The 72,089-nt window shown below is 36.6% G+C and overlaps 2 protein-coding genes across 4 annotated transcripts; both read left to right on the top strand.

The window, feature by feature from the left end:
* The first annotated feature begins 54,498 nt into the window (after positions 1-54,498).
* LOC132295486 (uncharacterized) lies at positions 54,499-59,169 on the top strand. 2 transcript variants are annotated; one of them, XM_059793772.1, is made up of 3 exons: positions 54,499-54,864; positions 56,647-56,693; positions 56,833-59,169. In XM_059793772.1, exon 3 carries the CDS (start codon positions 57,107-57,109, stop codon positions 58,874-58,876), a length of 1,770 nt encoding a protein of 589 aa, XP_059649755.1. In that variant the 5' UTR covers positions 54,499-54,864; positions 56,647-56,693; positions 56,833-57,106; the 3' UTR covers positions 58,877-59,169. The 2 variants fall into 2 exon arrangements, with proteins under 2 accessions (XP_059649755.1, XP_059649756.1); XM_059793773.1 differs by lacking the exon at positions 54,499-54,864 and adding an exon at positions 54,871-56,488.
* Positions 59,170-59,530: 361 nt separating this feature from the next.
* On the top strand, positions 59,531-66,237 carry LOC132295487 (uncharacterized). 2 transcript variants are annotated; one of them, XR_009478498.1, is made up of 8 exons: positions 59,531-59,686; positions 60,856-61,066; positions 61,259-61,415; positions 61,543-61,744; positions 64,931-65,020; positions 65,161-65,268; positions 65,398-65,926; positions 66,028-66,237. XR_009478498.1 is itself a non-coding variant. In XM_059793774.1 (6 exons), the coding sequence occupies exons 2-5, from the start codon at positions 64,973-64,975 to the stop codon at positions 65,892-65,894; spliced, it is 525 nt and encodes a 174-aa protein (XP_059649757.1). In that variant the 5' UTR covers positions 61,424-61,744; positions 64,931-64,972; the 3' UTR covers positions 65,895-65,926; positions 66,028-66,237. The 2 variants fall into 2 exon arrangements, 1 of the variants encoding a protein (XP_059649757.1); XM_059793774.1 differs by lacking the exons at positions 59,531-59,686; positions 60,856-61,066; positions 61,259-61,415 and having other exon boundaries at positions 61,424-61,744; positions 65,398-65,727; positions 65,856-65,926.
* The last annotated feature ends 5,852 nt before the right edge of the window (positions 66,238-72,089 follow it).

The raw sequence follows: 72,089 nt of genomic DNA, 5'->3' as shown, positions 1-72,089 counted from the left end.
AATTGTATTTTTAATTATTTAATTTTAATTGTATTTTTAATTATTTAATTGATTATTTGACTAATTGCTTATGTGTTTAATTGAATTAGGTATTACTTGATTATTTGATTATGTGTCTATGTATTATTTGTATTTATCTATGTGTTAATTGTTTAATTAGATTATGTGCTTAAATGGTGTTTTGATTAATTGTAAATTAAATGTTTTCTTTTCTTTTATTATTTTATTTTTCTTTTATGGTTATGGTTAGTAGTCATGGGCCAACCAATTGGGTTCCATGGATTACTTAGATAGGAGGTTGAATGTGTATGGATTATTACCCATGGATTGTTGTGCATGTATATATATAGATATATATTATATACATATATAAAAGGGAAAGTAATTTATTAATTACTTTTATGGTAAATTGGGTAGTGATATTTAATTTGATGTATATGTTTTATATTTAAATAATAAAAATATACATAGATTTGATACATGTTATGTTTTAAGTTATTTTATAATATTATGGTAACTTAAGTATTATTGAATAATCCATTAATAAATAATGGAATATGTATAATTTATTTATTTAATAAAGATATACATAAATTATATACGTAACATATTTTACTTACCTTTTTAATATATATAAAAGGGAAAGTAATTTATTAATTACTTTTATGGTAACTTGGGTAGTAATATTCAATTTGATGTATATGTTTTCTATTTAAATAATAAAAATATACATAGATTTGATACGTGTTATGTTTTAAGTTACTTTATAATATTATGGTAACTTAAGTATTATTGGATAATCCATTAATAATAATGGGATGTGTATAATTTATTTATTTAATAAAGATATACATAAATTATATACGTAACATATTTTACTTACCTTTTCAATATTTTAGCAATTGAGATTAAATGTGTAGGATGAATTAGATATGGAGAATGCTTATTTGACGGTATAATAAAATATCATCATGTATACGATTCAGTTTGTGTAGGACATATAATATAGGAAGCTTAAATAAATAATAAGTCATTCCTATTTTGTGATAACTTGATATCATATTATCTTAATAATTTCTAGATTGTTTGATGTATTTCCTTAATCGTTACATCAATTGTTGGATTGTGTGGTTTAATGCGCCAGTATGGGACGGTGGCATTCTGGGGACGGATTAACTTATCAGTTAAGTCCTACCTATTTTATATATGGGAATGGATTAACTAAAATGTTAAGTCCTACTTATATTCAAGTCAGGTCAGCTGAACAAGTTGAATGACTTATGGAGGATTAATTTATTATATAAGGGAATGGATTAACTAAAATGTTAAGTTTTACTTATATTTAAGTCAGGTCAGCTGAACAAGTTGAATGACTTATGGAGGATTAATTTATACTGGATAGGATGGTTACTAAATTATATATATATAAGTATAGTGCCATGATATAAGTTTGAGTCTTAAGATCAGTGGTTAGGGCTCGTATATCGCTAGGGATGTGTAACTAGATATAGTGTAGTTGTGTACCCTAGTAGGTCTAGGTACTCGTGCCCACTATATATGTGTTTTGCATGTTGCCTACTATTCAGGTTGAGACAACCCTATAGTCTATTGAGGTTCCTTTAGTGTGTATATATATATATATATATATATATACGGATTACTAGTTACTGTTTGGATTGACTAGGATGTATACGTATATCGGATCTCTACTTGGACTGTAGTAGAGTAGAACTTGTTTGTGGGCCTGACCCATCATTATTTTTCAGGTGTTCGTCAGGAATAGAGTTTGTTCGTGCTGAGCGGTGATCAGTCTATTTCATTCTTTCGATGCTACATAGGAGTTTCTTTATGATTTAGTTTCCTGATTTAGGCGGTTATTGTTGTCCTTTGTTTAGTTTGGATTTTCTAGGGGTGCACACAGTATGGATTCCCGAGTTGTATTTTGGAGGATCAGTTGTATCAGAAGAGTTTATTAATTAATGGAAATATATTCTGAGGGTTATTATTAGATTATCATTTTAGTTTCTTGTCAGCATTTTCTTTATTCTTTTGTACTCTGTGTTCGTTTATTATCAATTTGGTTTGATATCCTCAGGTATTCGGGCGTGGACCTGGCCAACCCGCATTCGGAAATCCGGGGGTATCACAACATCTTCGCATAGTCTTGTAGATGCTTCATGAGCATCAGTTATATGCCAAGTTCGAGAAGTGTGAATTTTGGCAGCGGGAAGTGAAGTTTCTGGGTCACGTGGTGTCAGAAAGGAGAATAGCGGTAGATCTAGCCATGGTTTCATCAGTAGTTGAGTGAGGACAACCTACTTCACCCACCGAGATTCGGAGTTTTCTTGGATTGGCAGGATATTATCGTAGGTTCATCCAGGGGTTCTCGAAGATAGCGGGACCGCTCACTCATCTAACTAAAAAGGGTGTACGGTTCATGTGGGATAAACATTGTCAAAAAGCTTTTGATGAGCTAAAGTGTAAGTTGACTTCTGCACCAGTTCTGTCTACTCCACAGAGTGGGATTGAGTATCTTGTCTACACAGATGCTTCTTTGCAAGGTTTTGGATGTGTTTTGATGCAGGAGGAGCGACCGATTTCGTACGGGTCTCAGAAAACTTAAGCCTCATGAGCTTAATTATCCAACACGTGATTTGGAATTGGCAGCTGTGGTCTTTGTTTTACGCATTTGGAGGCATTATTTGTTGGGAGAATCCTTCAGATTATTTAGTGATCACAAGAGTCTGCAGTATTTGTTCACTCAGCGAGAGCTAAATATGAGACAGCGGCGATGGTTAGAGTTTGTGAAAGACTATCATTTCTCTATCCAATACCATCCAGGGAAAGCGAATGTGGTGGTAGATGCACTCAGTCGCCAACCTGTTGGTAGTCTTGCTGCTTTATTCACCTCTGAGTGGAATGCTTTGAAGATGGTGGATGAGTTGTCGGATGCTTTTATGGCTTGTGTGGTAGTTACACCTTCTATTATTCACAAAGTTTTGAAGGTGCAACTCACGGATCAGCAGTGCATTGATAAAATTACAGAGATAACTTCTGGGGAGGTCCCATTTTACTATGTTAGGGCTGATGGAGGTTTAAGGTACAAGGGACAGTTGGTTGTACCTTCTGCTGATGATTTGAGGAAAGATGTGATGACCAAGACTCACCACTCTGAGTTTTCTGTTCATCCAGGAGGAGACAAGATGTATCAAGATATAAAGCGCCAGTTTTGGTGGGTAAGTATGAAGAAGGACATCGCTATTTTTGTCTCTAAATGTAGTACCTTTTAGATGGTCAATATTGATCATCAACGGTCGCTAGGAGCTCTACAGCCACTACCTTTACTACAGTGGAAATGGTAGAGCATTTCTATGGATTTCGTGGAAGGATTGCCTAATTCCTATAAGGATCACAATTCCATTTGGGTCATCGTGGATAGGTTGACTAAATCAACTCGTTTCTTGCCTGTTCACACTGACTTCACTTGGGAGCAACTGGTGAGACTTTACATTATTGAGACTATGAAGTTGCATGGCATTCCGTTGTCAATTATATCGGACAGGGATTCGAGCTTTGTGTCAGGATTTTGGAAGAGTTTTCAGCAAACTTTGGGTATAGAGTTACATCTTAGCACTGCTTATCATCTTCAGACTGATGGACAAACTAAGAGGGTTAATCAGATCATGGAGGATATGCTTCGTTCATGTGTTCTTGATTTCAAGGGCTACTAGGAGAATTATTTGCCACTTGTGGAGTTTGCATATAATAATAGTTTCTAGAAGACTATTGGTATGGCACCATTTGAGGCATTGTACGGTTGACCGTGTCGATAGCCTGTTTATTGGATGGAGGTTGGCAAGAACAGATTTTTGGGTCCTGAGTTCATTAAGGATACTTCTAAAAAGGTTGCTCTTACTAGGGATCGCATGCGCAATGCTCAGAGTCGGCAGAAGAGTTACGCAGATCGTCGTACTCGTGCATTGGAGTTTCAAATTAGGAATCAGGTTTTACTCAAGGTATCTCCTATGAAATGAGTAATGCGCTTTGGGAAGAAAGGGAAGTTGTCACCGCGGTTTGTCGATCCATTCATGATTACGGATCGAGTTGTCGCTATAGCTTATCAGTTGGCACTTCCAGATAATTTGGATCGCGTACACAATGTGTTCCATGTTTCCATATTGTGGAAATTTCTGCGAGATGTGGATTGGTATCAACATATCTATGTTGGGGAGATTGAGTTGTAGCCGGATGCAACATATTGGGTGCCACCATGTTGTATTGTCGACTGTTGGGATTAAATCCTTCGTAATAAGGTTATCCCTTTAGTGCGTGTTCAGTGGAGTCATCACAATGAGGCTGAGTCTACTTGGGAATGGGAAGATGTCATTCGCTCACAGTTTCCTGAAATATTGGAAGAAGGTAAGAACGAATTCCGAGGACATAATTCCTTTTGTTAGGGGAGAAGAATGTAATACCCCTAATTTTAAAAGGATAGTCCTGGTATTTAATTACTTGTTTAATTGCATTTTTTATTGTTTAATTGTGTTTTTGCCTATTTATTTGAATTAATTGATGAATTGTTTTATTTAATTGTATTTTGTTTTTTTTTTTAATTAAATTATTTGTAGTATTATTATTTTCTTTTATTGACGTAATTGTTTTAATTATTTAAATGCGTTAATTGGATAACTATTAGGGTTTTGTGTTTTAGCCGCCTTATGATTAGTATGGTATTAAAATTAGGGTTTTTAGAGACGCCTATATATATTCTCCTATTAGGTCTGTCTAGGGTATAAGACTTAAATTTGGTTTCACGAATAGAGAGTTGTGAGAGGCAGAGAGAAATAGAGAGTGAAACTTGAGAGATAAATAGAGGGGTTCAAGGAGGATAAGACGGATTGCTTCTGGGTTGAACCAAGAGCAACGGAGGTGTGAAACGGCAGTCTAGGAGGTGGTCGGAAAACTCAGAGACGGAGGGTTAAGGTTTTGAACGGAAACCTAAAGGCAAGTTTCTGTTCTAACTTTTTCCCTTAAACCTGTGTTCTGTGCATGTCTAGGTAGAATCCAGGGGTTTAATTAATGCTAAACCATATCTTTTATGCATGTTTAAACTGTATTTAGCTTCGTGGAATTAAACTGGTTTGAGAATTCTTAAAGTTTTTAATTGTATCCTGCTGTATTTGATTTTAAGCTTTGTTTAATTGAGATCGTTGATGCATATCGATGTCTTATAAATAATCTGGGACATTGAAAGAACACTAGAATAAGTATTTAAAACATTACAGAGGCCCTGGGTATCATCGGAGGCGAAGAAGACGAAACATAATCGAGTAACAGCTTCAGGGAGTGAGAGATCAGGCTCCCAAAAGGAGGGAGCCAGCTCCCTCAATGATGGAGCCGGCTCCAAGGAGTGTGGAGCTGGCTCCTTACTCCACAGAGCCGGCTACCAAGGGTAGGGAGCTGGCTCCCAAGTGAATGGAGCAGGCTCTCAATTTATGAGAGCCTGCTCTTGCCCATAATTGTGTATTAATTATTTTTAGGCTGTGTTTAGGCTGTACTGGGTCTTTTTAATCCATCTAAATTGCATTAAATGGTGTAGGTAATTATTATGAACCTGTGAAAATATAGAGAAGCATTAATTCATAAATGGATTAAATAATGGAGCAATATGAACTTAAGGAAAAGTCTACATGTTGCACACTGTTTGGTTACTTAAGTTACTTACTGGAAATTGGAAATTCTTTTGTATATGATTTGATACTGGTTAATTATATTTCAGCAGTATTAGAATTATAGTTGATTATCTATAGGTAACTATCCTTGGTTTGGAGTAAATTGGTATTTATTTTACCGTAAACTGTATCAATTTATGGACAGTTTGGAGGATTTAAATGCTTAGATTCATTTTAGCAATTTAAGAGATTGAAACATGATTTTTAGGTCTTATAATGAATGCCTAATATCATTATATATGTATTAAACAGTATTTATGCATATCCTGGATAATGGTTAATGAATACCAATTATTGTTTTAACAATTATGTTATTTGGAGGATTGTATGCACCGGTATGGGACGGTGGCATACTTGGAATGGATTAGTTCAAACACTAAGTCTTCTGGATTGAGGTATGGATTAACCATAAAGGTTAAGTCCTACTCATGTTTGTGTCATGTCAATAAACAATTGAATGACCTACTTTGGTTTTTGGATGGTTTGTTATACCTATGTCAGGCCACTATATCAGATGGATGATATTGGGTATTAGGTTTATACAGACTTTATATATTTATAATTATGGTACCATTGTGACGACCCTGGATTTTTCAACCCAGTGTGTCCTGTGATGACCCAAAACGGATCCAAAATGCGGAAGCAAAAGATAGAACAATGGTCTCTAGAGATACAACACTCCTCTAAGACACCAATGTGACCCTCAACGAGGTCACAAAACCCAAAGGAAGAAAATGCGGAAGCAACATTTCAAAAACAGAAAAGAATGAACCTAGGGGCAAAATGGTCATTCCACCCTGAAATAGGTGCCACCGTTGATGCCATTGGAAAGACAACGAAAAATTAATAAAGATAGACCCAAGAATCACTTGATTCGGGGTCCGGACGGCAAAGATATCAAGTTCTGAAGTCGAAGGAAGGAATACCCTATCCCGGTTCGAACCAAAAACAGACACTACCTTACTAAAACTTGAATAACTAGAGACACAAGAAGAATCTGAAGCTCTAATTAGTACCATTGGAAAGCTTATTTCGACGTGATCAATTTAGACTCAAGAACGGACCAATTTGGAGTTAAAACGAAGAAGTTATGATGATTTGAAGTCGGAGGTGCAGTGCTGAACCAAGACACACACACCCGTGAACAGTACTTCGAGCACTCGAACAAGGACTTCGAGTGCTCGAAATTTTCCCTAAGAAATCTGCCCAAATTTTGAGCGCTCGAACTCCCTATTTAGAGCGCTCGAACTCCTATAGGCTGCCCTGAAATGTTGACTTGAAATGCAATTTTGAGGACTTTCTGGGCCTTTTTGAGAAAAACACAAAGAAGAAACTACCCTCAAAATCATGTTTTCTAGCCAACCATGCCAAAAGAAAACTTCATTTTTCAAGTAAAAACCCCAAAATGCCCTTATGCTCAGTTTAGGCTCAAAACGGCAAAAAATGTAAGTTTGCACCAAACATACTTTTGACCCCAAATACACTTCTAGGCTGAAACGAATATGCACGCAAATGTAATCAGAGATTTTGAGCACGCGGGAATGGTCCGCGGTTCCCAGGAACGACAGATGCGAACATAGTGAGACAATAACTTAACATTTTTCAATATTTCATAATATATCATGAAGTCAAAACTACATAGAATACAAATACATGTCATTGGCCTCCGGCCTCATCTTATACATGTCAAATACATTGTAAGGAGTGCACTCATGTACACATTACATGTTTAAATTCAAATATACATAATTTGACATGTAAGGCTACAAATGGCTTTTCAAGCCAACCTTTACAAGAAATGAAAATCTTCAAGTCCACCAATCATCCAAGCATGACGAGAATCGCAACCTTGATTCTTGTACCTGAAATATGCCCCAGTATCGTAGGGGTGAATAACATAAAGCTACTCGTAGGAAATGAGCATGCATCGACCTACGTTTTACAAGTTTGCATGATTTAATTATTGTGGTTCATTCCACCTAACGTCTATGTCAAAGGTGAGACTCAAAGAGCATCCTAGCTACCTAGGATCATTTCTAGCATCAATCACCTCATTCATGCAATTTTAGCAACATAGGGTCATGCTTACACGCAACAACATAGGAGCATGCTTACACAAAGCACAACATATAGATTCTCAAGGTAATCAACTTGAAGTCTAAAATGCAACATCAACTAAATATAACAATTTAGCATAATTAGAATATCTAATACCACACATCAAGACATAGGTTCTCTAGGTTATCAACTAGAAATCTAAAAGTGTGAAATCAACTAAATATATCAATTTAGTATGGATGTACTTAACAACATCAAAATGATTCATTAAAATCATATACATGGATGTTCTTAACAACATCAAAATCACCAATAACTAAAACCACAAGTTACAATATAAACATGATTGTTAACTTGGAATTGAATGCGAAAACAAATAATGGAAGACTTGGACATCTACGCTCGGAATTCTGCCGAGACCTCAATGGTTATTCCGGGCACTAACCCGCAGGGAAGACCACCCTAAGTGCGCACTATCTCAATGACTTAGAGGACTCACGTCCCCGTACTAGAGCCAAACCCTAGCCATCTCAACTCAACAATGTTCCAAGATTCCAAAATTAACCCAAATAAGTTCACAACTTATACATAACTTATATAATGTATGAAAACACCTTCCATGCACAAGTAGGTTGAACCACACAATCCATGCCTTAGAGTTTCAATTTTAAAATGACATACATAATGTCAATTACAAAGTGTACAATTCACTACACATGGCATCAATATATTCTATAAAGAAAACATGTTCTCATAAATATAAATATAACAACAAAGTTATTCAATGCTCAAAACACAACCAAATGAATACATAACAAGTTCAAGTCCATGATTTGAATATAGAAACAACCTCTAAAATACCAATAGATCCATGGAGCCATTAGATAGAATTTAATTAAACAAGGTGATTAAATTCTCTAGATTTCAAATAACCTCAAATTAATATATGTTAAGCAACATATCATGGTCTTTACATATATCAAATCAAAAGTGCAAGATAAGCAAGATATCATCAAATAGAATTTAATTAATTTAAATCAATTAAATCTCTAGATTTCAAAAGTTGTCCAAATGATCTCAAATTAATTTATATCAAGCACTAAGTCATGGTCATACCATATATCTAGTCTAAGATAGATTACAAGCAAAACACAATTTACTAGAATTTAAACCAAATTTAATCCATTTAATCTCTAGATTTGAAAACTCATCTAAATCAACCCAAAATTAACATATATCAAAGATCAACTCATGGCCATGCCATTTATCAAGTCTAAAATGAGTTATAAGCAAACTACCATTAATCATAATTTCTGAAATTAATACCCTACATGCATACAAGTTGTATAAGCATCAAAAACATGCAAGACAACAAACATATAACCCTATAACATCCCCTACCTCACTAAAGAAGTGTCTCTCTAGAATCCAAGGCAAAATTAACACAAAATGGCAAACCCTTCTAAGGTTATGAAGAGGAAGATGAGGGGAACAAAGTGTATTCCCAAGTTTAAGCTTGGAAATCAATGGAAGGCTCTCAAAATCAAGGTCAAAGCTTAAGGCTTTAGGCTCCATCCATGGAGGCTAGGGTTTTCTTTACAAAAGAGGGAGGAAATGAAAAATGATAAAGATGAAATGTGAGTGGAGGGGATAGAGATCCTCCACTCACTATGTGCTCTTACACTACCTCTCACACACACACTAATGCAAGATCAAATTGTGAGCCTACACTTGTCACAAATCCAAGGCTCCATCCTAGGTTAAATCTCAAGCCTACACTTATCAACCATCTAAGCCAACAAGTGCACCAATCCTAGGCCAACAAGTGGTTAAATCTCCACCATCCACATGTCCTCATCCAAGGCCTCAAAGTGTTTCCACACACATATCAACAAGTGGACCAATGAGAGTGTGACACTTGTCACACTTTCTAAAAATTGCAAAAAAATCCTTTTTGAAAATATCTTCCAAATTAAATTGCAAAATGGTCCCTAAGACGAAAAATAATTACTTTACAGTAATTACACAAAAACCCCTAAAGTTTAGAAAATTACAAAAAAGTCATGCATCTATACCCTTTACACGAAAAGTAAGCACTTAGCATGTTTTTCTACAAAAGTGAAAATACACATAGTATGGAATTTAAATATCGTGGATGCATGCAAAACCAAAATCGAATCCGAACACAAAAAGTGAGGTTATGCCAACAAAGTGACAACCGAGAAAAAGACGAAAGTGAATAGTGTCACAAAAGTGAAAATGTAAAAATGACTCGGTCCTCAAAGGAAGTCGTCAATCTACCGAAAAGAGTCTCAGAAACCATTCCCGAGTACTCAAGATGACACTAAATGACGAGAAACTGAACTTAGAAAGGAAAAGATCAACGAAAAAAAAAATATCCGTGAAAATCTGAGAAAAGGAAAGGAAGGAAAATGGCCGGGTCATTACAACCATGGTATGAGCTTGAGTCTTAGGATCATGGTTAGGGTACGTATATCGCCTAAGATGGATAACTAGACATAGTTGTTGTTCCCTGGTAGGTCTAGGTACGCATGACCACTTTATGTGCGATTTGCATGGTATATTTACTCAGGCTGAGACAGACCTATTGGGCTAGTGAGCATCCTATAGTGTGTATTTATACATATATGGACTATTCTAGTTATTGTTAAGCTATCTAGGATGTATCTGCATATCGGGTTTCTATATGAATCGTAGTAGGATAGGACTTGCATGTGGGCCTGATCCACTCTCTTATTTTTCAGGTGTTCGTTAGTTCCAGAGTTAGAGCTTGGTCGTGCAGAGCAGATACAGACACTCATTCCTCTGACTACGTAGGATTACTTTCCATGTTTAGCTTTATATTTTGTTTTAGTTGTTTCCTTTCTAGTTTGGGATTTTATTAGGGGTCCACTTGATGGATTCCCGAGTTGTTAAATAAATGGAGGTTTTGGATTATTGGATTTTAACAATATTATTTTTGAGGATTTTTAATTTAGAATTCTTTCAGTCTTTTTTTATTTATTTCTTATTATTCTCTTTGTATTCCGTGCTTATTTACATATTAATTGGTTGGTATCCCTCGGATCTGTGCTCGGACTTGATCACCCGTGGCTCTAGAATCGAGGGGTATCACACAAAGTATAACTAAAAATACTTAAGGAGGCATGGTTGAATTGCTCAATTATAAATAAATATATTCTAAACGGCATGGTTGATTTGCTAAAGTATAATTAAAAAAACAATTGCTTTGTTAAATTCGTTATTGGTTTTGTTACTGCATATAGATTAGTGTTACCAAATTATTAGCACTGGATGTATAGGAATTTTGTGCGATAATCCTATGGAACTTGGAGGACTAGGGATCGTTACCCTTAACTACATATTGGGTAAGATTGAGTCATTGTTAGATACAACCTAGGAGTTGTACATTTATGGTGTTTCTTAAATATGGGAACTTTGATTATTGGTGGATGCATTGGACTTCAGTGGAGCCTATACACAGCGGCTGAGTCCACCAGAGAATGAAAATGAATTATAAAAGCAAATAATTCGAAGTTTCATGAATTCCGAGGACGGAATTCCTTTTGTTAAGGGGGAAGAATGTAATACCCCTAATTTTAAAAAGGATATAATTGGAATTTAAGTATTTTATTTTATTGTGTTTTAGGTGCTTATGTGGATATGTGTTTTTACGGTTGCATGTTTTTATTGATTTTAATTAATTGATGTAATTGAATTATGTGCTTATGTGGCATTTCAGTAATTGATTTATTTATTTATGTTTTTATTTGTTAATGGAGTTGGGCTTGGACAGTAGTGATGGACCAACCGTTTGGGTCTCACGGACTACTCAGATAGGAGGGTAATGGGTACAGTTAATACCCATGGATGGTTATACATATATTTATGGGTATATATGTATATAGGGTAAATCTAATTAATATGATTTTAGGGTTTTATATAAATATGAAATCCGTAGCCGACTTATATATTTTTATTTTATATTTTATTTTATTTTCTTTTTGTTTTCTGTTTCCTCTTAGAATTAGAATTAGGTTTTGCATTAAGCTTATATAAACATAATATTACGGCTGCTTAGGGTTTAGAAGCAATAAAACCCTATTCACGAACAGTGAGGTCTGAGAGGAAAAACAGAGAGAGGAAGCTAGGGTTTTGGCCAAGGGTTGAAAGGTTGGATCAAGGAGGAATGAAGAGGGCCTATTTGTGGAATAGAACCGGAGCAGTAGAAGGCTTGATGACAATCAGAGGTCACCGGAAAGTCTAGGTAGAGGACGGTTAAAGCTTTCAAATCGAAACCTAGAGGCAAGTTCTATTCCTTGCTCCTTCTCTTTGATCTGTGTTCTGTGCATGCTTAGATGATCTCCAGGACTAATTCAGACTTTAAAATGGAACATGTATGATATTAATTCAGTGTTTAAATGCATTCTCTATTTTGAATCGAAATTTGTTATCATATAAACTGATATATTTTTTGTTACTCTGAATTGTGGTAAATAAAGCATACTATGTTTAAATGTTTTGGAATAAATTCGGGCATATATTGAACTCCTATGAACTATACTAAAAACTTACAGAGGTGTTTATACATGCCGGAGACGGGGATAATGAAGTAGAATATGAGGAACGGGTGATAGGGCTCTCAGAGGGGGAGAAAGCCGGCTCTATTGGAGTGGAAGCAGGCTCCGCTTTGTGTAACGACCCTGGATTTTTCAAACCAGTGTGTACTGTGATGAACAAAATTTGACCTGATAACGGATCCGAAATGCGGAAGCAAAAGATAAATCCAAAGTCTATAGAGATGCAAACCATCCCCAAGACACTAATGTGACCTTGAATGAAGTCACGGAGCTCAAGGAAATAACCGAAAGTGAAAACTAACATGAAAAGTGTTAAATGGTACCCTATGGCACCAATGACAACCAAAGGGACAAAATCTAGTTCAAACCAAACCAAGAACACCACTAAATGGCTTACACAAGATTAACAAAATCTAGTAGGAAGGAACGAAGCGATAAAGGCCTGAAAAAACAACCAACCAAACAAAACTTACAAGGCAACTCTATTTCGGTCGACCAAAATGGAGCTTCGGTCTGCCGAAATGAGCCAAGAAAAAAAAGGAAAAGAGCCTTCATTTTGGTCGACCGAAATGATAAACCGGTCGACCGGTTTATGGCTCGAAACTGAAAAAGGCTATTGGAATTGGAATCTTACTGTTCAATTTAAATTCAAAGGCCATCAGTCGACTGAAACAAGCTACCGGTCAACCGAAACAGGTTGAAAATGCAAAAATGAACCTGTTATGCACCAAAAATGAAAAGAAATCCCTAAGGCTCAATTGGATCCCACATTGCATGATCAAATTGAATTATATGCAAGTGTGTGATGATGTCAACTTACACACAAGTGTAAAATAACGTTTTAAACATGCTGAAATGGCCTATGGCCTTATTACAATTCATTTACAACATTTGACATGTCAAACCTCCAAGTTAGAAAAATTACATTTCATAGGCAAAACTTAAACATGCTAACACTTGCATGTCAACAAGAATGCTTCTAAAGACAGTTCCATTCTGCAATTCACCCAAAGCAAGTACAAATCTCTAATCTTGTATCTTGTACCTGAAATATGCTCCAGTAACTTTAGGGTGAGCAACATAAAGCTACTCGTAGGAAATGAGCATGCATCAACCTAACGTTTTACATGTTTGCATGATTTAAACATCGTGGTTCATTCCACCTAGCGTCTATGTCAAAGGTGAGACTCAGGGAGTATCCTAAGCTACCTAAGATCATTTCTTGCATAAAACACATCATTCATGCAATTCAAACAACATAGGAGCATGCTATACAAAGCGACAAAATATAGATTCTCGAAGTCATCAACTTGAAATCTAAAATGTGTAAACAACTAAATATAACCATTTAGCATAATTAGAATTTTTAGTACCACAGGTCAAGACATAGATCTCAAAAATCAACTTGAAATCTAAAAGTGTGTAGACGACTAAAGTGGGTCATGCCACCTAACGTCTATGTTCTAAATGAATCTATAGGATTATTCCTAAGTCACATTTGAACAATATAGCATAGATGTACTTAAAAACATCAAAATTTATAATGATTCATTAAAAATCATAAAACATGAATGTACCTAACAACATTAAAGCATGCTATGATTCATTCAAAATCATAATGCATAAATGTATTTAACAACATTAAAGCATGCTATGATTCATTCAAAATCATAATGCATAAATGTACTTAACATTAAATCACCAATAACCAAAACCACAAAAACAAATAGTGGAAGACTTGGACATCACATCTCGGACTAAACCAAGAACAAAATGGTTATTCCGGGCATTAACCCGCTGGGAAGACGACCCTAGTGTGCACTATCTCAACGGGGAGAACTCATACCTCCCGCACTAGAGCCAAACTCTAGCCATATCACAGTAACAATGTCCTAAGACTCCAAAATAAATAAGTTAACAACTTATATACGAAATAAATATATACAGCACGAAACTACATTCCATGCACAAGTAGGTTGAAATCACACAATACATGCTCTAAATCCACAACTACTATAGGATAACAATGTCGAATCTTCAGAGCGCGATTCGTTACGCGCTATAATAACATTACATGTCGAATCTTTAGGGTGCGATTTGTTACGCGCTATCACAATATATTTCAACATTGAAACATAAACTCATGCATCCATTATAATCCTAAAATCATACTTCAAACATATTATCAATGTTAAACACATGATTTAATCAATAATGCAATAGAAATGGAAATTAATTATATAACCTAATTAATTTCTCTAAGTTTTATATCTCAATCAAATGAACCCTAATTAACACATGTTAAACAACATAACTTATTCATTAGATGAATCAAATCAAAAGCTTACTTGCGTCATTGGATCAATAGGATAGAATTAAATTAAAACATGATTTTTAAATCCCTAAATTCTAAAACAACATCAAATGGTCCAAATTAATATATGCTAGTATACAAGTCCTAGTCCTCATAAATATCAAGTTAAAAACTTAATTAAGCCAATAGAACCATTAAATGGATTTTCATTAAAATCTCTAGATTTTCATACTTATCCAATTGGTCTCAAATTAAAGTATGTTAAAGGACATGCCAAGACTTAATTTAAAAGAACATCACAAGTTCATTTCATGTAAGGTACGGCCATAGAATTTAATCTCTCATAAAAGATAAATATTAAATAAAAAGTGCAATTCTTATCCAAATAATTCTAATTTAATATATGTTAACAAACATATTAAAACATAATTTATCATTATGCCACAACTCAATTCTAGACTATATACATCCTTGAAAATTAAATCTTATACAAAGAAATAAATAATACTAATTTTTCTAGATTTGATACAAAGTATGCAAATAAGTTGTATAATCATGGACAACACTCAATACAACACATACAAAATCCTAAAACATCCCTTACCTCAATTTGAGATAAAAATCTCAAAAGCCACCAAAATGAAACGGCTTTGAATCGGACGATACTTCGGGGTTTTGTTGGGGACAACGCCGTGAACAAAAAACTCCAAAGAGGACCTACCAAGATCCTAACTTGGCCTCAAACCCAAACTCAAAAATTGGCCAAAAACGGGTTCTAATAAGGGTGAAAGATGCACGTCGTCAAGACGAGCAATAAATACTAAGGCACCACACCTTTTTACAAAAGGGAAGTGGCCGGAAAAGAAGAAAGAAGATCGGCAGCCATGGCTACCATGGATGGCTGGCCAAGAGAGGGGAGAGAGAGAAAAATCTGATATTTTCTCTTAAGTCACTCTATTTATAAAAAATCTTAAAAAGTGCCCCGAACGAGCCCCGCTGGGTCTAAAAAAGTGGAATTTGAGCAAACATGCTCAAACAGCAAAACTCTGTGAATAAAAAAGATTCAAAATGAGAAAATATGAACAATGGAAGAAACGACATCAAAAATCGAGTCCTGAGCAGAAAGTTATGCCTCAAACAAGTTCGATGGCAACCGGTGTTGAAAACCCTGAAACTGGAGAAAAACAACCATAAGGAAATTCAAAGAGTACGCGACTCAAAGATAAGTGAAAATGAATCCCGTAGGAGGATCCAGGCTCAAAACAAGGCATTTAGCAATAACCTTCATTAATTGCATAATGGCCCTTCCAAAAAGTGAAAACTGCACTAATGGTCCAGAATGAAAATATCTTCCAAAAATATTTTCTTAAAAAGCCCTAAAATAAAATATCTTTAAAAGATATTTATAAAAAAAACCCCAAGAAAAGAAAAAGATTCTGAAAAACTATGCATCCATGCCCCTATGGACACCGGGAGCAACCAGAGTACTTTCTTACTAAAGTAAAGATACGTATTTTGTGGAAACCACTTAGAATGAAGATATGTGAAGTCAAAAACCAACTCCGAACACAAGAAGTGAGGTTATGCCAACAAGGTGACAAACAGAGAAAAGACAAAATAGGAAAAATGACGAAATAGGGAAAAAGACGGAAAGTGAATAGTGTCAAAAAATGAAAAAAATGTGGAATTGACTCGGTCCTCAAAGGAAGTTGTCAATCCAAAGAAAAGAGACTCAAAAATCACTCCAGAGCACTCGAGTCGACACTAAGCGACGAGGAACTGAACTCAGAAAGGAAAAGATCAACGGAAAAAAAAATATCCGTGAAAATCTGAGAGAAAGAAAGAAAGGAAAAAGACCGGGTCATTACAATCTTCCCACCTTAAAGGGATTTCGTCCCCGAAATCCAGCCCCAAGAAAACAAAAAGGAAAAACTAGGATAACAACGGAGTACATCTCTGACTATCCCACAAAACATGCCACAAAAGTAAATCCAACACTGAAGGACAACGTACAACCCAATGCCATTCGCACCCACGTGCTTACAACAGGACAACCTCTTAAAAGGAAAGTGACCATGCGGCCACACCACAAGTCAAGACTCACACACAGAATCCAAGGTCAGATGAGGAAACGGAAGACAACCACCATAGCATCCCTCCTGACAAACCATCACACGGATGCAAAAATAACCACCAAAAGAACTCCAAGATAACCACGTATCAAATCAAGGTGCCGAACAAAGACGACATAGCAGTACAAATAGCGACCAGAACCCGCCCACAACGTACTCAAATGTGTGGTAGCAATGACAGTGCCTAGTGCCCGCCCATACTTACTCGTCAGTAAGGTATCATTGACGGCAACTAGCACTCGCCCACAACACACAACTTTGTATGGTAACATAACGGTATAAGGCACTAGTTCATAACCTGCCCCCCACTAAGTCTACCCATGAAAGCTTTCGATACTAACGACATCAATGTCACAAATGATCATTACCAAAAGCACTATGGAGGCCAGTCATTTTGTGAAAGTTGAGATATGGTCCAAAGACGTCCGGCCAGACCATTCTGGCCAATCCCAAACTCTGAGAACAAAGCCATAGGTACTGCTACGCTTAAGTCCTTAAATCCTCAATGCAACAAAACTAACAACTCTAATGTTTCAAAACACTCATATTAACAACATCAATCAAGAATCTAAAGCCCGATAAGCAAATCGACGCTTACAAAAATCAAAACGAACCTCTCAAGACGACATTTCATTGAAAGTCCTTCATTTTTCCCTGAAACAGATCAATTACAAGACTACACTGTAATCAGACATCGGATCCACATCTCTATCATGGATAACTAGATCCTCGAAATACAAGTCCACCAAGTGGCACATATATCATAATCTCGACGAACGAGGTCACAAAATGAGTCTCTCAAAATCGTGCTTGGCAACACCAAGCTAAATCAAAATTCCTCAATTTCGATCCACAACCAATCATCGGAACTACGATTCCTCAAAACTACGCCTAGCCATAGCTAGGACGAGAAAACTCCATAAACAAGCCAAATCCAACAGCGATCCTCCAAAACTTCTCCTAAGAGTCAACCACATCTAGATCTCCAAAACCAAAGCAAGTCTCCAAAAGACATCCCCAAAAGAGCATCGAGCTCACCTCACGAATCAAACAATTCCTTAATGATATGGACATAAGTCCCCGTAAAAATGATCTCACACCAATCAACTCATCCTGAGCACCATAACTCCTTCAACAGCCACGGCAAAACTCCCTAAGGGAAGATAAGAAGGAAAGGAACCACCAGTCCTAAGAAGGACAACACCACGACTCCACATCGGAAACAAAGGACAACACCACGACTCCACCTCTGAAACAAAAGACAATAAAGTCAAAGACTTCGCCCCTTACATGGGAGTAAGTCGACCAAAATCCACCAAATCCTTACCAAGGACTTAAGAAAACAATAGTGGTCCTTACAGACCAGCCAACCCCAAAGCTGTGCATAACGTAACAAAGAGAAGAGACTCACTCCTTGTGAAGTCCCTTACTTGAACCAAGAAAAGAGAATAAATCCTATTCTCCCACAAGTGTCGATATGACAAACAGGAAAATGGAGCATCCTTCCCACCTTAGGGAAGTGGACAACCCAAGACAAAACAAATGTGACAACTCCTCTACAAGGAATCTCACAGCGAAACCCTTACGAAAACCCACATACACACTACGTGCAACCGAGGGGAAACAAAAGGGAAAAACTAAACATGGAAGTCATGCAAATAACAAGGAAATACAACTACCAAGAAAGTAAATCTACTCATATAGATAAAATCAAGGGTACATATAGCACGTCTCCATATAAGCACAAAATCATGTCACTAAAATACAGTAACAACATGGCATCACTAAACATATAAAGAAGGCATGCTAGTGCCACACAACAAGAAGGCAAATGTGGACATACCTCCACCTACTCATGCATCGTAATATCATAAATCAAACTACTAACATGGTAGTAAACGAAACTGCAGAAGATAAAAATGATGCAACAATGAACCCTATGGACATCGTGTCCTAGAGTGTCTAGGTGAAAGGAAAGACCAGTCCTAGCCATAAACTGACTCTAAAAACCAATTCGACAATAACCTGTCTTAAAACAAATGTAAGCCCTTACCACAATAGTAAGACACTAACAATCCATCTCTGAATCTAAAGGTGACACTACAAGTGACACTAATAGTGCAATGTTCTCTCCACCCAGACATCAATTAATCGACTTAATCCCAAAAGCGTCATCACGCAAGGAGAACTCAAAGAAAATGGCAACTATAGCCATACCAACAACAACCAAATCAATCACTACGACTGACCCCCAAAACAACCATCATCATCATCGATCATAAGGACAACGCCTATCAAAACAAAACCAACACTGATTCCATCCAAACTGCACTTGTAGCTAGCTAGTATGGTAGTATGACAGTGCCATGCACCCGCCCGTAACGTACCCGCCCACAAAAATTGCAATCCCAGATGAATCATCCCGAACAATCAAGGATCCTAAGAGGCCCATAACCTCATCATGGCTTAAAACCAACAAATTCAGCACTACGGCAATGCCAAATGAATCACCTCACTAGAGCCTAAACAAAAGGTGTCTCACCACCTACTTCAAAACCAATGTTAGGTTGACAACAACCTACACTACCATAAAACCATGTGGACAATCACCAACAACCTCAAGGAAGAGTGCCTAAATGAAACCAAACACACCAACCATCGTACTAAGTGAAAACTCACCAAATGACTCAGCCTCAACTCAAACATCCAACGACTAATCCCAAGTCCAACCAAATATGCAAAACAATCATGCGTATACAAATCAAATCAAGCATACATCATATGTCATGCTCTTTACATAAAATTTAAATCATGCTAAACAAACGGCATACCACATGTAGCACATAAGCATATAAACATATTATCAGACCAAAACATGTTATCATGAAGCATATAAACGTATAGAGCATGGCAACACAAACATGATATGCACCAAAAACCCGTCGTCCAAAGGTTTTCGAACCTAGGAGCTCTGATACCACTTGTAATGACCCTGGATTTTTCAACCCAGTGTGTACTGTGATGAACCAAAAGTTGACCCGATAACGGATCCGAAATGTTGAAGCAAAAGATAAATCCAAAGTCTATAGAGATGCAAACCATCCTCAATACACCAATGTGACCTTCTATGAAGTTAGGGAGCTCAAGGAAATAACCGGAAGCAAAAACTAACATGAAAAGGGTCAAATGGTACCCTATGGCACCAATAACAACCAAAGGGACAAAATCTAGTTCAAACCAAACCAAGAACACCACTAAATGGCTTACACAAGATTAACAAAATCTAGTAGGAAGGAACGAAGCGATAAAGACTTGACGAAACAACTAACCAAACAAAACCTACAAGGCAGCTCCATTTTGGTCGATCGAAATAGAGCTTTAGTCTGCCAAAATGAGCCAGGAAAAAAAAAGGAAAAGGGCCTTCATTTCGGTCGACCGAAATGACAAACTGGTCGACCGGTTTGTGACTCGAAACTAAAAAAGGCTACTGGAATTGGACTTTTACTGTTGACCGAAATGACAAACCGGTCGATCGGTTTGTGACTCAAAACTGAAAAAGGCTACTGGAATTGGACTTTTACTGTTTAATTGAAATTCAAAGGCTACCGATTAACCAAAACAAGCTACCGATCGACCGAAATAGGTTAAAAATGCAAAAATGAACCTGTTATGCACCAAAAATGAAAAGAAGTCCATTAGGCTCAATTAGATCCCCCATTGCATGATCAAATTGAATTGTATGCAACTGTGTGATGATGTGAACATCACACAAGTGTAAAATAACGTTTTAAACATGCTAAAATAGCCTATGGCCTTATTACAATTCATTTACAACATTTGACGTGTCAAACCTCCAAGTTAGAAAAATTACATTTCATAGGCAAAACTTAAACATGCTAACACTTGCATGTGAACAAGAATGCTTCTAAAGACACTTCCATTCTGCAATTCACCCAAAGTAAGTGCAAATCTCTAATCTTGTATCCTGTACCTGAAATATGCCCTAGTAACTTTGGGGTGAGCAACATAAAGCTATTCGTAGGAAATGAGCATGCATCGACCTAACGTTTTACATATTTGCATGATTTAAACATCGTGGTTCATTCCACCTAGCGTCTATGTCAAAGGTGAGACTCAGGGAGCATCCTAAGCTACCTAAGATCATTTCTAACATAAAACACATCATTCATGCAATTCAAACGACATAGGAATATGCTATACAAAACGATAAAATATAGATTCTCAAAGTCATTAACTTGAAATCTAAAATGTGTAAACAACTAAATATAACCATTTAGCACAATTTGAATTTCTAGTACCACCGGTTAAGACATAGATCTCAAAGTAATCAACTTGAAATCTCAAAGTGTGTAAATGACTAGAGTGGGTCATGCCACCTAACGTCTATGCTCCAAATGAATCTATAGGATTATTCCTAAGTCACATTTGAATAATATAGCATAAATGTACTTAGCAACATCAAAATTTATAATGATTCATTAAAAATCATAAAACATGAATGTACTTAACAACATTAAAGCATGCTATGATTCATTCAAAATCATAATGCATAAAGGTACTTAACAACATTAAATTGCCAATAACCAAAACCACAAGTCACAATTAAGCATTGGTTGTCAACTTGGAATTGAATGCGAAAATAAATAGTGGAAGACTTGGACATCATGTCTCGGACTAAACCAAGAACAAAATGGTTATTCCGGGCATTAACCAGCTGGGAAGACCGCCCTAGTGCGCACTATCTCAACGGGGAGAACTCATACCTCCCGTACTAGAGCCCAACTCTAGCCATATCACAGTAACAATGTCTCAAGACTCCAAAATAAATTTTTTAACAATTTATATACGAAATATATATATACAGCACAAAACTACATTCCATGCACAAGTAGGTTGAAATCACATAATACATGCTCTAAATCCACAACTACTTTAGGATGACAATGTCGAATCTTCAGAGCGCGATTTGTTATGCGTTATAATAACATCATATGTCGCATCTTCAGTGTGCGATTCGTTACACGTTATCACAATATATTTCAACATTGAAACATAAACTTATGCATCCATTACAAGTCTAAAATCATGCTTCAAACATATTATCAATGTTATAAAAATGATTTAATCAATAATGCAATAGAAACAAAAATTAATTATATAACCTAATTAATTTCTCTAAGTTTCATATCTCAATCAAATGAACCCTAATTAACACATGCTAAACAATATAACTTATTCATTACATGAATTAAATCAAAAGCTTACTTGGGTCATTGGATCAATAGGATAGAATTAAATTAAAACATGATAATTAAATCCCTAAATTCTAAAACAACATCAAATGGCCCCAAATTAATATATGCTAGTATACAAGTCCTAGTCCTCACAAATATCAAGTTAAAAACATAATTAGGCCAATGGAACCATTAAATGGATTTTAATTAATCATAAAATCTCTAGATTTCCATACTTATCCAATTACTCTCAAATTAAAGTATGTTAAAGGACATGCCAAGACTTAATTTAAAAGAACATCACAAGTTCATTTAATGCAAGGTATGGCCATGGAATTTAATCTTTTATAAAAGATAATTATTAAATAAAAAGTACAATTCTTATCCAAATAATTCTAATTTAATATATGTTAACAAACATATTAAAACATAATTTATCATCATGCCATAACTCAATTCTAGACTATATACATCCTTGAAAATTAAATCTTATACAAAGAAATAAATAATACTAGTTTTTCTAGATTTGATACAAAGTATGCAAATAAGTTGTATAACCATGGAGAACACTCAATACAACACATACAAAATCCTAAAACATCCCCTACCTCAATTTGAGATGAAAATCTCAAAAGCCACCAAAATGAAACGGCGCCGAATCCGACGATACTTTGGGGTTTTATCGGGGACAACGCTGTGAATAATAAACTCCAAAGAGGACCTACCAAAATCCTAACTTGGCCTCAAACCTAAACTTAAAAATTGGTCAAAAACGGGTTCTAATAAGGGTGAAAGATGCGCATCGTCAAGACGAGCAATAAACACTAAGGCACTACACCTTTTTACAAAAGGGAAGTGGCCGGAAAAGAAGAAAGAAGACCGGCAGCCATGGCTGCCATGGATGGCCAGCCAAGAGAAGGGAGAGAGAGAGAGAAAAATATGATATTTTCTCTTAAGTCACTCTATTTATAGAAAATCTCAAAAAGTGCCCCGAACGAGCCCCGCCGGGTCCGAAAAAGTGGAATTCAAGCAAACATGCTCAAACAGCAAAACTTTATGAATAAAAAAGATTTATAATGAGAAAATATGAATAACGGAAGAAACGACGTCAAAAACTGAGTCCCGAGTAGAAAGTTATGCCCCAAACAAGTTCGGCGGCAACCGGTGCCGGAAACCTTAAATCTGGAGAAAAACAACCAGAAGGAAATCAAAAGAGTACACAACTTGAAGATAAGTGAAAATGAATCCCGTAGGGGGATCCAGGCTCAAAACAAGGTATTTAACAATAACTTTCATTAATTACATAATAGCCCCTCCAAAAAGTGAAAACTGTACTAAGAATGAAAATATCTTCCAAAAATATTTTCTTAAAAACCCCTGAAATAAAATATCTTCAAAAGATATTTACAAAAAACACCCCAAGAAAAGAAAAAGATTCTGAAAAACTATGCATCCATGCCCCTATGGACACCGGGAACAACTAGAGTACTTTCTTACAAAAGTAAAGATATGTATTTCGTGGAAACCACTTAGAATGAAGATATGTGAAGTCACAAACAAACTCCAAACACAAGAAGTGAGGTTATGCCAATAAAGGGACAAACGGGGAAAAGACAAAATAGGGAAAATGATGAAATAGGGAAAAAGACGAAAAGTGAATAGTGTCGAAAAACGAAAAAAATGTGGAATTGATTCGGTCCTCAAAGGAAGTTGTCAATCCAAATAAAAGAGTCTCAGAAATCACTCTAGAGCACTCGAGATGACACTAAGCAACGAGGAACTAAACTTAGAAAGGAAAAGATCAACGGAAAAAAAAATATTCGTGAAAATCTGAGAAAAAGAAAGGAAGGAAAAAAACCGGGTCATTACACCTTGTGTAGAGCCGGACCTAGGTGATGGGAAGCCAGCTTCCTTTTGTATAGAGCCGGCTCCAAGGTCTAGGGAGCCGGCTCCATGTGTGTTGTGAGCCTGCTCTCAAAACTTGAGAGCAGGCTCTCTTGTTTTAGTGCGTTCTAGAGTTATTTGGGTACTGTTGGACAAGTTGAGGTTCTTGAATTGTTTTTGGAGATTAAGAGGGTTCTAAATATTAATTCATGATGTATTAAAACCTTAGGATTCATAATTTGAGTTATATGCTAAAGATTTTGAACAGTATGGAAGTTTAAAACAAGTTGCATGCTGTTAACGGATAGAGAGAATTTAATTGCTTAATTTGATTTAGTAATTAAATGACTGATATATGATTTTTAAATCTATATTGGATGCATAATAGGGTCATGTATCTTTTAGACTTTATTTGTGCTTAGGTTTGATTTTAATTAATGAACTATTAAATTCTGTTCAGTTAATTAAATGGATGTTGTTCTGGATTTAATTGTTGAACTGCTTTATCTGTTTCATCAATTATTGGTTGAATTTGTGGATAAAATAAGCATGTTGATTCATATAAAATCTATTATGCTTATTAGGAATTAATTGATGTTTACATACTTTATATGTGTTATCAATTATATGGACATTGCTGGAGTAGTATCAAATATGCATGTTAACTTATATATTTTGTTATGCTTATTATGGAACAATTGATATTTATATTTGATATTTTTATTATCAATTGTTGGATTTAAGGATTAGTTGATATTTACATTCATGGTCTGCATTATCAACTGCTGGATGTATGGATTGTATGCACCGGTATGGGACGGTGGCATACTAAGGATGGATTAGTTTTAAAATACTAAATTCTACCTATTCTGAAATAAGGGAATTGTGACGGCCCAAGTTTTGTAAACCCGGTGCGTCAGTGATGACCAAAAGATGACCCGATAATGGATCCGAAATATAGAAGCGAAAGGTGAAACAACGGTCTCTAGAGATACAATGCGTCTCTAAGACACCAATGTGACCCTCAATGAGGTCACGGAACCCAAAGGAAACAAATGCAGAAGTGTCGTTTCAAAAACGGACAAAAAGAACTTAGGGGCAATATGGTCATTTTACAAAAAGTGGATTCAAGTGCTATCGAGCACACCGCTGGAAAGAAAATGACAAATTAGTCGAGTTCAAAAAACAGTTTACTCAATTTGGAGTCCGAACGGGGGAGAAAGGTCAAAAACAAAAATGATGTCATGGCGGCCCGACGAGAATAACCCACCACTACGGCAACGAAGAGTAAAAACGGGCATCTAAACGGAATTTTTTGGAAAAATTCAAAGAAGAAACCCCCCCTAAAATCAAGTTTCCTACCCTAAGTGCGAATGGAAACAAAAAAAAAATGCATTGTAAAATGCCCAGAATACCCCCAAGAAAATCAGGTCAAGAGGAAAAAAACTAATCCGAGCTATTATCCAAGTTTTGGAAATAGGGCTTCGGGAGGTTTTTAAATTGCCTAAATTGAAAATGCAATCTTAAAATACACCCACAAGACCTCCAGAAGTTTTGGATCGATCGTGACGATTTTCAAAAAAAATTCGATGAATAATACCATCTACATTTGTACTAAAAATTTGTAAAACCTGGCAACAAGGATTTTTTGGAAAAATATTAATTTTTGAGGGCCAAGATGATGTTTTCTGGAAAAACAAAAAGAATAAACACCCCTCAAAATTGAGTTTTCTACGTGACACGTGAAGAAAAATGAAAAAAATGCATTGTGAAATACCCGAAATGTCCCTGGAACAGAATAGGGTAAAACTCCCTAAAAATGCTACTTAGAGTTTTTGTTTCATCAAGGAAGGTATTGTTTGCCAAAGTGAGCATGCAAGTGTATATAATATGATAAAATAGATGTGCTACAATGGCCTATGGCCTCATTACAATACATTTACAACATTTGACATGTCAAACCTTCAAGTTAGAAAAATTATATTTCATAGACAAATCATGAACATTCTAACACTTGCATATAAACAAGAATGCTTCAAAAAAAGCTCAACTCAGCAAATCACCCAAGCAATTGCAATCTCCAATCCTGTAACCTGTACCTGAAATATGCCCCAGTATCGTAGGGAAGAGTAACATAAAGCTACTCGTAGGAAATGAGCATGCATCGACCTAAAGTTTTACAAGTTGCATGATTTAATTATTGTGGTTCATTCCACCTAACGTCTATGTCAAGGTGAGACTCAGGGAGCATCCTAGCTACCTAAGATCATTTCTAGCATCAATCACCTCATTCATGCAATTTTAACAACATAGGGTCATGCTTACACAAACCAACAACATAGGAGCATGCTTACACAAACCAACAACATAGTGGTTCTCAAGGTTATCAACTTGAAGTCTAAAATGCAACATCAACTAAATATAACAATTTAGCATAATTTGAATATCTAATACCACACATCAAGACATAGATTCTCTAGGTTATCAACCAGCAATCTAAAAGTGTGAAATCAACTAAATATATCAATTTAGTGTGGATGTACTTAACAACATCAAATCGCCAATTACCAAAACCACAAGTCACAATTAAACATTAGTTGTCAACTTGGAATTGAATGCGAAATCAAATAGTGGAAGACTTGGACATCACAGTTCGGATTTCCGCCGAGACAAGGCAAATTTGGAGCTACTAACCCCCAGGCAGCCTAACCAACGCGCGAACTTTATAGGGCTAATTTGGAGCTACTAACCCCCAGGCAGCCTACCCAACGCGCGAACTTTTGACTTAGAGGACTCTTGTCCCCGTACTAGAGCCAAACCCTAGCCATCACAGCTTAACAATGTCCCAAGCAACTCCAAAATAAATAAGTTAACAACTTATATACGTATTAAACAGTACACGAAACTACCTTCATGCACAAGTATGTTGTAACCACACAACACATGCTCTAAATCCACAACAACTATAGGATGACAATGTCGAATCTTCAGAGCGCGATTCGTTATGCGCTATAATAACATCACATGTCGAATCTTCAGTGTGCGATTCGCTACACGCTATAACAATATAATCCAATATTGAAAACATGATTTATAGATCTATTACAAGTCTAAAATCATGCTTCAAACATACTATCAATGCCAATTTCAGGATTTAATCATTAAAGCAATAGAAACGGAATTTAATCAAATAAACTAATTAAATTCCCTAACTTTCAAATCTCAATCAAATCGCCCCTAATCAATGCATATTATACAATATAGCATAGTATATACATACATTCACTAAAATCTCAATTAGGCCAATGGCACAACAAGGTAGAATTTAATTATATCATGATAATTAAACTTCTAAATTTCAAAGCAACTTCAAATGTTCCCAATTTAATATATACTAGTACACAAGTCCTAGTCATCATGATTATCAAGTTAAAAAGTTAATTGGGCCATGGGAACCATTAAATAGATTTTAATTAATCATTTAATTTAAAATCTCTAGATTTTCATACTTGTCCAAATACTCTCAAATTAAATTATGTAAACAAACATGCTAAGACTTAATTTAAAAGCACTAGTCTCGGAAATCACTCCAGAGCACTCGAGACGACACTAAGCAAAGAGGAACTGAACTCAGAAAGGAAAGACAACGGAAAAAAAAAATATCCGTGAAAATCCGGGTCATTACAACTTTCCCACCTTAAAGGGATTTCGTCCCTGAAATCCAGTCCCAACCAAAACAAAAAGGCGAAATCAGGATAACTACGGAGTACATCTCCGAGTATCCCACACAACGCGATAAAAAAGCAATCCCAAAGCTGAAAGACAACGCATAGACCAATGTCATTCGCACCCACGTGCTAATGACAGGACAACCTCTCAAAAGGAAAGTGACTAAATAGCCACCCAAGAAGTCAGAACTCACACACAGAACCCAAGGTGAGACAAAGGAATGGAAGACAACAACCGTAAACATCCCTCTAAATGAACCATCATACCGATCCAACAATGACCACCAAAAGATCTCCAAGATAACCACGTATCATATCAGGGTACCGAACAAGACGATGCGGCAGTACGAATAGCGACCAAAACCCACCCACGACGTACTCAAATGTATGGTAGCAACGACAGTGCCTAGTGCCTGCCCACACTTACTCGTCAGTAAGGTAGCATCGACGGCAACTAGTACTCGCCCACAACACACAACTTTGTACGGTAGCATGGCAGTATAAGGCACTAATTCATAACCTGCCCCCCACAAGGTCTACCCAAGAAACCTCTCGATACAAATGACATCAATGTCAAAAATGATCATTGCCAAAAGCACTACGGAGACCAACATTCTGTGAGAGTTGAGATATGGTCCAAAGATGTCTAGCCAGACCATCCTAGCCAATCTCAAAACTCTGACAACAGTGCCATAGGTACCATTATGCTTAAGGCCTTAAATCCCCAATACAACAAAACCAACATCTCCAATGTCTCAAAATACCCCTATTAACAACATTAATCAGGAATCCAAATCCTAATAAGCAAATCAACACCTACAGAAATCAACTACAAGACTACACTGTATTCAAATATCAGATCCACATCCCTATCACGGATAACTAAATCCTCAAAATACAAATCCACCAAGTGGCACACACATCAAAATGCCAACAACTAAGGTCACAAGATGAATCTCTCAAAACCATGCTTGGTAACACCAAGCTAAATCAAAATTCCTCAATTTCTATCGATCCATAAACAACCACTAGAACTACGATTCCTCAAAACCATGCCTACTTATAACTAGGTCGAGAAACTCCACAACAAGCCATATCCAACAGCGATCCTCCAAAACTCCTCCTAAAAGTTAACCACATCCAGACCTCCAAAACGGAAACAAGTCTCTAAAAGACATTCTCAAAAGAGCATCGAGCTCACCTCACAATCAAACAAATCCTCAATGATATGGACACAAGTCCCCATAAAATGATCTCACACCAATGAACTCACTCCGACCACCACAATTCCGTCAACAACCACAGCAAAAACTCCCCACTGAAGACACGAAAGAAAGGGAATCACCAGTCCTAAAAAGGACAACACTACAACCCCGTCTCTAAAATGAAAGACAACAAGGTCAAAGACTTCACCCCCTATATGGAAGTAAGTCGACCAAAATAAATCAAATCCTCACCAAGGACTCAAAACAACAATGGTGATCCTCACGGACCAACCAACCAAGAACTGTGCACAACGCAACGAAAAGAAGAGACTCACTCCTTGTAAAGTCCTTAACATGAACCAAGAAAAGAGAAGAAACCCTATCCTCCTACAAGTGTCGATTTGACAAACACGAAAATGGAGCATCCTTCCCACCTTAGGGAAGTGGACAGCTCAAGATGGAACAAATGTGACAACTCCTCTACAAGGAATCTCATAACGAAACTCTTACGGAAACCCACATAGACACTGCGTGCGACCGAGGAGAAACAAAAGGGAACCCAAACCTGGAAGTCATGCATGTAACAAGGAATGCAACTACCAGAAAGAAATCTACTCACATTGATAAAAATCAAACGTACATGCAACACGTCTCCACGTAAGCACAAAAGCATGTCATTAAAGTGTAATAACAGTATGGCATCTTTAAGCATATAAGGAAGGCATGCTAATGCCACACAACAAGAAGGCAAATGCGGATACACCTCTATCTACTCATGCATCACAACATCATAAATCATACTACTAACATGGTAGTAAACGAAACTACAAAAGATAAAATGATGCAACAATGAACCCTATGGACATCGTGTCCTAGAGTGTCTAAGCAAAAGGAAGGACCAGTCCTAGCCATAAATTGTCTCCAAAAACCAATACAACATCAACCTGTCTCAAAACAAATGTGGGCCCTAACCACAATGGTAAGACTCTAACAATCTAACTCCAAATCTAGAGGTGACGCTAACAATGCAATGCTCTCTCTACCTGAAACATCAATCAATCGACTTGATCCCAAAAGCGTTATCACTCAAGGAGAACTCCAAAGAAAATGGCAACTATAGCCATGCCAATAACAACCAAATCAATCACCACGACTGATCCCCAAAACAAACACCATCATCATCGATCAAAAGGACAATGCCTATCAAAACAAAATCGACACTGATTCCATCCGAACTGCACATGTAGAATGCCAGTACGGTAGCATGACATTGCCATGCATACGCCCACAACGTACCCGCCTACGAAAAACGCAAGTTCCAGAGGAATCATCCTGAACAATCAAGGATCCTAAGAGGTCCATAACCTCATAATGGCCCCAAACGAACAAAACTAGCACTATGGTAACGCCAAACAACTCATGTCACGAGAGCCTAAACAAAAGGTGACCATCCACCTACCTTAAAACCAATACTAGGTCGACAACAACTTATACTACCACGAAACTGTGACTACAATCACCATCAACCTCAACTCGTGCCTCAATGACCAATCCTGTGTCATGTCAAATATGCAACATAATTGTGCATATACAATTCTAATCTGGCATACGTCACATGTCATGCTCTTTACATTAGAATAAAATAATGCTAAACGAACGGCATACAACTTATAGCACGTAAGCACATAATCATATTTTCAACCAAAATATGCTATCATAAAGCATATAAACACATAGAGCAAAGCAACAAAAGCATGATATGTACCCAAAACCCGTCGTCTTAAGGTTTTCAAACCTAAGAGCTCTGATACCACTTGTGATGGCCCAAGTTTTGTAAACCCGGTGCGTCAGTGATAACCAAAAAATGACCCAATAATGGATCCGAAATGCGGAAGCGAAAGGTGAAACAACGGTCTCTAGAGATACAATGCATCTCTAAGACACCAATGTGACCCTCAATGAGGTCACGGAACCCAAAGGAAACAAATGCAGGGGTGTCGTTTCAAAAACGGACAAAAAGAACCTAGGGGCAAAATGGTCATTTTGCAAAAAGTGGATTCAGGTGCTATCGAGCACACCGCTGGAAAGACAATGACAAATTAGTCAAGTTCAAAACAAGTTTACTCCATTTGGAGTCCGAACGGGAGAGAAAGGTCAAAAATAAAAACGATGTCGTGGCGGCCCGACGAGGATAACCACCACTGATGTAACTGAGAGTAAAAACGGGCATCTAAACGGACTTTTTTTCGAAAAACTCAGAGAAGAAACCCCCCCTAAAATCAAGTTTCCCACCCCTAATGTGGGCGGAAACAAAAAAAATTGCATTGTAAAATGCCCAGAATGCCCCCAAGAAAATCAGGCAAGAGGAAAAAAAACTTATCCGAGCTACTGCCCAAGTTTTGGAAATAGGGCTTCGGGAGTTTTCAAAATGCCTAAATTGAAAATGCAATCTTAAAATACACCCACAAGACCTCCGGAAGTTTCGGATCGGCTGTGACGACTTTCAAAAAAAAGTTGATGAATAGTACCAATTACATTTGTACTAAAAATTTTGCAAAACCTGGCAGCAAAGATTTTTCGGAAAAAATATTGATTTTGGAGGGCCAAGATGATGTTTTCTGGAAAAACATAAAGAATAAACCCCACTCAAAATTGAGATTTCTATGTGACACTCGAAGAAAAATGAAAAAAACACATTGTGAATCACCCGAAATGTCCCTGGAACATAATAGGGTAAAACTCCCTAAAAATGCTACTTAGAGTTTTTGTTTCATCAAGGAAGGTATTGTTTGCCAAAATGAGCATGCAAATGTATGTAATATGATAAAATAGATGTGCTGCAATGGCCAATGGCCTCATTACAATACATTTACAACATTTGACATGTCTAACCTCCAAGTTAGAAAAATTACATTTCATAGACAAATCATGACCATGCTAACACTTGCATGTGAACAAGAATGCTTCTAAAGAAGCTCAACTCAGCAAATCACCCAAGCAATTACAATCTCCAATCTTGTATCCTGTACCTGAAATATGCCCCAGTATCGTAGGGGTGAGTAACATAAAGCTACTCGTTGGAAATGAGCATGCATCGACCTAAAGTTTTACAAGTTGCATGATTTAATTATTGTGGTTCATTCCACCTAACGTCTATGTCAAGGTGAGACTCAGGGAGCATCTTAACTACCTAAAATCATTTCTAGCATCAATCACCTCATTCATGCAATTTTAACAACATAGGGTCATGCTTACACAAACCAACAACATAGGAGCATGCTTACACAAAACAACAACATAGTGGTTCTCAAGGTTATCAACTTGAAGTCTAAAATGCAACATCAACTAAATATAACAATTTAGCATAATTTGAATATCTAATACCACATATCAAGACATAGATTCTCTCGTTTATCAACCAGCAATCTAAAAGTGTGAAATCAACTAAATATATCAATTTAGTATGGATGTACTTAACAACATCAAATTGCCAATTACCAAAACTACAAGTCATAATTAAACATTGGTTGTCAAATTGGAATTCAACAACAGAAGAAACGGCGTCAAAAATCGAGTCCCGAGCAGAAAGTTATGCCCCAAACAAGTTTGGCGCAAACCGGGGCCAGAAACCCGGAAACTGGAAAACAATGCCCAGAAGGAATTTCTAAGAGTACACGACTCGACGAAAAGTGAAAATGAATCCCGTACGAGGATCCAGGCTCAAAACAAGACATTTAACAATAACATTCATTAATTGCACAATGGCACCTCCAAAAAGTGAAAACTGCACTATTGGCCTAGAATGAAAATATCTTCCAAAAATATTTTCTTAAAAACCCCAGAAACAAAATATCTTCAAAAGATATTTAAGAAAAACACCCCAAGAAAAGAAAATAATTTCAAAGAACTTTGCATCCATGCCCCTATGGACACCGGGAGCAACCAAAGCACTTTCTTGCAAAAGTAAAGATACGTATTTCGTGGAAACCACTCAAGATAGAGATACATGAAGTCAAAAACCAACTTCGAACACAAGAAGTGTGGTTATGCCAACAAAGTGTCAAACGGGGAAAAGACGAAATAGGGAAAAGGACGAAAAGTGACTAGTGTCGAAAAACGAAAAATGTGGAAACGACTCAGTCCTCAAAGGAAGTTGTCAATCCACAGAAAAGAGTCCCGGAAATAACTCCAGAGCACTCGAGACAACACTAAGTGAAGAGGAACTGAACTTAGAAAGGAAAGACAACGGAAAAAAAAATATCCGTGAAAATCCGGGTCATTACAACCTTCCCACCTTAAAGGGATTTCGTCCCCGAAATCTTGCCCCAACCAAAACAAAAAGGCGAAACCAGGATAACTACGGAGTACATCTCCGAGTATCCCACACAACGCGATACAAAAGCAATCCCAAAGCTGAAAGACAAAGCATAGACCAATGTCATTCACACCCACGTGCTAATGACAGGACAACCTCTTAAAAGGAAAGTGACTAAATAGCCACCCAATAAGTCAGAACTCACACACAGAACCCAAGGTGAGACAAAGGAACGGAAGACAACAACCGTAAACATCCCTCAAGATGAACCATTATACCGATCCAACAACGACCACCAAAAGATCTCCAAGATAACCACGTATCATATCAGGGTATTGAACAAGACGATGCGGTAGTACGAATAGCGACCAGCACGACGTACTCAAATGTGTGGTAGCAATGACATTGCCTAGTGCCCGCCCACACTTACTCGTCAGTAAGGTAGCATCGACGGCAACTAGTACTCGACCACAACACACAACTTTGTACGATAGAATGGCAGTATAAGGCACTAATTCATAACTTGCCCCCCACAAGGTCTACCCAAGAAACCTCTCAATACAAATGACATCAATGTCAAAAATGATCATTGCCAAAAGCACTACGGAGACCAACATTTTGTGAGAGTTGAGATATGGTCCAAAGATGTCTGGCCAAACCATCCTAGCCAATCCCAAAACTCTGACAACAATGCCATAAGTACCACTATGCTTAAGGCCTTAAATCCTCAATATAAAAAAACCAACATCTCCAATGTCTCAAAATACCCCTATTAACAACATTAATCAGGAATCTAAAACCTGACAAGCAAATCAACGCCTACAGAAATCAAAATGAACCTCACAATAAGACATTTCATCGAAAGTCCTTCACATCTCCATGAAACAGATTAACTACAAGACTACACCGTAATCAAATATCAGATCCACATCCCTATCACGGATAACTAAATCCTCAAAATACAAATTCACTAAGTGGCACACACATCAAAATGCCAACAACTAAGGTCACAAGATGAATCTCTCAAAACCATGCTTGGCAACACCAAGCTAAATCAAAATTCCTCAATTTCTATCGATCCATAAATAACCACTAGAACTACGATTCCTCAAAACCATGCCTACTTATAACTAGGTCGAGAAACTCCACAACAAGCCATATCCAACAGCGATCCTCCAAAACTCCTCCTAAAAGTTAACCACATCCAGACCTCCAAAACGGAAACAAGTCTCTAAAAGACATTCTCAAAAGAGCATCGAGCTCACCTCACAATCAAACAAATCCTCAATGATATGGACACAAGTCCCCATAAAATGATCTCACACCAATGAACTCACTCCGAGCACCACAATTCCATCAACAACCACAGCAAAAACTCCCCAAGGAAGACACGAAAAAAAGGGAACCACTAGTCCTAAAAAGGACAACACCACAACCCCATCTCTAAAATGAAAGACAACAAGGTCAAAGACTTCACCCCCTATATGGAAGTAAGTCGACCAAAATCCATCAAATCCTCACCAAGGACTCAAAACAACAATGGTGATCCTCACGGACCAACCAACCAAGAACTGTGCACAACGCAACGAAAAGAAAAGACTCACTCCTTGTAAAGTTCTTAACACGAACCAAGAAAAGAGAAGAAACCCTATCCTCCTACAAGTGTCGATATGACAAACACGAAAATGGAGCATCCTTCCCACCTTAGGGAAGTGGACAGCTCAAGATGGAACAAATGTGACAACTCCTCTACAAGGAATCTCACAACGAAACTCTTACGGAAACCCACATAGACACTGCGTGCGACTGAGGAGAAACAAAAGGGAACCCAAACCTGGAAGTCATGCATGTGACAAGGAATGCAACTACCAGAAAGAAATCGACTCACATCGATAAAAATCAAAGGTACATGCAACACGTCTCCACGTAAGCACAAAAGCATGTCATTAAAGCGTAATAACAGTATGGCATCTCTAAGCATATAAGGAGGGCATGCTAATGCCACACAACAAGAAGGCAAATGTGGATACACCTCCATCTACTCATGCATCACAACATCATAAATCATACTACTAACATGTTAGTAAACGAAACTGGAAAAGATAAAATGATGCAACAATGAACCCTATGGACATCGTGTCCTAGAGTGTCTAAGCAAAAGGAAGGACCAGTCCTAGCCATAAATTGTCTCCAAAAACCAATACGACATCAACCTGTCTCAAAACAAATGTGGGCCCTTACCACAATGGTAAGACTCTAACAATCTAACTCCAAATCTAGAGGTAACCCTACAAGTGACGCTAAAAATGCAATGCTCTCTCTACCCGAAACATCAATCAATCGACTTGATCCCAAAAGCGTCATCACTCAAGAAGAACTCCAAAGAAAATGGCAACTATAGCCATGCCAATAACAACTAAATCGATCACCACAACTGATCCCCAAAACAAACACCATCATCATCGATCAAAAGGACAATGCCTATTAAAACAAAATCGACACTGATTCCATCCGAACTGCACATGTAGAATGCCAGTACGGTAGCATGACATTGCCATGCACACGCCCATAACGTACCCGCCTACGAAAAACGTAAGTTCCAGAGGAATCATCCTGAACAATTAAGGATCCTAAGAGGTCCATAACTTCATAATGGCCCCAAACCAACAAATCCAGCACTATGGTAACGCCAAACAACTCATCTCACGAGAGCCTAAATAAAAGGTGACCGTCCACCTACCTTAAAACCAATACTAGGTCGACAACAACTTATACTACCACGAAACTGTGACTACAATCACCATCAACCTCAACTCGTGCCTCAATGACCAATCCCGTGTCATGCCAAATATGCAACATAATTATGCATATACAATTCTAATCTAGCATACGTCACATGTCATGCTCTTTACATTAGAATAAAATAATGCTAAATGAACGGCATACAACTTATAGCACGTAAGCACATAATCATATTTTCAACCAAAATATGCTATCATAAAGCATATAAACACATAGAGCAAAGCAACAAAAGCATGATATGTACCCAAAACCCGTCGTCTTAAGGTTTTCAAACCTAAGAGCTCTGATACCACTTGTGATGGCCCAAGTTTTGTAAACCCGGTGCGTCAGTGATAACCAAAAAATGACCTAATAATGGATCCGAAATGCGGAAGCGAAAGGTGAAACAACGGTCTCTAGAGATACAATGCATCTCTAAGACACCAATGTGACCCTCAATGAGGTCACGGAACCCAAAGGAAACAAATGCAGGGGTGTCGTTTCAAAAACGGACAAAAAGAACCTAGGGGCAAAATGGTCATTTTGCAAAAAGTGGATTCAGGTGCTATCGAGCACACCGCTGGAAAGACAATGACAAATTAGTCAAGTTCAAAACAAGTTTACTCCATTTGGAGTCCGAACGGGAGAGAAAGGTCAAAAATAAAAACGACGTCGTGGCGGCCCGACGAGGATAACCACCACTGATGTAACTGAGAGTAAAAACGGGCATCTAAACGGACTTTTTTTCGAAAAACTCAGAGAAGAAACCCCCCCTAAAATCAAGTTTCCCACCCCTAATGTGGACGGAAACAAAAAAAAATTGCATTGTAAAATGCCCAGAATGGCCCCAAGAAAATCAGGCAAGAGGAAAAAAAACTTATCCGAGCTACTGCCCAAGTTTTGGAAATAGGGCTTCAGGAGTTTTCAAAATGCCTAAATTGAAAATGCAATCTTAAAATACACCCACAAGACCTCCGGAAGTTTCGGATCGGCCGTGATGATTTTCCAAAAAAAGTTGATGAATAGTACTAACTACATTTGTACTAAAAATTTGCAAAACCTGGCAGCAAGGATTTTTCGGAAAAAATATTGATTTTTGAGGGCCAAGATGATGTTTTCTGGAAAAACACAAAGAATAAACCCCCCTCAAAATTGAGATTTCTACATGAAACGTGAAGAAAAATGAAAAAAATACACTGTGAAATATCCGAAATGTCCCTGGAACAGAATAAGGTAAAACTCCCTAAAAATGCTACTTAGAGTTTTTGTTTCATCAAGGAAGATATTGTTTGCCAAAGTGAGCATGCAAGTATATGTAATATGATAAAATAGATGTGCTGCAATGGCCTATGGCCGCATTACAATACATTTACAACATTTAACATGTCAAACCTCCAAGTTAGAAAAATAACATTTCATAGATAAATCATGACCATGCTAACACTTGCATGTGAACAAGAATGCTTCTAAAGAAGCTCAACTCAGCAAATCACCCAAGCAATTGCAATCTCCAATCTTGTATCCTGTACCTAAAATATGCCACAGTATCGTAGGGGTAAGTAACATAAAGCTACTCGTAGGAAATGAGCATGCATCGACCTAAAGTTTTACAAGTTGCATGATTTAATTATTGTAGTTCATTCCACCTAACGTCTATGTCAAGGTGAGACTCAGGGAGCATCCTAGCTACCTAAGATCATTTCTAGCATCAATCACCTCATTCATGCAATTTTAACAACATAGGGTCATGCTTACACAAACCAACAACATAGGAGCATGCTTACACAAAGCAACAACATAGTGGTTCTCAAGGTTATCAACTTGAAGTCTAAAATGCAACATCAACTAAATATAACAATTTAGCATAATTTGAATATCTAATACCACATATCAAGACATAGATTCTCTCGGTTATCAACTAGCAATCTAAAAGTGTGAAATCAACTAAATATATCAATTTAGTATTGATGTACTTAACAACATCAAATCGCCAATTACCAAAACCACAAGTCATAATTAAACATTAGTTGTCAACTTAGAATTGAATGCGAAATCAAATAGTGGAAGACTTGGACATCATAGTTCGGATTTCCACCGAGACAAGGCAAATTTGGAGCTACTAACCCCTAGGCAGCCTACCCAACGCGCGAACTTTATAGGGCTAATTTGGAGCTACTAACCCCCAGGCAGCCTACCCAACGCGCGAACTTTTGACTTAGAGGACTCTTCTCCCCTTACTAGAGCCAAACCCTAGCCATCACAGCATAACAATCTCCCAAGCAACTCCAAAATAAATAAGTTAACAACTTATATACGTATTAAACAGTACACGAAACTACCTTCATGCACAAGTAGGTTGTAACCACACAACACATGCTCTAAATCCACAACAACTATAGGATGACAATGTCGAATCTTCAGAGCGCGATTCGTTACGCGCTATAATAACATCACATGTCGAATCTTCAGTGTGCGATTCGCTACACGCTATAACAATATAATCCAATATTGAAAACATGATTTATAAATCTATTACAAGTCTAAAATCATGCTTCAAATATACTATCAATGCCAATTTCAGGATTTAATCATTAAAGCAATAGAAACGGAATTTAATCAAATAAACTAATTAAATTCCCTAACTTTCAAATCTCAATCAAATCGCCCCTAATCAATGCATATTATACAATATAGCATAGTATATACATACATTCACTAAAATCTCAATTAAGCCAATGGCACAACAAGGTAGAATTTAATTATATCATGATAATTAAACTTCTAAATTTCAACGCAACTTCAAATATTCCCAATTTAATATATACTAGTACACAAGTCCTAGTCATCATGATAATCAAGTAAAAAACTTAATTGGGCCAAGGGAACCATTAAATAGATTTTAATTAATCGTTTAATTTAAAATCTCTAGATTATCATACTTGTCCAAATACTCTCAAATTAAAGTATGTAAACAAACATGCTAAGACTTAATTTAAAAGTATACTACAAGTTCATTTCATAAAAAGTATGGCCATTGGATTTAATCTTTCACCAAAGATAAATATTAAATAAAAAGTGCAATTCTTATTCAATTAATCCCAATTTAATATATGTTAACAAACATATTAAGACATAATTTTCTAGCATGCCACAATTCCATTCTAAGTTATACACATCCTTGTGAATTAAATTTCATACAAAGAAATAATTAATACTAAATTTCTAGAATTGATACAAGGCATGCAATTAAGTTGTATAATCATGCTAAACACTCAATAAAACACACACAAAAGCCTAGAACATCCCCTACCTCAATTTGAGATGAAAATCTCAAAAGCCACCAAATGGAAACCGCTCCGAATCCGACGAAACTTCTAGGTTTTGTCGGGGACTACACCGTGCACATACCCCCAAGGAAGCCCCATCAAAATCACAACTTGACTTCAAACCCAAACTCAAAGAATGGTCAGAAATGGGTTCTAATAAGGGTGAAAGAAGCATGTAGTCAACACGAATACTAAATGCAAAGGCCCTTCTATGTTCTGACGAAGGAATGAAGCTTAAAAGAGGAGAGAGAAGGTGGCAGCCTCCCTTGGGTTGCCATGGAAGCTTAAGGTCGTGCAAGAGAGTGGGAAAGATGAAAAAATAAAATATCTCACCCCCCTTTTATAGAAATCTCAAAAAGTGCCCCGAATGGGCCTCGCCGGGTCCGAAAAAGTGAAATTTGAGCAGACGCGCTCAAATGATAAAACTTTGTGAACAAAAAAGATTCAAAATGAGAAAATATGAACAACTGAAGAAACGGCTTCAAAATCGAGTCCCGAACAGAAAGTTATGCCCCAAACAAGTTTGGCGCTAACCGGGGCCAGAAACCCTGAAACTGGAAAACAATGACCAGAAGGAATTTCTAAGAGTACACGACTCGACGAAAAGTGAAAATGAATCCCGTACGAGGATCCAGGCTCAAAACAAGACATTTAGCAATAACTTTCATTAATTACACAATGGCCCCACCAAAAAGTGAAAACTGCACTAATGGCCCAGAATGAAAATATCTTCCAAAAATATTTTCTTAAAAACCCCTGAAAGAAAATATCTTCGAAAGATATTTACGAAAAACACCCCAAGAAAAGAAAATAATTTCAAAGAACTTTGCATCCAAGCCCCTATGGACACCGGGAGCAACCAAAGTACTTTCTTGCAAAAGTAAAGATACGTATTTCATGGAAACCACTCAAGATGGAGATACATGAAGTCAAAAACCAACTTCGAACACAAGAAGTGTGGTTATGCCAACAAAGTGTCAAACGGGGAAAAGACGAAATAGGGAAAAGGACAAAATAAGGAAAAGGACGAAAAGTGAATAATGTCGAAAAAAGAAAAATGTTGAAACGACTCGGTCCTCAAAGGAAGTTGTCAATCCACAGAAAAGAGTCTCGGAAATCACTCCAGAGCACTCGAGACGACACTAAGCGAAGAGGAACTGAACTCAGAAAGGAAAGACAACGGAAAAAAAAAATATCCGTGAAAATCCGGGTCATTACAACCTTCCCACCTTAAAGGGATTTCGTCCCTGAAATCCAGCCCCAACCAAAACAAAAAGGCGAAACCAGGATAACTACGGAGTACATCTCTGAGTATCCCACACAACGTGATACAAAAGCAATCCCAAAGCTGAAAGACAACGCATAGACCAATGTCATTCGCACCCACGTGCTGATGACAGGACAACCTCTCAAAAAAAAATTGACTAAATAGCCACCCAAGAAGTCAGAACTCACACACAGAACCCAAGATGAGACAAAGGAACGGAAGACAACAACCATAAACATCCCTCAAGATGAACCATCATACTGATCCAACAACGACCACCAAAAGATCTCCAAGATAACCACGTATCATATCAGGGTACCGAACAAGACGATGCGGTAGTACGAATAGCGACCAGAACACACCCACGACGTACTCAAATGTGTGGTAGCAATGACAGTGCCTAGTGCCCGCCCACACTTACTCGTCAGTAAGGTAGCATCGACGGCAACTAGTACTCGCCCACAACACACAACTTTATACGGTAGCATGGCAGTATAAGGCACTAATTCATAACTTGCCCCCCACAAGGTCTACCCAAGAAACCTCTCGATACAAATGACATCAATGTCAAAAATAATCATTGCCAAAAGCACTACGGAGACCAACATTTTGTGAGAGTTGAGATATAGTCCAAAGATGTCTGGCCAGACCATCCTAGCCAATCCCAAAACTCTGACAACAATGCCATAGGTACCACGATGCTTAAGGCCTTAAATCCTCAATATAACAAAACCAACATCTCCAATGTCTCAAAATACCACTATTAACAACATTAATCAGGAATCCAAAACCTGACAAGCAAATCAACGCCTACAGAAATCAAAACGAACCTCACAATAAGACATTTCATCGAAAGTCCTTCATACCTCCATGAAATAGATCAATTACAAGACTACACCATAATCAAATATCAGATCCACATCCCTATCCCGGATAACTAAATCCTCAAAATACAAATCCACTAAGTGGCACACACATCAAAATGCCAACAACTAAGGTCACAAGATGAATCTCTCAAAACCATGCTTGGCAACACCAAGCTAAATCAAAATTCCTCAATTTCTATCAATCCATAAACAACCACTAGAACTACGATTCCTCAAAACCATGCCTACTTATAACTAGGACGAGAAACTCTACAACAAGCCATATCCAACAGCGATCCTTCAAAACTCCTCCTAAAAGTTAACCACATCCAGACCTCCAAACGGAAACAAGTCTCTAAAAGACATTCTCAAAAGAGCATCGAGCTCACCTCACAATCAAACAAATCCTCAATGATATGGACACAAGTCCCCATAAAATGATCTCACACCAATGAACTCACTCCGAGCACCACAATTCCGTCAACAACCACAGCAAAAACTCCCCAAGGAAGACACGAAAGAAAGAGAACCACCAGTCCTAAAAAGGACAACACCACAACCCCATCTCTAAAATGAAAGACAACAAGGTCAAAGACTTCACCCCCTATATGGAAGTAAGTCGACCAAAATCCATCAAATCCTCACCAAGGACTCAAAACAACAACGGAGATCCTCACGAACCAACCAACCAAGAACTGTGCACAACGCAACGAAAAGAAGAGACTCACTCCTTGTAAAGTCCTTAACACGAACCAAGAAAAGAGAAGAAACCCTATCCTCCTACAAGTGTCGATATGACAAACACGAAAATGGAGCATCCTTCCCACCTTAGGGAAATGGACAGCTCAAGATGGAACAAATGTGACAACTCCTCTACAAGGAATCTCACAACGAAACTCTTACGGAAACCCACATAGACACTGCGTGCGACTGAGGAGAAACAAAAGGGAACCTAAACCTGGAAGTCATGCATGTGACAAGGAATGCAACTACCAGAAAGAAATCTACTCACATCGAAAAAAATCAAAGGTACATGCAACATGTCTCCACGTAAGCACAAAAGCATGTCATTAAAGCGTAATAACAGTATGGCATCTCTAAGCATATAAGGAAGGCATGCTAATGTCACACAACAAGAAGGCAAATGTGGATACACCTCCATCTACTCATGCATCACAACATCATAAATCATACTACTAACATGGTAGTAAACGAAACTGGAAAAGATAAAATGATGCAACAATGAACCCTATGGACATCGTGTCCTAGAGTGTCTAAGCAAAAGGAAGGATCAGTCCTAGCCATAAATTGTCTCCAAAAACCAATACGACATCAACCTGTCTCAAAACAAATATGAACCCTTACCACAATGGTAAGACTCTAACAATCTAACTCAAAATCTAGAGGTAACACTACAAGTGACGCTAAAAATGCAATGCTCTCTCTACTCGAAACATCAATCAATCGACTTAATCCCAAAAGCGTCATCACTCAAGGAGAACTCCGAAGAAAATGGTAACTATAGCCATGCCAATAACAACCAAATCAATCACCACAACTGATCCCCAAAACAAACACTATCATCATCGATCAAAAGGACAGCGCCTATCAAAACAAAATCGACACTGATTCCATCCGAACTGCACATGTAGAATGCCAGTACGGTAGCATGACATTGCCATGCACACGCCCACAACGTACCCGCCTACGTAAAACGCAAGTTCTAGAGGAATCATCCTGAACAATTAAGGATCCTAAGAGGTCCATAACCTCATAATGGCCCCAAACCAACAAATCCAGCACTATGGTAACGCCAAACAACTCATCTCACGAGGGCCTAAACAAAAGGTGACCATCCACCTACCTTAAAACCAATACTAGGTCGACAACAACTTATACTACCACGAAACTGTGACTACAATCACCATCAACCTCAACTCGTGCCTCAATGACCAATCCCGTGTCATGCCAAATATGCAACATAATTATGCATATACAATTCTAATCTGGCATACGTCACATGTCATGCTCTTTACATTAGAATAAAATAATGTTAAACGAATGGCATACAACATGTAGCACGTAAGCACATAATCATGTTATCAACTAAAACATGTTATCATAAAACATATAAACACATAGAGCATAGCAACAAAAGCATGATATGCACCCAAAACCCGCCGTCCTAACGTTTTCAAACCTAGGAGCTCTGATATCACTTGTGATGGCCCAAGTTTTGTAAACCCGGTACGTCAGTGATAACCAAAAGATGACCCAATAATGGATCCTAAATGCGGAAGCGAAAGGTGAAACAACGGTCTCTAGGGATACAATGCATCTCTAAGACACCAATGTGACCCTCAATGAGGTTACAGAACCCAAAGGAAACAAATGCAAGGGTGTCGTTTCAAAAACGGACAAAAAGAACCTAGGGGCAAAATGGTCATTTTGCAAAAAGTGGATTCAGGTGCTATCGAGCACACCGCTGGAAAGACAATGACAAATTAGTCAAGTTCAAAACAAGTTTACTCAATTTAGAGTCCGAACGGGAGAGAAAGGTCAAAAACAAAAATGATGTCGTGGCGGCCCGACGAGGATAACCCACCACTGATGTAACTGAGAGTAAAAACGGGCATCTAAACGGACTTTTTTTGGAAAAACTCAAAAAAGAAACCCCCTCTAAAATCAAGTTTCTCACCCCTAATGTGGACGAAAACAAAAAAAAAATGCATTATAAAATGCCCAGAATGCCCCCAAGAAAATCAGGCAAGAGGAAAAAAAAACTAATCCGAGCTACTGCCCAAGTTTTGGAAATAGGGCTTCGGGAGGTTCTTAAAATGCCTAAATTGAAAATTCAATCTTAAAATACACCCACAAGACCTCCGGAAGTTTCAGATCGGCCATGACGATTTTCAAAAAAAAGTTGATGAATAGTACCAACTACATTTGTACTAAAAATTTGCAAAACCTAGCAGCAAGGATTTTTCGGAAAAAATATTGATTTTTGAGGGCCAAGATGATGTTTTCTGGAAAAACAAAAAGAATAAACACCCCTCAAAATTGAGTTTTCTACGTGACATGTGAAGAAAAATGAAAAAAATGCATTGTGAAATACCCGAAATGTCCCTGGAACAGAATAGGGTAAAACTCCCTAAAAATGCTACTTAGAGTTTTTGTTTCATCAAGGAAGGTATTGTTTGCCAAAGTGAGCATGCAAGTGTATATAATATGATAAAATAGATGTGCTACAATGGCCTATGGTCTCATTACAATACATTTACAACATTTGACATGTCAAACCTCCAAGTTAGAAAAATTACATTTCATAGACAAATCATAAACATGCTAACACTTGCATGTAAACAAGAATGCTTCAAAAAAAGCTCAACTCAGCAAATCACCCAAGCAATTGCAATCTCCAATCCTGTAACCTGTACCTGAAATATGCCCTAGTATCGTAGGGGCGAGTAACATAAAGCTACTCGTAGGAAATGAGCATGCATCGACCTAAAGTTTTACAAGTTGCATGATTTAATTATTGTGGTTCATTCCACCTAACGTCTATGTCAAGGTGAGACTCAGGGAGCATCCTAGCTACCTAAGATCATTTCTAGCATCAATCACCTCATTCATGCAATTTTAACAACATAGGGTCATGCTTACACAAACCAACAACATAGGAGCATGCTTACACAAAGCAACAACATATGGTTCTCAAGGTTATCAACTTGAAGTCTAAAATGCAACATCAACTAAATATAACAATTTAGCATAATTAGAATATCTAATACCACACATCAAGACATAGATTCTCTAGGTTATCAACCAGCAATCTAAAAGTGTGAAATCAACTAAATATATCAATTTAGTGTGGATGTACTTAACAACATTAAATCGCCAATTACCAAAACCACAAGTCACAATTAAACATTGGTTGTCAACTTGGAATTGAATGCGAAATCAAATAGTGGAAGACTTGGACATCACAGTTCGGATTTCCGTCGAGACAAGGCAAATTTGGAGCTACTAACCCCCAGGCAGCCTAACCAACGCGCGAACTTTATAGGGCTAATTTGGAGCTACTAACCCCCAGGCAGCCTACCCAACGCGCGAACTTTTGACTTAGAGGACTCTTGTCCCCGTACTAGAGCCAAACCCTAGCCATCGCAGCTTAACAATGTCCCAAGCAACTCCAAAATAAATAAGTTAACAACTTATATACGTATTAAACAGTACACGAAACTACCTTCATGCACAAGTTGGTTGTAACCACACAACACATGCTCTAAATCCACAACAACTATAGGATGACAATGTCGAATCTTCAGAGCGCGATTCGTTACGCGCTATAATAACATCACATGTCGAATCTTCAGTGTGCGATTCACTACACGCTATAACAATATAATCCAATATTGAAAACATGATTTATAGATCTATTACAAGTCTAAAATCATGCTTCAAACATACTATCAATGCCAATTTCAGGATTTAATCATTAAAGCAATAGAAACGGAATTTAATCAAATAAACTAATTAAATTCCCTAACTTTCAAATCTCAATCAAATGGCCCCTAATCAATGCATATTATACAATATAGCATAGTATATACATACATTCACTAAAATCTCAATTAGGCCAATGGCACAACAAGGTAGAATTTAATTATATCATGATAATTAAACTTCTAAATTTCAAAGCAACTTCAAATGTTCCAATTTAATATATACTAGTACACAAGTCCTAGTCATCATGATTATCAAGTAAAAAACTTAATTGGACCAAGGGAACCATTAAATAGATTTTAATTAATCGTTTAATTTAAAATCTCTAGATTATCATACTTGTCGAAATACTCTCAAATTAAAGTATGTTAACAAACATGCTAAGACTTAATTTAAAAGTATACTACAAGTTCATTTCATGAAAAGTATGGCCATGGGATTTAATCTTTCACCAAAGATAAATATTAAATAAAAAGAGCAATTCTTATTCAATTAATCCCAATTTAATATATGTTAACAAACATATTAACACATGATTTTCTAGCATCCCACAATTCCATTCTAAGTTATACACATCCTTATGAATTAAATTTCATACAAAGAAATAATTAATACTAAATTTATAGAATTGATACAAGGCATGCAATTAAATTGTATAATCATGCTAAACACTCAATACAACACACACAAAAGTCTAGAACATCCCCTACCTCAATTTGAGTTGAAAATCTCAAAAGCCACTAAATGGAAACCGCTCCGAATCCGACAAAACTTCTAGGTTTTGTCGGGGACTACACCGTGCACATACCCCCAAGGAAGCCCCATCAAAATCACAACTTGAATTCAAACCCAAACTCAAAGAACGGTTAGAAATGGGTTCTAATAAGGGTGAAAGAAGCGCGTAGTCAACACGAATACTAAACGCAAAGACCCTTCTATGTTCTGACGAAGGAATGAAGCTCAAAATAGGAGAGAGAAGGTGGCAGCCTCCCTTGGGCTGCCATGGAAGCTTAAGGTCGTGCAAGAGAGTGGGAAAGATGAAAAAATAAAATATCTCACCCCCCTTTTATAGAAATCTCAAAAAGTGCCTCGAATGGGCCCCGTAGTGTCCGAAAAAGTAAAATTTGAGTAGACGCTCTCAAATGATAAAACTCTGTGAACAAAAAAGATTTAAAATGAGAAAATTTGAACAATAAAAGAAACGGCGTCAAAAATTGAGTCCCGAACAGAAAGTTATGCCCCAAACAAGTTTGGCGCTAACCGGGGCCAGAAACCCTGAAACTGGAAAACAATGACCAGAAGAAATTTCTAAGAGTACACGACTCGACGAAAAGTGAAAATGAATCCCGTACGAGGATCCAGACTCAAAAAAAGGCATTTAGCAATAACTTTCATTAATTACACAATGGCCCCTCCAAAAAGTGAAAACTGCACTAATGGCCCAGAATGAAAATATCTTCTAAAAATATTTTCTTAAAAACCCCTGAAACAAAATATCTTCAAAAGATATTTACGAAAAACACCCCAAGAAAAGAAAATAATTTCAAAGAACTTTGCATCCATGCCCCTATGGACACCGGGAGCAACCAGAGTACTTTCTTACAAAAGTAAAGATACGTATTTCGTGAAAACCACTCAAGATGGAGATACATGAAGTCAAAAACCAACTTTGAACATAAAAAGTGTGGTTATGCCAACAAAGTGTCAAACGGGGAAAAGACGAAATAGGGTAAAGGACGAAAAGTGAATAGTGTCGAAAAACGAAAAATATGGAAACGACTCGGTCCTCAAAGGAAGTTGTCAATCCACAGAAAAGAGTCTCGGAAATCACTCCAGAGCACTCGAGACGACACTAAGCAAAGAGGAACTGAAGAAAGGAAAGACAACGGAAAAAAAAAATATCCGTGAAAATCTAGGTCATTACAACCTTCCCACCTTAAAGGGATTTCATCCCCGAAATCCAGCCCCAACCAAAACAAAAAGGCGAAACCAGGATAACTACGGAGTACATCTCCGAGTATCCCACACAACACGATACAAAAGCAATCCCAAAGCTGAAAGACAACGTATAAACCAATGTCATTCGCACCCACGTGCTAATGACAGGACAACCTCTCAAAAGAAAAGTGACTAAATAGCCACCCAAGAAGTCGGAACTCACACACAGAACCCAAGGTGAGACAAAGGAACGGAAGACAACAACCGTAAACATCCCTCTAGATGAACCATCATACCGATCCAACAACGACCACAAAAAGATCTCCAAGATAACCACGTATCATATCAGGGTACCGAATAAAACGATGCGGCAATACGAATAGGTACCACTATGCTTAAGGACTTAAATCCTCAATATAACAAAACTAACATCTCCAATGTCTCAAAATACCACTATTAACAACATTAATCAGGAATCCAAAACCGGACAAGCAAATCAACGCCTACAGAAATCAAAACGAACCTCACAATAAGACATTTCATCGAAAGTCCTTCATATCTCCATGAAACAGATCAACTACAAGACTACACCGTAATCAAATATCAGATCCACATCCCTACCACGGATAACTAAATCCTCAAAATACAAATCCACTAAGTGGCACACACATCAAAATGCCAACAACTAAGGTCACAAGATGAATCTCTCAAAACCATGCTTGGCAACACCAAGCTAAATCAAAATTCCTCAATTTCTATCGATCCATAAACAACCACTAGAACTACGATTCCTCAAAACCATGCCTAGTTATAACTAAGACGAGAAACTCCACAACAAGCCATATCCAATAGCGATCCTCCAAAACTCCTCCTAAAAGTTAACCACATCCAGACCTCCAAAACGGAAACAAGTCTCTAAAAGACATTCTCAAAAGAGCATCGAGCTCACCTCACAATCAAACAAATCCTCAATGATATGGACACAAGTCCCCATAAAATGATCTCACACCAATGAACTCACTCCGAGCACCACAATTTCGTCAACAACCACAGCAAAAACTCCCTGAGGAAGACACGAAAGAAAGGGAACCACCAGTCCTAAAAAGGACAACACCACAACCCCATCTCTAAAATGAAAGACAACAAGGTCAAAGACTTCACCCCCTATATGGAAGTAAGTCGACCAAAATCCATCAAATCCTCACTAAGGACTCAAAACAACAATGGTGATCCTCACGGACCAACCAACCAAGAACTGTGTACAACGCAACGAAAAGAAGAGACTCACTCTTTGTAAAGTCCTTAACATGAACCAAGAAAAGAGAAGAAACCCTATCCTCCTACAAGTGTCGATATAACAAACACGAAAATGGAGCATCCTTCCCACCTTAGGGAAGAGGACAGCTCAAGATGGAACAAATGTGATAACTCCTCTACAAGGAATCTCACAACGAAACTCTTACGGAAACCCACATAGACACTACGTGTGACTGAGGAGAAACAAAAGGGAACCCAAACCTGGAAGTCATGCATGTGACAAGGAATACTACTACCAGAAAGAAATCTACTCACATCGATAAAAATCAAAGGTACATGCAACACGTCTCCACGTAAGCACAAAAGCATGTCATTAAAGCATAATAACAGTATGGCATCTCTAAGCATATAAGGAAGGCATGCTAATGCCACACAACAAGAAGGCAAATGTGGATACACCTCCATCTACTCATGCATCACAACATCATAAATCATACTACTAACATGGTAGTAAACGAAACTGCAAAAGATAAAATGATGCAACAATGAACCCTATGGACATCGTGTCCTACAGTGTCTAAGCAAAAGGAAGGACCAGTCCTAGTCATAAATTGTCTCCAAAAACCAATTTGAGATGAAAATCTCAAAAGCCACCAAATGGAAACAGCTCCGAATCCGACGAAACTTCTAGGTTTTGTCGAGGACTACACCGTGCACATAACCCCCAAGGAAGCGCCATCAAAATCACAACTTGACTTCAAACCCAAACTCAAAGACTGGTCTGAAATGGGTTCTAATAAGGGTGAAAGAAGCGTGTAGTCAACCAGTATACTAAACGCAAAGGCCCTTCTATGTTCTGACGAAGGAATGAAGCTCAAAAGAGGAGAGAGAATGTGGCAGCCTCCCTTGGGCTACCATGGAAACTTCAGGTCGTGCAAGAGAGTAGGGAAGATGAAAAAATAAAATATCTCACCTCCCTTTTATAAAAATCTCAAAAAGTGCCCCGAACGGGCCCCGCTGGGTCCGAAAAAGTGAAATTTGAGCAGAAGTGCTCAAATGAAAAAAATCTATGAACCAAAAAGATTCAAAATGAGAAAATATGAATAACGGAAGAAACGGCGTCAAAAACCGAGTCCCGAATAGAAAGTTATGCCCTAAACAAGTTTGACGCTAACCGAGGCCAGAAACCCTAAAATTGGAAAACAATGACCAGAAGGAATTTCTAAGAGTACACGACTCGACGAAATGTGAAAATGAATCCCGTACGAGGATCCAGGCTCAAAACAAGGCATTTAGCAATAACTTTCGTTAATTGCACAATGGCCCTTCCAAAAAGTGAAAACTGCACTAATGGCCCAGAATGAAAATATCTTCCAAAAATATTTTCTTAAAAACCCCTGAAATAAAATATCTTCAAAAGATATTTACGAAAAACACCCCAAGAAAAGAAAATAATTTCAAAGAACTTTGCATCCATGCCGCTATGGACACCGGGAGCAACCAGAGTACTTTCTTGCAAAAGTAAAGATACGTATTTTGTGGAAACCACTCAAGATGGAGATACATGAAATCAAAAACCAACTTCGAACACAAGAAGTGTGGTCATGCCAACAAAGTGTCAAACGGGGAAAAGACAAAATAGGGAAAAGGATGAAATTGGGAAAAAGACGAAAAGTAAATAGTGTCGAAAAACGAAAAATGTGGAAACGACTCGGTCCTCAAAGTAAGTTGTCAATCCACAGAAAAAAGTCTCGGAAATCACTATAGAGCACTCGAGACAACACTAAGCGAAGAGGAACTGAACTCAGAAAGGAAAGACAACAGAAAAAAAATATCCGTGAAAATCCAGGTCATTACAAGAATGGATTATAAAATAAGTCTTACTTATACTTAAGTCAGATCAGCTACATAAAGTTGAGTGACTTACTGGATGATTGGTTATTTGTGGTTAAGTCAGATTAACTGAATAAGTTGAGTGACTAACTAGATTAGTTAATCTTATGTCAGATCAATGAACAATTTAATTACATACTTTGATTTTGGACGAACTTTAAATATATATATTTATGCTACCACGATATGAGCTTGAGTCTCAGGGTCGATGGTTAGGGTGCATATATGCAAAAAAATGCGTAGCTGGTTATGATAGGTTGAGGTGTACCTTGTTAGGCTTAGGTACTCATGCCCACTCAGGTACGTTTTATATGTTACCTTTTATTCAAGCTAAGCCCCCCTATGTAGTCCAGTGAATGTCCCTTAGTGTGGATATATATATGTATGAATTAGATAGATATTGTTGAGATATCTAGGATGTATCTGCGTATCGGGTCTTTGTTTGGATTGTAGCTATGATAAAACTTGTTCGTGGGCTTGACCCACTATTATTTTTCAGGTATCGGATGGTTCCAATCTTAGAGCTTGTTCGTGCTGAGCAGAGATGGTCACTCATTCTTCCGACTGCATAGGACTGCTATTTATATTTAGTTTTGGATTTCTTTTAGTTTATGTTAACCTAAGGATTTTATCTAAAGGTCAATCTTATGTTTTGATTATTACAAACCATTAATGATGTTTATGTACTAATATTTTCATTGAGTGAAGTATAGTTGATCAATCATTCAATCCTCAATGATGAGTTAGAAGTTCCATTTCAAGCACTCCAAACACTCAAGCAATGATTTCAAAGAAGCATCAAAGTGCAAGAAATTAAAGAAGAACTCGGACTTCAAAGATCATTCAAGCTTTTCAGCAAATCTTCATCAAGCCTAGACGATCATGGTCAAGAAATGAAGAAAATGGTAGATAGGATGGTGAGAGCTTAAGGTTTAATGTCAAAGTTTAGATGAATATATTTTGAAGCTCAAAATTACAATTCATGCATATCATTCTCATTTCATCTTTCAAAGAACATAAAATTAGCTCATTAGGTTTTTGAACACATTCATATGAGCCTTACATCATACTGGAATTCATTTTAAATCTCCTACTAAAAGTAGAGAAGGCTCTACAAAAATTAGAGAAGGCTCAGAGGAAAGTAGAGAAGGCTCTACAAAAGTAGAGAATGCTCTACAAATCTAGAGAAGGCTCTACAAAAATTAGAGAAGGCTCAGGGGAAAGTAGAGAAGGCTTTACAAAAGTAGAGAAGGCTCTACAAATCTAAAGAAGGCTCAGAAAATTAGAGTAGGCTCCATTTCAAATAGAGACGGCTCTCAAAGCTATCTTTCAACGAAAAATGAAGTTTCCATCCAAAGAGCAGGCTCCCAAAAAGGAGAGCCGGCTCTCAAGGCTAGGGAGCCGCCTCCTCTTGTTTACAAGAGCCGGCTCCTTCTAGGGTTTTGATCTACAACGAAAACTTTTTCATTTATTGTTTTCCAACCACCTGCAACAGCTATATTGACCATTGTTTTTCTATAAATACAGAAGTTGGTCTGCATCAAAAATTACACTATTATAAAGAGCATTCTACCATTCTTGAAAAGCATTAAAGAAACATTTGTTGAGCTTTCATTCCCTCTGCTTTCATTTCCTCTCTTACATTTCATTCTACTGTAGTAATTCTGAGCTTCATATATATATTCATCTTTACTATAGTCGTGAGCAGAATTGTGTACTTCTATCTTTGAGAGATTTATTGTACAATTCATTTCTATTCCAAGTTAGGTGTGACCCAAAAGAAAGTCTAGGAGAAGGGTGTTCTCTTAGCAAGGAAGAAAAGCAAGGTCTTGCTTCAATTGAAGGTTTGCTCTCCACCATTAAGGAGAAGCTCTAGTGATTTTGGGAAGTCTCAAGGGGGACCTTGAGTCGAGGAGTAGGAGTTTCCGAACCTCTCTAAATCGCCGAGTCATAATTTGCAATCTCTCATCTCTATCTCTCTTATACTTATGCCATACACTGCTTGAATATTTCAGTTTCTCCGTGCTTAATAGTTTGTTAGATTTAATATTTTTAAATTGCAAAAAATTGGCCCTTAACTCTATTCACCCCCCCTCTAGAGTTAATTAGTGACTAACAGTTTAGTTTATCTTCAGTTGGGTTTTGAATAGGGGTCCACCAGATGGATTCCCGAGTTGTATTTGTTTTGGAGGTTTTGGATGTACCAGAATAGTTCTTATATATGAAAGTTTATTATGAGGTTTTCATTAAAGGATCGTTTTAGTTTTCTTTTAGCAATTTTATTTATTCCTATTTATTATAACTGTATTCTGTGTTCAATTATTGCCATTTGTTTTTTATATCCTCTGGTGTTCGGGCGTGTGCCTGGCTTACCCGCATCTGAAAATCCGGGGGTATCACAGTTTGGGCCCTCCACCTTTCAGCGCGAGAAATTCAGTGCTTGATGAGGCTAGAATCCCGGCTACTTAATGAAAAGGGTTTGTTATCTACATTTGTTAAGAATGAAAGCTTTCAATGCATTACTAGCTCAATAGGGATATAACCAAATCAATAATCAACAAAGCATGTACCCGACAAATGAATACTATTGTGCGCCTGTGCTAATGTAGAATCCTAGAGTGAATCTCAAGACAATCACAAAATGATGATAATGTGGACCCCTAATGCAAGCAAGATATCAATCTTTCGAAAAATTTACTCCTAAATAGCATCCACAAGGCATACAAGGAATATTGGACTCTCAAGTCAAACAATTTTTAAATTTTAAGCAATATAGGCCTCAAAAGATCAAAATCATAGCTAGTCTTGGACCAATCATAGAAAATCCCTCAAATACACAAGTCATACTCAAAATATTGCATTAAAAGCAAAGAACACACATTAGCCCCAAACTTAAACGACACAATGTCTTCAATGTGCAATGAGAACAAAAGAAAGAGGAAAGAGTATACCAATGCAACTATGGCGATGAATGGCCGGGACACAAGTATCCAAAGTGGGTGGTATAACCTCTCTAAACTTGGGATTAACCGTGGTCCTGAAAAGTTGCCATTGGAACAAAACCTCATCAAATAACAAATGAGATAATAATAGTGCACAGTAGGCTTGTAAGTGTAAGTGGGACAGTAAATGAAAGAGAGAGAGAGGGATAAAGGTGGTCTTGAAAAATATGAGTTACATTCTCTTACTGAAGTTACTCTAATGCACCTGATAATGGAGTCAATCCACTGCAACAAATATGGGTTTTACTGGCCGTCTTTTTATGTCTGCCGGTGATATTTTACAAATACCGGCAGTTTAAGGGAAAATGCCGTTGTACAGTAATTTCCGGCAGTTTGTAACAAAACGTCAGAAAATATGTGGTTATTATGGCGTTTTACATTTAAATGCCGAAAAAAATAATGTTTGTTTCGGCGTTCAAAAAATTGGTGCTGTTTATATTGTTTTTGCCGGTGTTTTTTATTTCACTGCCGATAAATATAAAATGAGATTTGCGTGCCCTGCTAATAAGAAACGAGATAAATGATGTAGTTTTGGGCTTAGATATTTTAATCTTTTTTTATTATTTATTACATTTTCAAGGGGCGAGGTTAAACTTAGCTAATATTGGGAGAAGATTACAGAAGCCTAGAGTCCCATCTTCAAGCTGCTTGTTCACTCACGTTGTCACGATAATCAGCGGTGGTGCGGTTGGTGGCGCTCGACGAAGATCTCGGTAGTAGTGGTCTGGGCGGGCGGCAAAGATCTGAGTTTTGGTGGATGAAGATCTGGATTATGGTGGTCAGTTCGGGATACAAAGATCTGGGGTGAGTTCTCTTTTTACAGTTCCTGTTGCCATGGTGCTAATTGGGTTCTAATTTCATTTGATACTTGTATTTTTCTTAGATGATTATGGCATTCAATAACACTTGTTGTGAAAGATGCCCCCAGTTTTCTTAATTTTAAAAAGGAAGGGTTTAGTAAAAGATATAGCATTGATTCCTAGGTGGGTAGCATTTTGCTGTGAGGTGAAGGTATAATTGTAATGACTTTTGTGAATCGGTTGGAAGATATATGAGATTGGATAATAATTGGGCTGAATCGGTTTTTTGGAAGATCTATGATTACACATTCAGTCGGATTTAAAAACCTATGGTAACTTGTGTCATTTTCCACAATGAAATTGTTTCTATGGTACAAATTTTGACTAGGGAATAAAAGAAAGACACAGTGTACCACATGAGGCACATATTCACTTATATACAGGATTCTACTTTTGGAAGTTTCAGAGATGGTAGGTGGGTAGAGCAGTATATGTGAAGACATTCAGGAGTTTGGAATAAATTTAGCTGGCTTGTTTTTCTTGCTTCAAGAATGGTTTTCCCTATAGTTTGAACCCATTTCCCTTTTTGATGGACAGGTTTAGGATGTCATTTATACTTTAGAGTATGAATTTCAGTATAAAAAATAGTATCATATAAGCTCAGCATTTGCAATAGGAGTATTTTGTGGAAAACTCCATGCATAGGAAGTATTGTCCATCTCCATCAGATTTTGTGCATTATTTCTCAGTCCAATTTTGTGAAATTTGAGAGAGGGGGTTGGGGTTTATATATAATGGGTTCCCAAGTGTAAAATATTATCTGTTCTCACACATGATCGATTCTCTTCACCAATTATTTTATGTGCCTTCAATTGTTGTGGAAATATAAATAAATAAAACGCAGGTTTTTAAGGCTTATCTTGCTTTACAATGAGTTGGTGCAGAAAACTTATAGTGGAAAGCAAAAAATTGTATTTTATAGATGATTTACTGTTATAAAAAATTATTTGATCAAAATCTCTAATTGATATTTTTACATAGAAACACATCAATAGGATTCAAATGATGCAATTAGAATACGAATTACATGTGCAGTGACAATTAAGTACTATAAAAAACAGAAGAAAAAAAAATGACAGACCAACAAATTATGAAGGAGACAAAAAGAAGAAGAGATGAGCTACCAAGGGGAAGAGAATAGAGGGGAAATAAAATAGCAGAAATGCACAAAAGTTCTATAGAAAAAGAAAAGAAAGAGAAGCTGAATTTCAAACAAGTCAAAGTCCGATAGAGACCTGGTGAAGTATAAAAAGATGAATCTTTCTTTAGAAAATCTATCCAGCCCCTCACACCTAGGCAACACAATACCCCCAAGCAATTACATGTGAAAAAACACCCTTAGACTTATCAAAAAAAAAAAAAAAACAACTATTTCATGTGAACACAAATAGAAAAGCTAAATTTTAATAACTATCAAATTGAATGTTACTTTGTGGTATCTAATAAGACATTACCTTTTGATCCTTCCTAAAGATTTCCAATTCTTTCAAGTAGGCTGCCTCATAAGGCTCCTTCTCCTTAGCACTCATTTTTTTCCAGAGTTCGGATGCTTCTTTGACTATATCTTGGTAAGGCTTGTCAACACCCTTAGACTTTTGTTCTTCTCCATAATAATTCTTGATATCATATTCATAGATAGCATTTGAACACAAATTATTATATTATAAAATATTCAAAGAAGTTGACTGACAAAGTTTTGAGATTCATATGTTCTTTGTTTTACTAGGTTACATAATCTATCATAATGGATAGAAGTTGGATTACGGACTCAAGGTACTTTAAATTTTAGTCTCCTTAATTTTTTTATATATATATATATATATATATATATATTATAAAGCTTAATTCTCATCTTAGTTTAGATATTTACGATAAATTCATTTTGACTTTATCTTTCTTACTATACAAATAGGATAAGTACTACATACTCGAATGGAGTTGAACAATTTCTAGATACTGCATTTGAGCGAGTTGGGCAGAGTGGATGCATATATTGTCCATGTAACAAGTGTTGGAATTGTATCAAGAAAATAAGGCAAGAAGTTTTGGATGACTTGATGTGGAATGGGTTTATCAATACATACACAAATTAGATTTATCTTGGAGAACGATTACCTTCGTCTTCTAGGCATAATGATGGGGACACCTCATACGAGCATATCGACTCTAACGTAAATAATGATGACATGCACGAACTCTTATATGAGGGTTTTGGAATTCAAAATGAAATGGGTGAACAAGCTGATTGGGAAAATGAGTATCATCGGGGCCCTAATGAAGGGGCAGATAAGTTTTTCAAGCTTCTAGATGATGGAAAAACAGATCTATATCCTGGTTGTAAAAACTTTACGAAGCTATCTTTTATAGTGAAACTATATTTGTTGAAAACTTTGCATCATTGGACTGATAAATCATTTAGTGAGTTGCTAATGTTTTTGAAAGATGTACTACCAGAAGGTGAAACACTGCCAAAATCTTTTTACGAGACAAAAAAGATAATTAGTGACTTAGGTCTCAAGTATGACAAGATTGATGCATGTCCCTTTGATTGTATGTTGTATTGGAAGGAGCATGCTAATGATGAAACATGTCATAAATGTGGCAAGTCTAGGTGGAAGGATTTTGACACTCATTCTGAGGGCAATACAAGTACATCACCGCCATCAAAAAAGACAAAAATTCCAGCCAAAGTTATAAGGTATTTCCCTCTTAAGTCAAGAATTCAACGGTTGTTCATGTCAAATAAGACAACTTCAGATATGCGATGGCATGAGGAAGAACGCATAAAAGATGGAAAGTTAAGACATCCTGCTGACTCTCTAGCGTGGGATCATTTTGACAATAAGTATCCAGAGTTTGCTAGGGATTCTAGAAATATTAGACTTGGCCTAGCATCAGACGGTTTCAACCCATTCAGGACTATGAGTATTGCACATAGTACGTGGCCCGTTGTTCTTGCTGTATACAACTTGCCAGGGTGGATGTGCATGAAACAACCTTTTTTCATACTGTCCACCTTAATCCCTGGTCCTAATGGTCCTGGAAATGATACTGATGTATATTTGCAGCCCTTGATAGAAGAATTAAAGGAATTGTGGGTTGAAGGGGTGGCTACCTATGATACGTCGAGAAAAGGGATGTTTCGCATGCATGCAGCGTTATTGTGGACTATAAGTGACTTTCCTGCTTTTGCAAACTTATCTAGTTGGAGTACAAAGGGGTATTTGGCTTATCCAGTTTGTCTTAAAGACACTTGTTCTTGTAGGTTAAAGCATAGCAAAAAAATTTGTTATATAGGCTATAGGCATTTTGTTGAGCAATGTCATAGATTCAGACGCAATAAAGCAGCTTTTGATGGAACAGAAGAGACTAGGTGTGCACCACCTATATTATCTGGAACAGAAGTGCTACATGAACTAGAGGGCATTAGCTTTCCAGCATTTGGAAAAGTGGATGATGGCAAGGGGAATACTGCACAAGTGGATGAAAATCAAATATTCAATTGGAGGAAGAAGAGTATATTTTTTGAATTGCCTTATTGGGAGCACCTTCTTATTCGTCATAATCTTGATGTGATGCATATTGAGAAGAATATATGCAATAATGTACTTTATACTTTGATGAATGAATCTGGTCGAGGAAAGGATGGTTTAAAATCAAGACTCGACTTGCAGGAGATGCAAATAAGGCATTCACTTCACCCCCAGGAACGTGGTGCAAACAAATATTATTTGCTTTCGGCAAGTTACACATTTTCTCCACTTGAAAAGAAAACCTTTTGTCGGGTGTTGAAAAAAGTTAAAGTTCCAGATGGATATGCAGCTAACATATCATGTTGTGTGAAATTGAAAGAGCGTAAAATTAGCGGTTTGAAGAGCCATGATTCCCACATCCTAATGCAACAACTATTACCAGTATCCATTCGCAAGCTATTGCCAAAGAATTACACTTGTTGAGTTGAGTAACTTTTATGAGGAATTATGTTCAAAAACTCTCATACTGGCTGAGTTGGACAATTTGCAAAATAAGATTGCTTTAACACTTTGTAAATTGGAAATGATATTCCCACCATCCTTTTTTGATGTGATGGTCCACTTATCAATTCACTTAGCTCAGGAAGCAAAGATTGCAGGACCAGTGCAATATCGTTGGATGTATACATTTGAGAGGTTTAACTTTTTTGCACTATTTTCGTAGGCTTTTTTCCCCACTAAATATTGCAAATACTTCTCATTTTTTTGTTGTATCCTATCAGGTATCTTTTAACCTTAAAAAATTATGTGCGCAATAGAAGTCGCCCAGAGGGTTCAATTGCAGAAGGGTATTTAGCTGAGGAATGCTTAAATTTTTGTTCAAGATACCTAGCAAACATGGAGACAAGGTTCAATAGGCCCTCAAGGAATGATGACAACCTTGATGATGGAGAAGAGATGTCTACTTTTGGCCCTAGAGGTCGTGGCTTAGGAATACAGGAGATGATTGCTTTAGATGATGATTGTTAAACACAAGCTCATCGGTATGTGTTATTTAACTACGACGGAGCTACATAATTCATTGAGTAAGTTAAAAGTTTCCAATATTTGACCTAGTTGTTATTATTATTATTATTATTATTTATTTGTTGTTAACAATATAACATATAGAGTATGATATTTTTCCATTACAGAAAGCATAAGAAATTTCTTAAGAGAAGGCAACGGAATTTAAAGCCACGACAAATACAATCAATGTCTCATCTATCATTTCATAAGTGGTTTAATGAATGTGTAAGTATGTACACATAGAAAGGTTAATTAAATTTTATATTATATATGCTATTTACTTTATTGTAAAACTTACATCTTTGAAAATACAGCTGCGGAATACGGAGGATCCTATCCCTAATGAGATTAGATGGCTAGCTCGGGGTCCTAATGTCCTTTCCAAACGATTTAAGTCGTTCATGATTAATGGGTTTAAGTTTAATGTTAGAGATCGTGATAATTAGAGGAAGACCCAAAATAGTGGTGTTGTTTTAAAAGCACACACATCTAGTTATGCAAGAGCCAGTGATCAAAATCCTATTGCAGGAAATGTTCATTACTTTGGATTATTGACTGACATCATTGAGTTGGACTACAATGAGGAAAGGAAGGTTGTATTGTTCAAGTGTGATTGGTTTGATGTACTCTCTAAGGGTAGAGGGATAAAGGAGGATGATTTTGGGTTTACACTCGTTAATTTTTCACGTGTAATGCGAACTGACGAACCATTCATTTTAGCATCTCAGGCTGAGCAAGTGTTTTATGTTCAAGACTCAGTTGATACAGATTGGCATGTTGTTATAGGGACAAAACCTCGTGATTTATATGATATTCTTGAAGATGATATTGAGACCTATGGATTTGAGCAACCATTTAGTTCTCTACACTCGGATGCAACTGATGATCACATTCATTGGGATAGAGTTGATGTGCCTGGAACAATGGTTGATAAGTCTTCATCAGCAAACACGGACAAAGAAGATATTCCGGATGAATAACATACTTAGAATGATGATAATTTTTTCTTAAATGTTGCAAATAATGTTGCATTTTCTTATTTTCATCTTTTTTTTTTTTGGCTTCGTGCTTATGGAATATTACGATTTTTTTTTTTTCCATATCTCCCTCCCTTACTCATTTTCTTATAACTTGGTAAGTAAAAAGAGTATACATAATATTAGTTATTTATTTTATTTTTTTAACATATGTCAAATTGTTATTGTCCTAAAACAAATAAAATTGTGGTAGTATCATACTTAAGTAAATTTATATTCCTTCTTGCATATTGTAATTGTTCTCAAGTGTGTTACTTTTCCAAATTTTGATGTTTTTGAAGATATTTTCAGCCTACATTTCATCTTAACTGCCAGCTTGAATAAACATGGCAACAAAGGTTTGTTAACTTTATGCAGGAACATAATGAAACGTAAGGCAACAACAAACTTGGAATTAGAATTGCATGAAGGACTTTCTCAGGGTTCAAATTCGTAGTCCCATAGTTCCCATGGTTCACAAGAAGAGGACGTGGGGACTACTGAAAGCAATGAGTTAAGACCACTGCCCCACACGCTGCGCAAATGTGCTACAACATGACACCAAAAAGAATGGCCAGATACCATTAAGGTGACTTTATTTAAATGATGGCATTGAATGACTAGAAGGTTTTAGGAAATGCATGCAAGTGAAGCCACTTCTTGTTGTTGTTGTTGGCTTATTTATTATTATTGTTTTTTTTGGGTGTGTGTGTGGCAACAATGTATTCCTACTTATTTGGTCCAAAATCGATGGCTTATTTATTATTATACCATTTTACAGTGTGAATGAGCATGGACAGCCTAATGGAGCCGATGAAAAAAATTTCGCTAATTATTTGGGCACAATTGCCCGTAATGGTCGTGCAGCTCCCTTGAACTATAAAAATTGGAGGAAAGTCCCTGAAATAGTTAAAGAGGACATGTGGACAATGGTCCGGGTAAATTTTTTCGACTCTTCACATCTTTGACTGACTGATTTCACTTGTATACACATTTCATTTCAAGAGTTAATAAAAAAATATTTGAATTACTCGATTCTTTATTTATTTATCTTTTATATGCAAGGCAAGTTTGTAGTAGAAGAAATCTCAAAAGATTGGACATTATCATCCCTTGGCATAAATGGAGAGATTGGAAGAGTGAGATTAAAAGTAACTATTATAAAATTTGGCGTACAGATGAACAACGATATGCAAACCCACCACCAAGTGTTGAGGAGGACCAATGGGATTATCTCATTAGATATTGGCATACAGAGGCAGCACAGGTAATTCATATTGTTATTTAATAATATTAGATTTATCATTCCATGTATATAGGTATATTCCTATCTAATGTGTATTTAAAATTGGATAATACTTATTTACAAATGGATAATTAAAGAGGACATGTGAATTGGTGGTTCGGGGTTGCTGTTTGGTTGCTTGATTTGGTTGTTGGAGTTCGAATTCGGGTGTTGATTGCTATGGGTGGCTGAATTGGTGGTTCGAGGTTGCTGTTTGGTTGCTTGATTTGGTTGTTGAATGATTTCTAGCATTTTTTTCTAGTTAGTTTCTACTATTTTTTTCTAGTCAGTTTCTAGCAATTCATTCTAGTTTTTTTAAAGTCTATTTGCATCACTCTCTTAAAACAATGTCTGTTACATTCTTAAACCCTTCTCAACATGATTTTGGGATACTATGTTTTTGCTATTGAGAGCTTGGATGCAATATCTCTGCTAATCACGTTTTAACAGATCTATATATATGTCGAATGACATTATTCTGTTGTCTTTCCTGAAAATAGTAGTTTGACAGTCAATGCCATGTTTCCGAGATTAAGATACTAGACATTTATAAATATAGTCAATCACATTTCGAGATGAAATTAATAGTAATGGTTTTAAACTGGAGAAAGATTGTGTTTTGCAATGTTTTAAAAATAGAACATTATCATGTGCAGTAGGAGAGGGATCGACACATCCACTGCGAATTAAATCTTTTGAATTGCGAAAAACTTAAGTTAAAACTAACAAACCTTACACTATAAATCCAGAATAGAAGAATATTCATATGAACTAGGAGCAGTAGGCCAGTTTATGGACAAAAAATGACATGATTTTTCTGGTAATTCCAACTTATAACCTGGTCTTATCTACACACAATTGCAATGAGCAGTTGAACAAGGACACATGATTTAGCAAGTAATATGAAATATCCATTAGTATCACAAACCGTACTGATTTTATTCAAGTCTTAATCGACCTAAATGAGTAGAGAAAATGGTAAGATAGTGGAATAAGAGTAGTGGCCCAGTCAAGCACATATGGAATAAGATTTAAAGATAACTATGAGAATAAATGATAACATTCTCCACCCCATCCCAAAAATGAAGCTGATACAAAACAAGGATGACGCATTTAATGTTACCATAAGCTCCTGAACTGTCTACCGAAGATTACTTGAGTTTTGAGTTAGGACTTTAAAGCGAATGCATGAATAGTAAATCAGTAAATATAGACGTAGAGATATCCAATATGCCTTCCATCTTTCAAACGTTACTTATAAGATTATTGAGCTTTTCCATTGGAATAATCACCATCTTGGAAAAGAATGTTATAGAGGTTATCCATAGAACTTTTTCCAAGACTAGAGTGCCAGTAGAGATCTTTGTTGCTCCAACAATGTGAGTATAAAAGGATCAACTTTACAACGTTTTGCTGGAGACATGAAGTGATTGATCTCTTGGTTGAAAGAGATCTTGGATCAGTTTTAAGCTCATGTTCATTATCGTCTCTTATGCAGACATGCTAGGTTTCACTTCCTCTCCCTCTCTTTAGACCCCTCTGTGCCGGAGAAAAGGTAGTTATGCTTTATCTTCTGAATATCTTTGTTTCCAATGTATTGTTTAAACCTGGTTCTTAAGTGACAAATCATTTATATTTTGATTTTTATCGTTTAGTTATAGCCAACTAAAAAACTGCAGATGGAAGTATCCTGCACACTAGGCAGAAAGTAGCACAAACTATGAGGAATGATGTTGCTCCTACCACCTAAGAAGCAAAACAATCTAGCAAGGAATCTCCCTAATTTTTATATTAATATTACTCTAATATTGATTTAAATTAAATATTCCACTGATCCTAGCTTTGAATTTGATGATGTCTGCTTGTGTTTTGGGTGTATTGCACTTTGCTACAATGTTTCATGTATATTAAAGTAATTCCATAAGATATAACCACCTTTAAGATCTGTTTGAATAAAACAGTGATGCATCATTGAATTGCGTTCAAAAGAGCTTTCCTGGTGGACTTAGATTTAAATGCTTACCTGGTTAATATTTCACATCGTACTTAGTAGTTGAACCAGAGGGAATGGGAGGGAGGTTACTTGAGGTTTCAGAAACCACTTTCACAGTATACTACTGGTAACTTGAGGATTGGTCATGTCAGAAAGATCCAAATAATTTCATTGGTCTGGTTGATTATTGAATTTTGAAAATTTATGGATGCTTGAAATAGAAGATTTACCCCTTACCTTAGAGGCTTAGAACAAAAAAAGCAGGATAAATTGGATAATCAAAGTGGAATTATAGCTGGCCACTTGTTATGCTTGGCAAGCTAAGTTTTTACCTTCAAATGTAAGTCAATTTTTGCTTCATAACAATTACACTCAATTCTTGAATTCCTGAATCTGAGCTCCCAAAAAATTGTACTCTTAACAGAACTGACGAGAAAATTTTAGTTGAATACTAGTATATGTGAGAGGCCACATATTCAGAAAATTTTAGTTGAATATTAGAAAATTTTAGTTGAATACTAGAAAATTTTAGTTTTTTTTTATTTTGCTGCTTCTATTGAAACTTTGATAAAAACAAGAACCCAAACTCAATTAGAAAAGACAAGATTGAGTAAAATTTCTGAGACCTAAACTCAACTGGACTGGTTGAGGTATTGGGCACAAAGTGCCCAGAAACATGAGCTATACTACTTTGGGCTATAATGTAATCTTTTATTATTTAATATATTAACCTTTAACTTTAAAAAAAAAAAGAAAAAAAAAAAAAGAAAAAAAACAAGAAGCTTAACTTTTACCCCTGCACAAGCAGTGTCCCTTGGGCTGGTCTCTTATCTCCTTTCATTTAAAGTGTATTTGCATATTCAGTGTTTGGTATGTATGCAACAATGCAACAATTTTTTTTATTTTTTTCATTTTGTTTTCTAGTATATTTGTTTTTTGGAACTGGATGTCTGAAATCAATCCTTGAATTTTACGGTGCACTCTTCAATTTTGAGAATGTTGAATCATTTAGTTGTTAGACATCCTACTGAATTTTTCATAGTTAGTGTTCACTTTACCTGTAACATATATAACATTTGTTTAAAAATAAGGATTAATCTAATTAGCTCATATATAACATGTGTGTGTTTACAATTTAAGAGGCTAATATATACTTTCTTATTCCTTTGTTTTAGAAACAAAGCCAACAAAATGAAGTAAATCGCTCTAAGCAAACAATGCTGCACACAACTGGGACAATGAGTTATGTGCGGAAGGCTGAAAAGGTTAAGTTGGATTTTTTATGAAGTTAATCACTTGTATGTCACACAATTTATTATACATCATTGCGGTGTAATTATAATAAGATATATATATATATATATATATATATATTAAAAAAAAAAAAAAAAAAAAAAAAAAACAGATGAAGTTGGAATCAGGGAAGGCGCCAACTCGTGCTCAACTATTTTGCGCAACACATAAGAGCAAGAAGGATGGCAAAGCTAGTGATAAACATGCTGCCAAAATGATTGTAAGAATTTTTTTAGACCTTCAATTATTTATTTTCTACTTTGATTAAGTGTAAAATATGAGTACTAAAATTTATTATATTTGATATTTTATATCTTTTTGTGTTTCCTTATCCATTCTATGTATGCAGACACAACTAGAAGAGCTTGCTACAACTCAGCCTTCTAACCCAAATGAACCTTCACCCCACGATTTTTATGCCCAAGTTAGGGGAGAAGAAAGAAGGGGCCGTGTTCGGATGTATGGCTTGGGGCCTACACCTACTAGTCTTTGGGGGCCATCTCCTAGGAAAGCGGAGCTGATAAGGAGGACCTCACAAGTAGAGGAAGAGGCACATGTTGCTCGTGCAGAAATGAATGAGAAAGTGGACAAAATGTGTGTCGAGTATGATGAAAAATATGAAGCTTTGAATGCAAAGATGGTTATGATTTTGCGTCATATTGAAAACCAAAATTCTAATGTACAGATAAATAATTTTGTTATTGTACCCTTGTAAACATTTTACTATATAAATATTATAAGTCCTAATATATTTATAATTATATTCTATTATGAAGGTGCATAATAAAGTTATATTTTATTGTGAAGGTACCAGGCTCCTCAACTACTACACTTGGTGATCCTTAAACTTTATTTTTGGTCATGGAATTTCATCCTTGGTGAGCATTATAGATTTTAATTATCATTTTATTTTAACCATACATTTAATTGTCTGAATTATTATTCTTTGTTTCATGGCTTTTATTTAAAATGTATGTAGGGCAATTTGAAGGAAGACGAGAGATGAAATTGAACCATTTATTTTCAAGGCCCTCGCATAGTCTCACTCAAATTCTCAATGAAATGTTGATGTTTTATTTTGAATGATTTCCCTTTGAACCTTTTATTAGCACTTGACATTTTGAAACGAAACTTAGATGTCATGGAATGTTATTGAATTTTAATGTAATTTTCTTCGTTCTATGTTACATATCAAATTTAAGTTGTTGGATGTGTTGTGATTGGTAAATTATATTTGATTTCATTGAACAGGGAACAAAATGAAATATTTGTTAATATGTAAATTAAATTAGAAAATAATATTTTTAAAAAAAAAAAAATTAACACATTACCGGCGGTTTAAAATGCCCCAAAAGAAAAAAAATTTACAGTTCACTTACAATACACCGACGATTTAAAATGCCCCTAAAAAGAAAAAAATTATACATTACCGGCATTTCAAAGTGTCGGAATACACAGTTATAATGACAGTTTATTTAAAATACACCGGCAGACGAAAACGCCGTTAATTAAACTTTCACCGGCGGTTTTATTAGACCGCCGATAATGATTTCAAACCCGGCAGTTACATAAAAACCGCCGATGAAACTTACCAGCGGTGACTATACCGGCAGTTTGGTAAAATCGCCGGCAAAGGTATTACTGGCGGTTTTTGTACCTTACACAGGCAGTTTAGACCGCTGCTGAAACCCTTATTTGTTGTAGTGATCATCAACAGATATGTCAATATTGTATCAAAACATCCATAATATATAAGAATAATAAAAATATAATGTACATCATAGTAATAAGGCCAACAGACTGGCCGCAAAAATGGAGTTATATCAAAATAATAGTTTAAGAAGACAAGTACATATATGAGATAAAGAAAGAGGTCAGGAAGAAGATGACGGTTTGGCGGGGTGTGAACCCTGGATATATTTAAAAATGTCCTGCAGCCCTGTCATGACATCCGTGTGGAGAGTGGTCGCATCTGCTCTAAGGGAGAGGACTGTGTCCTCTAATGTCTAAATACGATCCCCTAGACTGTTTGGCTGAGCCTGAGTGTCAGGAATGACTGGGTCATCCTGATGATGCAATCTCGAGTCATCAGTAGACTGATGCTCGTTACGGCTCTGAGAATGGTAGCTCTGCTCCTGGAAGGATGTGGTGATCCCAATGGTGTTAGGATATGTGTGCCCTAGCATAGCAAATTCTAATTTTGGATTGTAAAAGTCATGGTTTCTTATCTGGATATTATTATTAAAGCATTATACAATTAGTGAATGGAATGTATTATTTGTTCGATTCATTATGGAATTGATTGTGTCCACTTGATTACAAAATATATTTAAATGTATGTAATGGCAATTAATACTATGTTATAAATTAGTAATCATAAATGATTTAAAGTCGGTAATTATGGATAGACATTTAATTAGTTAAGACTTAAACCGAGTCCACGATAGATTGAGATATATTGTGAGAGCTGTCGTATGCAATTGCTCTCTATCACAGTCATGGCTTTTGACTCTCAAGCATGAGAGAAGTATAGACTCTTTTATTAATTAATAATTACTTTGATTTGTTCGACCGATACCTCGGGATCCTTAGATCGACACTTTGGGTAGTTATGTAATTAATAATTAGAGGTCTATATTCTCAATATTTGCATCAGTGCTATTTGTATTTATTTTGTTTTGATTATGGTTGATCACAAATTAAATTCGAAGGCCTTCGTATGTTTTAGACAAATGTTTTCTATATATATTTATTTAATAAATTATTATTATTTTTTGTCAAATAAATATTTTATTGTGATTGAGCCGGAAATAATCAAAGGTAACAAAATAATTATATTAATTATGTTGTCGGATTGATGGCTTTAATTATCCGATAAATAATTAAGTATAGAGGGGTCAAAGTGCAACATTGACTTAGAGGTTATTTACTATTTAATTGGAGTGCAATTAATTTCTTTTAGTGGAGTAGAAATTAATTTATGAATTAATTGAATTGGGTTCATGGTTTAATGGACCGGACCAATTATTAATTTATGGGAGCCAAGAAAATAGTAAGCCCAAAAGGATTCTCACCAATAGCCCAAGTTGATATTGGAGTCATGTTAGGATTGAGAAAGTTGAATTAGAGATGGATAATGATTTATTGTTTCCTTATTCTTATTTTTATTTTGCCTATATATACATGAGTTCATGTATATTTTAGGGGTGACTTTGAGAACAAGAAAAAGGAATACACTTTCTCTCTCTAGATTTTAGGGTTTTGTTTTCTCTTCTAAAGGAGGCTACCACCAGTCTAGATTCCAAGGTCATTCATCAAGGCATATTGGTGATTCTTAAAGGGAAGATAATAATCAAAAAGAAGGAGAAAGGATCTTGCTAAAGGGATCTACAATAAGTGAGAACATTCACTTTAGAGGAAAGTTCAAAAGGTTTACTCAGACCTTTGATGTAAGTATTCAATCTGTTTATTGAATTATGCATCATCTTTTATTTATCTTTGCATAAAACTTGTTTCCATGTAATGAATCAAGATCTATGATTGCAAATCCCTCAACAAATTTTAAAAGCTTGCACGTTTCCCAACAGTGGTATCAGAGCACATGGTTTGATTCATTACTAGAGAACATGTGTTTATAAAAATCATATTCATGGATCCAAATTATATATACAGATATAAAATTATTGATATATGTTGATGTATGATTTATTATATTGATATATATTAATACATGATGATGTATGTATAATTGTGAATGGATGATGATGTGTGTTTGGGCCATGGATGAAACTTATAGGTATATAGAATGTAATTTTATTTTTGGATGAATGTAATTAAGGCTTTGTTTTAGCCGTTTGAAAATTCAATGATGTAATTTAATTTTTTCCATTGTATTTCAAATTGTAAGTTTTTATTAAAGCCATGTAATATTCATCAAAGGATGCTATGAAGCTTCAAGAGGGTCCGAAAGGGTTAAATTATGCTTCAGTAATTTTCTGGAATTTTTCGGGAATTTTTTTAGGCTTAATTTAATTTTCTGGGATTTTTCCGGATTTTTTGGAATTTTTTCGGCGTTTTTCCGTTGGCCGGAGCTTCGTCGGCGGCGAAAAGGGGCGTCGGAGGTGGCCCGGATCAGGTGTGGCATAGACAAAGTGAGCCTGGTGCGTGTTCCTCACGCGCCAGGAAGTGGCATATAAAGGCACATGCTGGTGCGTGCATTGCACGCGCCAGCCAAGGAGCTTAGCCCTCCACGCGCTTGAAGGCGCGTGGAGGCGCGTCCCACGCGCCCCAGACGTGTGGGAGCGCGTGAGGGCGCGTCCCAGGCGCCCCAAGCGCGTGAAGGCGCGTGGGGGTGCGTGGGAGCGCGTGCCGAGTCCTGCAGCCTGCTCTAGGCGCCTGCCAGCGCGTGTGGGGTCCTCCGGGCTCGTTCCAAGCGGCGTTTTACTTCTCCTGACGCGTACAAGCTTCCTATGGGTGTTTATAGACAGTTGAAGGATGCCCGTACAGCAAGAATAGTTTTTAAATATTAAAAGCTGAATCCATTGGCCATTTATATTGCTTCTGTCTATTATTTGATGCATGAAATAATTTAATGCTTATTATAATTGTTCATGCATTGGATCCATGATTTTTTAATTAAATGGTTTGATTTATATTAATTAAATTATGAAGATAAATTGGATTAGATTGCTAATTAATTTGAGGGCATTTATTGGGAAACAGAAAAATTATTTTTTGTAAATTATTTTTTGCCTCAAATTAAATATTAGTGAATCATTTAAAATCCATATATTTTCTAAATTTAATAGGATTAAAATCAAGGCGTTTTGCATGCATTAAATCATGAATTGAAAACCCTAGTTTTATATTATTAAAAATTGAGTGGGAGCGGGGATTTTTATACATTACCCCATGGCCTTCGTAATTATAACCATTGTGATTAGATCTTTAAAAATAAGGCTCCATGCATGATTTAAAGAGTCTAGATTACAAGAATGGTGGTCTCACGAAAATATTTATAACCATTATAGTTAGATCTTTAAAAATAAGGCCATACGCATGATTTAAAGAGTCTAAGCTATTAATGGCAATATATTTAATATTTGATTTTTCGTTGGAGCATTAATTATGTTATACACTCAATCTAAAATCAATAGTATTAGCTCCCCAACGGAGTGGTCTATACTAGGTGATTTTAGAAAGGCTAAATCTAATCGGAAATTATTTCATATATATACATAAGGCATTGTCTAAAGAGATATGGAAATAATGAGTTGTTCTCGTCAATAAGCAATAATGAATTCCGCCAACCGGATAAGTTATTGGCATATTGATTGTCCGATTTTTCATGCAATGTGGTTAAGGGACCCACAATTAATTAATTATTTTATACTTGCATGATTATTATTATTCACTTTATTTATTGTATGAATGCTTTTATTTTCAGATTTATCATGACTAGTCTATTCAGTCCACTTGCAAACATACTAAAAGAAAATCGATTAACTGGACCTAATTATATCGATTGGAAAAGGCAACTAGATATTGTACTCACATATGAGGGGTTGAATTATGTGCTTACTACTCCTAGACCTTCTCCACCTTTGCCTGAGGATCCTCCTGAGGAGCATGAAGTATTTAAGAAATGGAATAAAGCAGATGAGATGACTAAGTGCTACATTCTTGCTTCACTCTCGAAGGTACTCCAAAGTCAACATCTTCAATATCTCACTTCTGCAAACATCATGCTTAACCTTAAGGAAATGTTTGGGCAAATTGGTAAGAGTGCACGCCAAAATGCTATGACCAATTTGATGACCATTAAGATGGTCCAAGGTACTTCAGTTCGGGAACATGCTTTAAAAATGATTGGTTTTTTAAATGAACTGGAGATCCTTGGATGCAACTTGGATGGTGAACTTCAGGTTGACATGATTATCGCTTCATTGCCAGACTCATTTAACTCTTTTAGGGCTAATTATTATATGAATAAGCTTGAGTACACACTCGCTGAACTATTGAATGAGTTGGTAACCTTTGAAGGGATAAACAAAAGCAAGGGTGCATCTATCAACTACACTCAGTCTGCTGGACCATGCACTTCTAGGCCCAAGAGGAGGGGCAAGAAAAAGAAGAAGGATGGTGCCAAAACTGTGGTTGTGCCAAACAAAGTAATCTAAAAGGATAAGGGAAAGAAGAAAGTGTGGGTTGAAGGCGAAGGAAACTGCTTCCACTGCGGTCAACCGGGTCACTGGAAACCTAACTGCCCAATACTTTGCACACAAGGCAAAGGAAAAGGTATATTCATTGTTGAGGCATGTAATGTGGTTGAATCTATAGATTCCTGGTGCATAGATTCTGGAGCCACTAATCATGTTTGCAATTCATTGCAGGGATTCCAGGAGTCCAGAAGCCTCAATGAAGGAGAGATATACTTGCATATGGGATCTAATGCCAAGGTGGAAGCTAAAGCAGTGGGAGTGGTTCATATGCAGTTTGATAGTGGGAGGAGTCTTATTTTAGAAGATTGTCTTTATGCGCCAAATGTTAGGCACAATTTAATTTCAGTTTCTTGTATTGCAAAAATTATATTTTTACTTTTGGAAAAAATGTTTTAATTAAATTAAATGGTTGTGTTATAACTTCTGGTGCATTGAAAGATAATCTATATGTTTTAACTCCTAGCTCATATCAAATGCAAAATTATGAATTAAATGCAACTTCATCTAGATTGAATGTTAAAAGAAAAGCAGTTTCTCCAAACTCATTGTATCATTGGCATCTACGATTGGGTCACATCAATCAAAATAGGATTCAAAGGTTGGTTAAAGAAGGTTTATTACCTTGAGAGGCAGAGGAGCCTATGCCAACTTGTGAATCATGTATTGAAGGAAAGATGACTCGAAGGGCTTACTTAGCCAAAGGATATAGAGCCAAAGAACAATTAGAGTTGGTGCACATAGACGTGTGTGGTCCCATGAACACCCAAGCGAGAGGAGGGTTTGAGTACTTCATCACTTTCATTGATGATTATTCACGTTT

The sequence above is a fragment of the Cornus florida genome, unplaced genomic scaffold (genome assembly GCF_030987335.1).
Source record: "Cornus florida cultivar Cherokee Brave unplaced genomic scaffold, ASM3098733v1 CherokeeBrave_3.0.0_Hap2_Chr02, whole genome shotgun sequence".
Taxonomy (NCBI): Eukaryota; Viridiplantae; Streptophyta; class Magnoliopsida; order Cornales; family Cornaceae; genus Cornus; species Cornus florida.
Note: the sequence above shows the minus strand (reverse complement) of the source record. Positions and strands in the feature narration are given on the sequence as shown.

Coding starts and splice junctions, on each gene's coding strand:
- LOC132295486 (XM_059793772.1), top strand. CDS start 57,107: ATGCACGAACTCTTATATGAGGGTTTTGGAATTCAAAATGAAATGGGT.
- LOC132295487 (XM_059793774.1), top strand. CDS start 64,973: ATGCTGCACACAACTGGGACAATGAGTTATGTGCGGAAGGCTGAAAAG. Junction 65,021..65,160: donor ATGTGCGGAAGGCTGAAAAG/GTTAAGTTGGAT, acceptor AAAAAAAAACAG/ATGAAGTTGGAATCAGGGAA. Junction 65,269..65,397: donor AACATGCTGCCAAAATGATT/GTAAGAATTTTT, acceptor CTATGTATGCAG/ACACAACTAGAAGAGCTTGC.